Source organism: Neovison vison, chromosome 6 (genome assembly GCF_020171115.1).
Source record: "Neovison vison isolate M4711 chromosome 6, ASM_NN_V1, whole genome shotgun sequence".
Lineage (NCBI taxonomy): Eukaryota > Metazoa > Chordata > Mammalia > Carnivora > Mustelidae > Neogale > Neogale vison.
The window spans coordinates 223,221,625-223,286,670 of NC_058096.1; the positions used below are offsets into that span (position 1 = coordinate 223,221,625).

Sequence of the window (65,046 nt, forward strand, 5' to 3'; positions counted from 1 at the left end):
GTTTCCATTGGGCGGCCGGCGTCGCCTGGGAGACGTGGAGACCCGGAGGTGGCGGGGCTGGACTTTCCTGGGAGGCGGGGCTTCCGGGGGCGGGCCGCCTGGCGGGCGCCCGTCGTCAGCTGACCCGCCGCCATCTTGTCCGCCATTTGCCAGCGGCGCGGCGCCCAGCCGGAGGGGTACGGCAGTGCGAGCGCGGGCTGCGGAGCGGGTCGCAGCCGCCGCCGCCCCGCGGACAGCAGCCGACCTGGCCAGGGAGCCCGTCCCGCCGCGGCAGCCGGCAGCGCAGCGCTCCGCGGGCGGCAGGCGCGGTCCCGGGGCCCCCGCACGGTGCCCGGCCGCGGGCCTCCCGGGGCTCGAGCCCGGCGGCATCCGCCGCGATGGCCCTCAAGATGGTCAAGGGCAGCATCGACCGCATGTTCGACAAGAACCTGCAGGACCTCGTGCGCGGCATCCGCAACCACAAAGAGGACGAGGTGAGCCCGGCGCGCCGCGCGGGGCCGGTCTGGCTGGGCCCGAGCCCGGCCCCGGTGCCGACCCGGACCCCGACCCCGGCCCCGGTACCGATCCCGACCCCGGCCTCCAGCTCGTCCCCGAGCCCCCGCGCCCGACTCGAGCCCTGCCTGCTTGCGACCCGGGCCGCCCCACGCCCGCTTTCACTCTGAGCCTCAGTTTACCCCCGGGGGCCGCAGACGGCCCGTGGCGGGACCCGAGCCGCCGTTGCCAGCCCTCCCTCACCTCCCGCGTGTGTCGGATCACGAGGGGGCCCGCCGCCGGGTGGCCCCCGTGGCCTCAGTTTCCCCGCTGGGCTTCGGACGCCCGCCCTCTCCGCCCGCGGGAGTCCGCGGGGACTCGGCAGGCCCAGCTCCTCCCCGGGGCGCTGGACTCCTGGTGGGGAGCTTCCTCTCCGCGGGCCGCCCCGCTAGCGCGTCCGGGCCGTCTGCCGCCGGGTCCGGAGTCGGGCCTGGCCTCCTGGGCCCGTGTCCCCGGGAAGGTGGGGCCGCCGCTCCTAGGGAGGGGGGACAGCGGGAGCCCGGAGTCAGGACGCGGAAGCCGCTGAGGGGTCCCGGCCGGGGAAGCCGCCTGCGACTGGAAACCGTGAAGGAGGGCGAGAGGAAGGTGGTCCCGGAGTGGAATGCGGGCACCGTTTCCTTCCCTCCGCCCCTCCCCTGTGACCTAGATTTGGGAGGAGTGGGGACAGTTAGGGGCGCTCAGGCCGCTGGCTGCCTGGAGCCGGCACTCACGCCAGGGGTCAGGAGCGGGCGGCGGGCTCTCCTGGGGGGGGGCGGCGGCCCTGAGGCGCGGGTCCCAGCCGCACGTCCCAGCCGCAGGTCCCCGCCGCACGTCCCCCGCCGCAGGCCTCGCAATGGCGCCTCTTCCCGGCGGAGTCGGCGGGGAGTTTGCTGGAGCGTCGGTCCGGGCCTCAGTTCCCGCCCGGCCGCAGCACGTTTTCGGGATGGGCGTGACCCCTCCCCTCCCCACCCCCTGGCAGTCATGGGGTTACCTTAGGCCATTTCCACCTGCTTTCCTTCCCCGGCTGCCCCCGGGTTTTGCCTGGAGTGACCTGCGCTGGCCACGTTGGTGACGTCGTGTATCTCAGCCCGGACCCTGGGGTCTTTGCCGTGGGCTGGACCTTCCCCGGCAGCTGTGGGACAGCCCACACCCACAGGTCCCCTGTGCGCTGGCTGACCTGTTCTCAGTGCGTTAGTGGCTGTGCTGGAGCAGCCTGTCTGGGGTTGGGGGAAGCACGGGGGCCCACCAGGAAGGGCGGCTCGCGTCTGGGGGATTCCCACTGTCCCCGGGCCTTCCCCGGGCGGTCCTTGGTTCCTCGAGAGTCGCAGGCAGCTCTGCACCCTCGGGGCCCTTTCAGCGGGGGTGTGGGTGGTGGAGGAGGCTGCTGTCAAAGTCCCCAAGGCCAGGGCTCCGTGTGGGTCCTGCCTTTGGCCTGTGGGCGGTTCTCCGAGGACGCGGCGTCTTGGTGCCATGGTCCCCTGACCAGGGACGGTGGTGATCTGGGGGCTGGTGTCGGAGGCCCCGCTCTGACCCAGCCCGCAGCAGATGACCGGCAGCTCCTGGAGTCCCCAGTCTCCGCCCACATCGAGGCCCTTCCCTTCTGCGCACCGCCCTGCGAGGACCCGCGTTTCTGCAGCACGTAGTTTCCTCAGAGGGTAACCTCGGAACAGATTTTAGCTAAAACTTCCACGCAGCGTCCTGCAGTGGGGCCCAGCGGGGCCTGGGAGCCGCACGGAAACGCGGCACGATTCTTGGTAGTGCAGCCGCGTTGTGTGGTGTCGGAGACCGCATCCAGGCTGTGGGGCCCGTTTGACCTGGTGAGATTGGGGGAGCCTCGCCTCTCCAGCGGGGGGGACGGCCACTTCGCCCTCACTGCGGGCTCCTGCGGATGTAGGAGTGACGTGGGTGACGTGCCATGGCTTCTGTGAGCGGCAGACCACCCCACGGGGCTGCTTGGCTGTTCCAAACTCTACCCGCAACCCCTTAGTGGGTGGTGAGTGCGGTTCAGTGGGTTGTGTTAAAAAACAAAAACCAAACTAGAAAATTCCGGGCCCTCTGCACGGAGAGTAACTTGGTTATCGAAACTTCTTCCAGCCCAGGACAGCTGGTGCGTGCGTGCGTCCTGGGTCACTATGGAAACACGTTTCCTAGATGAGTCCAAGGAGTTCGAAACCCTGGTCCGGTTCGTACATCTCTGGGTGCTTGAGTTGAGGTATCCTGGAGACGGAGCGCAGTGTTGGCAGGGAGGGGGACCCACGTACCCGTGTCCTTGCTTTAAACTTCGGTTATGATTGGGGGTCATTGGGGGAAAAGAGCCAAAGACTTCTAAGTTTATTCCTTTTTTTTTAAATTATTTTTAAAAGATTTTATTTACTTATTTGACAGACAGAGATCACAAGCGGGCAGAGAGGCAGGCAGAGAGAGGGGGAAGCAGGCTCCCGGCCGAGCAGAGAGCCCGATGCGGGGCTCGATCCCAGGACCCTGAGATCATGACCCGAGCCAAAGGCAGAGGCTTAACAACTGAGCCCCCCAGGATCCCCTTAAGTTTATTCTTCTGGGAACTCTTCATATTTGAGAGAAAGCTGTTTTTTTAGTCTTTTTAAGTTGTAGAGTCATACCCATACTTTAAAAAATGGGCTCAGTGTTTTGTGTTTTTTAATTACGGTTTTACTTACTTGAGAGAGAGAAAGCGTGAGCGGGAGAAGGGAGAGGGGCGAGCGGACGCCCCGCTCAGTGGGGAGCCCAACGCGGGACTCTATCCCAGCACTCCGGGATCGCAGCCTGAGCCCGAGGCCGACTCTTAACTGACTGAGCCCCCCAGGCGCCCCTTCTCGGTGTTCATAACGATAAAGGGAAAAGCCCCCCGCCCCCCCGTAGATCAGTGAGGAGTATGTGCTCTGAGTGTTCTTCTCTGTGCATAGAAATCGTGGGCAGTTCTTACTGTCTGTGACAACTGTTCTGCGTCCTGGGGCTCCCGGCTGGCTCAGTCCGCGGGGCCTGTGACTTTTGATCTCGGGGTCATGAGTTTGGGCCCCACGGTGGGCATCGGGTTTACTAGAAGCGACTCCGTTCTGCTTCCTGCTGGTCAGTGTCGTGGCGCTGACTGCTCTCCGGGATGCAGCACGGGAAGGCCTCCCACGGGGCGGGTAGCGTGTGTCGCCGGTGTGTCCCGTCCCCCCCGTCCCCCCGGTCCCCGGTCTGGGCGTGCCGTCCTTCCCTTGCTTGGGCAGGGGCCCTGCGTGGCTGTGCTGGCGGAAGGAAGAGCGCCGGCGTGGTCTTGCTGGCGTGTAAACACTTGGGCCCACCGGACTGCTGTTTCAGAACTTCATGCAGTCGGTGTGCAGTGGTGTGGTTCGGTTCAGGCTGAACTGCCCGGACTGCGGAGACTCCGTAGTTTGCCATCTCAGAGATGCTGGGGCTGAGCCCGGGAGGCTGGTGCTGGGGCCTGTCGGGCATGCAGGACCGGGGTCTGCTCTGGGGACAGTCACTGCAGAGTAGGTTATGTCTGGCCTGCGTCAGGCACTCAGGGCTTTGTGGCTGTTGGTGAGAAGTTCTTTTATTTTAACAACTTTTGAGAGTCAGACACCAAATTTGAACTGAGCTTTTTTTTTTCCTTTACTGACGTGGGTCATGATCCGAAATCAGGGTCTCCCCCTCGGCATTGCTGGCCTTCAGGACTGGGTCATTTGGGGGTGGGGTACGTCCCATGCACTGTGGGAACAGAGCAGCAGTGGGGAGCCCGACGCGGGGCTCGGTGGCCCTGCCCAGTCGATGCCAGGAGCGCGCCATCGTGGCGGTCACAGACATCCCCAGACATTGCCCAGGAGAATCGCTGACCCACACTGATAAGAAAAATCTCCCCAAATTCCCTCTTGCTCTTCCCTTCATCCATGTCCCCTGTGTCCCCTGCCTTGTCACCATGTTGTTAGACCTGTGATATTGTGATGTAAGAAATACATCTTTTGGTCGTTGTCCCTCGCTCTGGGCACAGAGCTGTTAGTCTGTCATTTCCTAAGCAATAACAGTGTTGGGAAGCTTTTGTCATTTCCTAAGCAGGAGCAGCCTTGTTTATGTATTTGCTCTCTGCCCCCAGTTCCTAACCCTGAGCTTTTAGATCCGTTGGCATTTCCTGGGTCACAGAAGTGTCTTTTGTTCCAGGGAGATGTCCTGGTGGGCTGCTTGTGGGAGCAGATCACCAGAGAGACCACCAGTAGAAGCTTGGAGCTGTCAGCCCTGCCCCAGCTTCGGGGAGGGGAGCGGGCTAGGGACTGAATGAATGATCTGTCACGCACATCTCTGAGCGGCGGTTGGAGAGTCTTGGTTGGCGAAAGCATCGTGTCCTGGGCGGATGGCGTGGCACAGAGCGACTCTGCCAGGACAGGGGTGCCTGCGGGGGCCGTTCTGGACGCCTCCTGTGTGCGTCTTCATCTGGCTGTTGATCGTCTTGTCGGCCATGGCCTTTCTTCCGCGCTCAGCTGCTCGCGGCGGACAAGTGCTTTCCTGAGGTCCGCGAGCCGCCTCGGCAAACGAATCGAACCTGAGAGCAGGGGGTCACGTGAACTCCCATTCATAGCGGGTCGGTCAGAGCACAGGTGACAGCCAACCTGGGCTGGGGCCTGGGGCCAGAGGTGGGGACAGTCTCGCGGGGGGGGGGGGCGCAAGTGCAGAGCTTTTCAGCGTCCCTCCCAGGCGTGGGGGCCGAGGAAAACTGGTCCCAGGGGCACTTGCCGGGTGTTTGCTAGATGGGCTTCTTTCCTAATCTTACTCATTGTGAAGGTGTAGTGCATAGATGTTACGTAGTTTATTTTATTTTTTTAAAGATTTTATTTATCTGCCAGAGAGAGGGCGCACACACATGCGCACAAGCAGGGGGAGCGGCGGAGGGGAAAGCAGGCTCCCTGCTCATGAGCAGGGAGCACTGACTCGGGGCTTGATCCCAGGACCCCGTGATCGTGACTGAGCCCAAGGCTGAGGCTTTAACCCACTGAGCCACCCAGACGTCCCTGTTACGTGTGTTTAATTAAGATAATTAATTTCTTCGCTTTGCTTATACCTTTTGCCCTGAAATTTGTGTCCCTGAACGGTCTGACGGACTGTTGCCCAGCCTAGCTCTCCCGGTCCGGCTCCTGATGTTCGTCTCCGTCGGGGGCCCCGCAGCTTGTGGGCGCCGTGGCTGACAGCGCCCAGCGCTCTGCCTTCTGGACATCTGGGCGGTTTCGGGTCTGGGGCCTTTCATGAGCGACCCTCCAGGGTGGGATTGCCGCCCGGCTGCCCAAGCGCGGTTCCCTGCACAGGTCCCAGCGGCAGGGGCGAGCGGCCAGGAGCACGTCGGGAACCCGCAGAACAGACGGCCCTTTTCACTTCCCCGACCGGGGGCACGCTGGGTGTGCTCTCCGCAGCGTGTGGCCGTTTACATTCCTTGTGACGTTGCCTAAGGCCTTTGGTGGCTTCTTCTGTCTGGCGGCCAGTTTGTAGGGGCTCTTTGAAGGGCCCGCTGGAGATGGAGGGTGTGCTCGGTGGCGGGGCCGTGGGGGGGCGGCCAAGAGGACCCAGGCTGGCGGTGGGAGGAGGGTGGAAGGGGACCTGGGTATGCTTGAGGCCAGCGCTTGGTCTCAGTTCTGTGGGGGCCGTCCTGGGCACTCACCCGATGTCAGGAGCACCCCCAGTCATGATCACCCCTGATATCCCCTGGGGGTCCCAGTCACCCCCCCAACACACCCCTCTGCTCTAGGAGATCTGCTGGTTGGGGTGGGGGGAGGTTAGGAAGTCCGAGGCTTGACTGTGGGCTTCTGCCCCCACCCCCCTCCATGCACCCCTCCCCTGCTTTGCCCTGGGCGGGTGGAGGGCGTAGACATGGCAGCCACTCCCCACCTCATGTCCCTCCCCAGTCTCGGCTTCCCCAGGGCTATTTACATGGGCCACAAAGTGGGCCATGTATTGTGCCCGTGTCCTAGTTAGGCAGCATCGAGGCTCACGGGTGGGTCCTGGTACCCTTGTCCCCTATGGTGGTGCCCTCGTGTGTGGTGTCTTCTCCTACCTCTGCTTGGGGTCCACAGGACAGGTGTTCTCTCAGCAGAAGGACTTGAACCTTTTTCCTAACTGGACAGCTCCGTCAGCCCTGCGGGGTCTCCGGCAGCCGGGCCCTGGGGCGGGGGGTGGTTGGCGGCTGCTGCAGGGGGTGGGGCTGCTGCTCTAGGACCCAGACCCGCAGGAGCCCCTGAGTGTCTGTGCAGAGCTGGAAGCAGCAGGTCTGTCCAGGTCACGTGGACTAAGCTGGGGGTTCTGGATGATCGGGGGGGGGGTTTCTTTTACACAGTGTTATTGGGGTGTGGTTTACATACCTAGTGTTCATCCGCTTTAGCTTGAAGTTCAGCAAAAGTTTTTAAAAATTTTGTTTACGAGGGATGCCTCAGTAGCTCAGTCGTCGAGTGTCTGTCTTCAGCTCATGTCATGATCCAGGGGTCCTGGGATCGAGCCCCACGTGGGATCCCTGCTCAGCGGGGAGTCTGCTTCTCCCTCTCCCACTCCCCCTGCTTGTGCTCCCTCTCCTGCCATCTGTCTCTCTCTTTCTCGCTAATAGGTAAATTGTTTTTAAAAGATACTTATTTGACAGACAGAGATCACAAGTAGGCAGAGAGGCCGGCAGAGAGAGAGGAGGAAGCAGGTTCCCCGCTGAGCAGAGAGCCCGAAGCGGGGCTCGATCCCATGACCCTGAGATCATGACCTGAGCCGAAGGCAGAGGCTTAACCCACTGAGCCACCCGGGCGCCCCTGATTGTTAGATTTAAATGAAGTGCTTCAGGGAGCTCTACAAAGTGGCCAGGGTCAAAATGGGTGTTTTATGTTAGACCTGAGGAGTTCCTATGTAAGGGAAGTTCATGGCCTTTGTTCTAGGTCACATTCTCTAAGGACGATGTGGAGAGGGCACGCATGTCCGGCCGCCGCTCGCTCTGTGCGGAAGCGTGAATTTGCACAGAACAGACTGAGGTTTTTGAAAAATCGAGTCATGCTTTTACCTCTCCTTTCCTTCCTTCCTTCCTCTCTTTCTCTCCTTTTTAAGATTTTACTTACCAGAGAGCAAGAACAGGAGCAGGGGGAGTAGCAGGCAGAGGGAGAAGCAGTGGGAGCTGATGCCGGACTTGATCCCAGAACCCTGGGATCGTGACCTGAGGGGAAGGCAGATGCCTAACGACTGAGCCACCCAGGAGTCCCCCTTTCTCTTTTTCTTTTCTTTTTCCTCTCCTCCTCTTCCTTCTCCTCCTCCTTCTCCTTTTTCTTCTCTTTCAGTGTCGGGGCTCCCGGGCAGCTCATCTGTTACGTGTCCAACTCTTTTTTTTTTTTTTTTAAAGAGTTTATTTATTTATTTGACAGAAATCACAAGCAGGCAGAGAGAGAGAGAGGGAAACAGGCTCCCCGCCAAGCAGAGAGCCCGATGAGGGACTCAATCCCAGGACCCTGTGATCATGACCTGAACCGAAGGCAGCGGCCTAACCCACTGAGCCCCCCAGGCGCCCCACGTGTCCAACTCTTGAGCTCAGGTCTTGATCTCATCAGGGTTATGGGTTCAGGCCCCACACTGGACTCCACGTTGGGCGCGAAGTCGTTCAGACGGAGGGACCGACAAACAATCGTCAGTGCTGTGCGGTCATTTATACGTCAGGCTCCACAGTCTTCCTAGTTCACGTTTTTATTAGAACTGTCGGATGTAGGTCCAGTGCGCATGCCCCGACCGGTTTTGTTTTCTTGTTGCACACGGGGTTGAGTAGGGTCCCGTCTCTCGTCGGCGGTGTCGCAGGGAGTGAGAGATGAGCGTGACGTCGGCGTGTCGCGCCCCGTCCCGTACCTTTCTGTGCTCCGAGTCCGGTCGTGTGGAAGTCCTCCTCAGTGAGCGGAGACAGGTTCTCCTCTGTCCGGCGGACTGCGCTTCTGTCTGCAGGAGCCGGGAGCCGCGCTCGCTTTTGCACCGACGAGGTAACGTTCAGGCGGGGCCGCCCCGAAAGCTGCCGCTGTGCTGTGGGGCGCCGCTCCCCCGGTGAGGGCTTCGAGGTTCAGAGACGGACGGGCCGGGCTCCGCGGGCCGGGCTCTGTTCCCCGGCGGTGTCGTCTTGGGGTCAGCAGTTTCCCCACCGTCGAGAGGCCGCCGTGGTCTCCGACAACAGCTCGGAGCCCTTTCTCCCCACGGAGCACGTGCTTTTCCGCTGGCTCCTCGGAGGACTTTCTCCGGGGCCCCCAGCTGGCCCCGTCGGAAGAGCGCGGCACTCTCGTTCCTGGGGCTGTGGATTCGAGCCCCACACTGGGGGTAGACACTAGGCAAATAAATGAACTTGACAAAAAAGATTTTCTCCTCCTTTCCCATTTTTGCCAGTTTGACTTGTCTGGTGATGGTTTTCACTTTCTGTTCCTGGGTGCTGAGCTCCCTGAACCTGTGAATTAGGACTTGCACCAAATTTGGGGAAGTTCCAGCCATTTGTTTTTCAAATATATTCTCTGTCCCGCGGTTTCCTTTCTGGGACTCCAGTTACGCATGTTACACCTTGTGGGCTTGTCCCACAGACCCTGAGGTTCTGCTCCTCTTCGCCGGAACGTTACTGTCCTGACGGGGGCGTCCGGTCCGCGGCCGCCCGTGTGCCGCGCCTTCAGTGACTCCTGTTCCAGAAACTGTTTTCGATTCTAGACTTTCCATCTGCTTATCTTACATCCTTTTCCTTTCTCTGCTGAGGAGGCCCCTTTTCGTGTTCTTCCCGGGCATATTTTTCTTGGGTCCGTAAGAGCACCGTTAGGGTTCTGAAGTTGAGATCTCGGGGTGTTAGGTCCATCCTTGGGGATGGCTCAGGGCCAGTGCACCTTGGCTGGCTGGTTTTCCTGGCATCCGGGTAGTGTTTCCTGCTCGTTATTTGGAAGAGCTTCGGGCCACACTCTGAGTGTGGCGACCCGTCTTTCGTCGCGGGCGGGGGCGGGGGAAGTGCACCAGCAGCTTCGGCCGTGTGCCGTGCGCGCCTCGTCCTGGGGTCAGTGGGACTGTGGCTGAGTGTGTGTCCAGAGTGTGGGCACCCCCATCCCCTCCTCTGGGATGTCCTTCCTCACTCGGCGGCTGCTGTGAGCGCTCTAGTCTCTGCTTTCTGGCTCTTGAAGCTGCCCGATGCGGGGCTCGATCCCAGGACCCTGAGATCACGACTGAGCCGAAGGCAGAGGCTTAACCCACTGAGCCACCCAGGCGCCCTGGGTTTGGTGGACAAACCTGGATTCTGTTTACCCTTTCAGGAGCTGCCGGGCTCCTCCGCGGCACCCTCCCGTCTTCCAGCCCTGTGGTCTGGGGCGAGGGCCGGTTTCTCCAACGCCTGTGACCGTCTTTCTGTTCTCTCCCTCTTGAGTCGTTCACAGTGATGCAGGCCGGGGAGGGGCTGCAGCTCCCGAGCGGGATTTAGTAACCCGAAGCCTGTTGCAAGGATACAGTGACGCTTGTCCCATGGCTCTGAGTCCCGGTCATAAAAGATTCATGGAGCATCTGTGGCTGAGAGAGGCTCGCGTACCTCCTTTCCCCAGGAGCCGGCATTTTGGTCCGGGCCCAGGGCACTCGGCACAGGGCTGTGCCATCTGTGCGGGCCACGCGGGTCCCGCCGGGGTGGCGCACCGCGGAATCTTGCCCCCTGGTGGACGGCCGGGGACGTTCCGGCTGCTGTCGCTCTGGGCAGGTGACAGGAAGTGCCGGGCATGTGCAGGGCTGGGGCACGGGCTGGACAGGTTCCTTGCGAGCTCTGCGGCGGCCACCCGCCTCGAAGTCTCCCTCTGGGGCTGTGTGTCTCCGCGGCAGGGGAGGTGGGAGCCTTGGGGCCCGCTGCTCCCAGAAGGCGCGTCCATGGCGCTGGTCCTCGTGTCAGCCGGCCTCGGCTCAGACCCGTGTGAGTGGTAGATGCGCGGAATCCGCGAGGACATGCGGGGGAATCCGAAAACGCGTTCCCACAGACGCTGCAGCTCGACGCACAGCAGTGGGGACGTGGGGAGCATGCAGGTCCCGTCCAGCGGCGATCGGATAAGCGCCAGGTGGCCTGTGTGCGTGCGGCGGGGACGGGACCCCTCCCTGCGGCACGGGAGCCCTGACGCGGTGCTGCCGAGACCCTCACGCCGGCTTCCCGGAGGGGCTGCGGGGCTCGGTGTTGAGCAGCCGGCAGGACCTGGGGCTCGCTTCCCGGCATGTGCAAGTCGCTGAAAGGCGAAACCAGAGAATCAGGAAGATTTCCGTGTCCTGACTTTGTGTTGAAATTGTTCTTTTATTTTTTTATTTTTTTAAAGATTTTATTTATTTATTTGACAGAGAGAAATCACAAGTAGACAGAGAGGCAGGCAGAGAGAGAGAGGGAAGCAGGCTCCCCGCTGAGCAGAGAGCCTGATGCGGGGCTCGATCCCAGGACCCCGAGACCATGACCTGAGCCGAAGGCAGCGCCTTAACCCACTGAGCCACCCAGGTGCCCCTGAAATTGTTCTTTTAAACTCGTAAAACTTCTCTGTGGAGGAGGCATCGGCTAGGGCTACGCGGCCGGTGGAAGGAGTGCGGCGCTGGGTTTGGGCGCCTGGTCTCGGGTCACGGTCTCAGGGTTAGAAGTTCGAGCCCCCGTTCAGCATAGAGATTGCTTCAAAATAGAATCTTTAAAAAGGGGGGGAGCCCCGTGACCTGTACAAATAAGTGGGGAAAATGGAATAAACAGACTTTGAGACCCCTGCTCTCATCAGCTTCCTTTCTCCGGGAGAACTGTGAGGGGGTCCTGGGCATCTGACCGCACGGAGATGGCTTTTCTGTGAAGACATCTTCGTTTGAGAGAGAGACAGAGAGAGAGAGAGCGCGTGCGTGAGCCAGGGCCGCGGGGGCTCAGGTAGATCCCGCTGAGCGCCCGGCCCAGCATGGGGCTCGACCTCGGGACCTAAGCCGAAGTCAAGAATCCGACGCTCGACCAACTGCGCCACGCAGGCGCCCCTGAAACCACCTCGTTAAACGACAGCTAGGTTAGCTCTTCGCATGCCCTACAGCCCCCGTTCCAAGCTCCGTTCGGTGGTTTCTAGTAAGTGTGTCCGCAGCCGCGCACCACGATCTGTTCGAGAACATTCTGTGACCCCAGGCAGCAAGCCCAGCCCCCGGCACCCACTCGCCTGCTTCCTGCGGCTCGGGGCCTGCCCTGGGTGTTTCGCGTCAAGGAATGACACGGTGTGGCCTCTTGTGTTCGGCTTCTTGCTGCGGTGATTATTCTGTGTTTATCTGAGAGCGCGTGTGACGGGGAGCGGCAGGCAGAGGGAGAGGGAGAAGCAGGCTCCCCGCCAAGCAGGGAGCCGGATGTGGGACCGGATCCCGGGACCCTGACGCCATGACCCGAGCCCAAGGCAGACGCTTCACCCACGGAGTCGCCCGGCGCCCCTGCGGTCATTATTCCTGACTGGTTTAGTCAGGCCCTTGCAATTTTTCTTTTTTTTTCTCCTTTTAGGCAAAGTATATCTCTCAGTGCATCGATGAAATCAAGCAGGAGCTGAAGCAGGACAGCATCGCAGTGAAAGCAAACGCGGTCTGCAAGCTGACCTACGTAGGTACCGGGGCCTGTTGCCTCAGGCGATGTCGCCTCCCGGGGCTGCCCCCCCACAGCCCCGCTGAGGTCAGGCAGCGTAGCTGTCCCTCTGGCCCTCCTCTACCTGCCCATTTATCCGCTCCCTGCCCACCGACGCCCACCTGCCAAACAGGCGCGGGCCTTGGCACACAGGGCTGATTTCTCCCCGTCGAGGGAGGGCGTGCTGTGAGGACCCTGAGGCCTGGGGTGTGGTGGGCCCCACCTGGCCTGGGGGCATCCCGGCACCCTGTAGCTTCCAGGAGGAGCCCGTGCGCTCTCGTCGACCTGGAGACAACCAGGATGCGTGGAGGCTAGCGCTTGAGCCGCAGACACTTGCCCTCCGCCTTCGTGAACCTGACCGTGTAGTTCTAGATGGGAGGGCTGGCGCCAGGGCGTGGGTTCCGGGAGGCCTGCCCCTGGGCGTGGGCACGGCGTTGGGCATCCAGCCTCGGCGTGTGCCTGGAGACGACGGTGCCTGTCTTTCCGACAGTTGCAGATGTTGGGGTACGACATCAGCTGGGCTGCCTTCAACATCATCGAAGTGATGAGCGCCTCCAAGTTCACGTTCAAGGTGAGGCGGGGCGGAGGGTGTGCCCTGGCGGAGGCCCCGCTCTGCAAAAAGGGAGTATGCACACCAGCCTTGGCCCCGCACGCGCTGCCGCCTCAGCGATTGTCATGTTCTTTCCTGACTCTTACCTGCGTGGTGTTTGTCTTCCAGCTTTAAGGGACGTCTGCAAAACGGGCTCGTAGGGTTGGTTACATATTTGAGCATCTTACTGGGAAGCTGCCCCAGACCCCCAGCCCAGGGCCTCACGGTGGTTTCTGAGCATTTCCCCCAACCTCACGGAGGCCCTGCCTGCTAGGGACCCGGGTCGCAGCCCCCTCATGTGCTGTCGTGACGGCAGCATAGCTCCTGTCCTAGTAGAGCTTCCGTGAAGTGCGTGTCAGCAGCCGCGGCCTGCCGGTGGGCATCGCGTGGTTCTCCCGGGGCCGGGCAGGCTCTGGCAGGCACGCAGGCCAGCCGGGCGGATAGACTGTTTCCAGGCCCATGGGCCCCAGTGCCCACTGTGGGACCCCACCCAGGACCTCGGCGGGCTCCCTCCGCTGGGACACCGTCGTCCTGCCTGCGGGCCCCTCTCGGGGAAGCGGCAGAGGCGGTGCTCTGCCTGGGCAGCGAGGCATCGCGCCCACGCACCAGTGTGACGGCGGTGTCTGCGCCAGCCTGGTGGGGGGAGCTTTGCGGAGAAACGCTCGCGCTCGGCTAGCTTCCGTGTCCCATCGCAGAGGCCGCTCCGGGCTGCCGGGGAGGCGGTCAGAATGTTCGCCAGTGGAGGGCCGGACGGTGCGGCCGACCTCATGAGAACTGGCGTGGCAGAGGCTGCATCCTCCGGACTCCCCCTTCTCGGGTGACTTCTTGGCACCCCCTAGCCGTGGCCCTGCGGCCAGCCTCAGGCTGTCCCTGCCTGGCCCGGGAACTTCCTCCCCCAGGGGTATGTGGCCCTTGTCTCGTGTCTGACGCCCTCGTGTCTTTCTCACAGCGGATCGGCTACCTTGCTGCTTCCCAGTGCTTCCACGAGGGGACCGACGTCATCATGCTGACGACCAATCAGATCCGCAAGGTAGGCGGCCCTCCTGCACCCTGGCTGTTCCCAGCCCCCACCTGGCCCCCTCCTGGCCCCCACCCCACCCTGCTCTCCACGCTGGCCTCTCGGGGGCTCCAAGCGAGCGGCACTTAGAAAGCACCAAGGTCGCCCGGCTTTTGCTCTTGTGACCCCATCGTAAGCACGTGGCTTCCAGACATAGCCACTCTGTGGTCAGAAGACACCCCAGGTGGTGTGGCAGGTCTGTGTCTGTTCGTGGGCTGTAGGCAAGGCCGCAGTGCTGCCAGACCTCCCTCTCCCCTCGCTGGGGCCTCCAGCCCTTGGAAGGCTGCCTCCCGGCCGCGGGCTCCCCGCGCCTTCTCGCTGCAGCAGGGGCAGCTGCTGCGGCACACACACCCTTCCCAACCAGGGCCTTTCTGCCCCCTGGGTTGGTTTTTGGGGTGTTGGTTTTTGTTTTTTTGTTTGTTTGTTTGGTGCCCAGGGAGAGCTCATGGGTTTGGGAAGGGGAGTGTGGGGGGAGGAGCAGAGGGAGAGAGGGACAGGCAGACTCCACGATGAGTGCAGGGCCCGACTTGGGGCTCGGTTTCCTCACCCTGAGATCATGACCTGAGCCAAAACCAAGAGTCAGATGCTTAACTGACTGTGCCCCCAAGCGCCCTGCCCGCGGGGACTCCTGAGTGATGTCGCATGTGAGTCGTCATCAGGCGTAATTTGTGTGTCTGGAGATGGTCTTGAAGATCCCAGAGTAAAACATTTCTTCCTCGGCTGAGAGCTTTGAGCATCTTTTGTGGAGTAGTGGGGGGGCAGAATCAGAATCAGAGGCTCGGTGACGATTGGATGTACAGACCAGACCCCCTGAGCGTGGCTGCCCCCGGAGCCGGTCCTGGGGACCGGGGCTGGGCTCTTGGGCAGACCCGGCGGCACTCACCACAACCCTGGCCCAGTTCGTCCCGGCACAGGGCGGGCTGCAGGGCCAAGCACTGAGCCTGTGGTTCCGAGGAGGCCGCCGAGGGCCAGGTCGGGCGGCAGCGCTGCGCATCGTGGGTGCTGCAGGGCTGTGAGGGGCCAGCTCCGCTGGGGGCAGCCCATGGGGCTGTGTCACGGGGGCGGGGGGCAGCAAGGAGGAGGGTGGAGGGGCTCTGGCCAAGCTTAGGCTTTCTCGCCGGCCTTTTGGGCACAGACACGCTCCCTGCCTACCCCTTCGTAGCGACCTCCATGTAGACCTAGCGATCCCCGCTTTGCACGGAGACGTGCCATAGGCAGGTCACCTAGATGCTCTGCTGGAGAGACCACCTGAGCCCAAGATGTCCTTGTAAAGGAGCAGGGGACACGGCTGCTGTGTTAGAGGACATTCTCCTCCATTCTCGTCCCCAGTGTTTGTGGTCTGCGTGTGAGTCGTTTTCAATTAACCCATGACCTCTGGAACAACTTACGTAGACTGCCCTGTCCCCCACTCCCCATTCACTTCTAGTGGGGCTCTCCCTCTTCGATGGTGACCTGAGTGTCCTCTCCACAAATCTCTGTTTCTGAAAAACCCCGCGGTGGCTCTTTGCTGGGCCTTTGCAAGTCCTGCTGAACCAGGAGTGACTGTGTAGGGCCTGGGTTCTGTACGTGGGTCCAACGCAGCTCTGTCTTGTCGGCTCAGGCCAGGACGGGCTCTAGCAGTCCGTGTTGTCGGGTTATTAGCACAGTCTAGAAGGCGGCCTCTCAGAATGCATCTCGCCTGTTCACCACGTCTGTGTGAAGTTTGCGCGGCTCCTTAGGAAAGTCTCCCCGGGGCGCCTGGGGGGCTCAGTCGATTAAATGCCTTTGGCTCAGGTCATGATCCCAGGGTCCTGGGATCGAGCCCCACATCGAGCTGCCTGCTCATCAGGGAGCCGGCTTCTCCCTCTGCCACTCCCCCTGCTTGTGCGCTTGTGTGCTCTTGCTGTCAAATAAATAAGACCTTAAAAAAAAAAAAAGAGGAAAGGAAAGTCTCTGCAGAGGAAATATGTGATTCAAATGTCGTTTTGCTGGCGTCAAGGTGAGGCCGTTGGTGCGGTCCGTGCCGTGGGAGCCGCACGGAGTGACCAGGGCTCTGGGGTGGGCGTGTGCCGCTCTCGTGGCTGGTTCCCCTGCTCACCTGAGAGAAGAGAGTCGGCCCAGAGCCGGCCTGCCTTTGGGAGGGGCCCAGTGGAACCATCTTGGCTGTCCTGGAGAATCCCCGGGAGCGTCCGAGGTTCCTGGCTTCTGCACGGGCCCCTCGAGACCGCGGCCCCCTCGAGTGCTGGGACACTGGGCTGGGCCGGGACTGAGGGCCGTTCTCCCTGGAACTGGGTGGTGCTTGTCGCTCCTCATACAGGCGCAACCCAGACCCCACGCCGGGAGCTGGTGACGCACTGTGGGCTCCTGCCTCCTGACGCTCGTCCCTCCTGACGCTCGTCCCTCCCTTTGCAGGACCTGAGCAGCCCCAGCCAGTACGACACTGGCGTTGCGCTGACTGGCCTGTCCTGTTTTGTTACCCCAGATCTTGCCAGAGACTTGGCCAATGACATCATGACCCTGGTGAGTCTGTGAGTGGCCCAGGCCTCTCGGCCTTTGCTCTGTGACACGATTTGGTCCGTCCAGGGGCCTGAAAACCTGAGGTTAAACTTCACACCAGGAGCATTCGGGCGCGCAGAAACAGGCCGCGTTCCCCAGATGAGATGAGAAACCGAGTGGCTGTGCCCCCTCCCTCCAGCAATCCCACGTGGAACCCAGCCTCAGGCCATGGTCCCCTTCCATTCTTTCTTTACCTCCTTTCAAAGAGCCCCACTTGGGGCCAGAGGTGGGCGGCGCCGGGGCCCAGCGCCCCTGCCGCCCAGCACGTGCCCCGCCGGCCCCCAGCTCGCTGGTTCCTGGCAGGCAGTGCGCCGGCCGAGCGTGGTCCTTCCCGCTCCGGTCCTGACGCCGTGCGTCTCTCTGTGACCGTGGAGTGACTTCTTGTGCTTCCGTCCACTTGAAGGGGCAAAAGCCCAGCCGCCGCTGACCTCCAAGGTGTCGAGGGCCCTTTTCCAGAATGCGGGTGTCCTTACAAGTCCTGGTTCTCCGAGGCACCCGTCACTCACCCACATCTCTGACTGATTGGGAGGCTGGTTCCCATCAGTTTCTCCTGGGCCGAGCAGATGCGCGGCTGCTTTTCTCTGCGGAGAGTTCTGTCCGTATAGGTCGGCCTGTTTGTCCTGCCGACGGATAGGTCCGGGCTTGTGGTTTCAGACCGCACACGCTCGCAGCTTCTAGATCAGAGGCTGGTTCGCCACAGCCTTGCCTCGTGCGGCTGACCACCCGCTGTAAGTTGCTTTGCCCACACCTGGCCCCACTCTTCGGTTCACGTGGCATCCCTGGTGGCTTTCGAGCTGCCCCCGCAGCATCCCGGATATTGCCCTTCCGGCCCAGGATTGCCAGTGTGGTGCTGGTGCAGCGGCTGCGAGCGTGGGAGGACGCTCGTGAGTTGGGGGCCGGGGGCGCTCTTGGGGTGTGGCTCCCCGGAGCCCGCACGGGTGGTAAGTGTGTCCACTGAGGGCCAGCAGCCTCTCTGGCCAGAGCAGAGTTCCGAGAGGACAGAGCTGCAGGACCTGGCACGAGACACCGTGAGTTCCAAAAGGACGAGAGCCTGGGCACGGGCCTTGGCTGCTAGGGCAGTCGGAGGCCAGCGCTCCCTGGCGAGGGCTCGTCTTCCGGCTCCAGTTCCCTCCCTCTCGGTCATTCATGGGGTTCCAGGGAGTCTGAGAAGGGTCTCGGCCTCGGAGGGCAGGCCTAGCGTCATGGACATGGGGAAGCTGGTTTCAGTTCCACTCAAGAACCCCGTCCCGTGTTTGGGACGGTGGCGCAGGTTCGAAGGCCAGAAACCAGACGGGCTGGAGAGAGGGTCTCCCCCCGGATGGCGGAGGGGAGACTCGGGGAGGCAGAGGAGAGGGAGCAGGGCAGGTGCGGGGAGGTGAGCCAGGCAGAGGAGGGCAACGGGAGCAGTGCGGCGGGGAGGCCGACGGGCCCTCTGCCCCTGCAGATGTCGCACACCAAGCCGTACATCCGGAAGAAGGCTGTGCTGATCATGTACAAGGTGTTCCTGAAGTACCCCGAGTCGCTGCGCCCCGCTTTCCCTCGCCTGAAGGAGAAGCTGGAGGACCCTGACCCTGGTTTGTTGATTTACGATGGGACGGTGTGGGGGTGGAGGGTGTTGCAAGGAAGGAGTGGAGGGGTGCCGGGTCCTGCGAAGTCGAGGGGTGCGGGTCCTGGGAAGTCGAGGGGTGCGGGTCCTGGGAAGTCGAGGGGTGCGGGTCCTGCGAAGTCGAGGGGTGCGGGTCCTGGGAAGTCGAGGGGTGCGGGTCCTGCGAAGTCGAGGGGTGCGGGTCCTGGGAAGTCGAGGGGTGCGGATCCTGGGAAGTCGAGGGGTGCGGGTCCTGGGAACTCGTCCTCGCCCCACCACCGACCACATTCCTTACTTCGCGGCACCGTGAGATGCCAGGTTGGCCTTTGCCTTCCCCGCTCCGGCCCTGGGGTCCACCACGTCTCCAAGGGAGCTGGTCCCGTTGGCTGGTGTGCGACACGGACACCGAGCTCCAGGCGCCGGGCGTCCCCTCTTCCAGCCACTCAGTAGACAGCCGCCTTCTGCGCACGGGGGACGTGCCTGGCCGGCTGGCCGTCTGTCCATACGCTAGCGGTCACGACTATTCTGACGCCAAGTCTGGTCCCACGCCGCAGGACTCACGGCAGCCTTCCTCCTGTTCTCTGTCTCTTCTGTTCCCCTTCCCTCATCGGGGCTCCCGGGGCTGAGCACCCATCACACAGCTTCTGTGAACGTGACGCAAGGTTCAGCTTGTCCCGGAGGAAGCTGCCTCCCATCAGGGCAAGGGCCAGGGGGTAGAAAGTTTGGTAGGGGAAGCAGGAGCCGAGGTGGCTGGTGTGGCGGGTGTCCTGCCCTGGAGTCTGGTCCTTTGGGGGCCGGCCCCCCCTTCCGGTGACGCTTGGCTCCAGGAAGCTCGGTGCCCTCGGTGGTTGTTGCTTAAACCACTTCCCCAGGTGGTGTCAGTGGCCGGCCTGCTGAGGACAGTCCTGCCGGGGAAGGGATCACCCCCACATTGGTGGCACTTGTACTGACAACGGGCCCCACTTCACTCCAAAGGGGTGCAGTCAGCGGCCGTCAACGTCATCTGCGAGCTGGCCCGGCGCAACCCCAAGAACTACCTGTCCCTTGCCCCGCTCTTCTTCAAGCTGATGACCTCCTCTACCAACAACTGGGTCCTCATTAAAATTATCAAACTGGCAAGTATCCCTCCCGAACTCCCCTTTTCTCACAGAGTGAGAAGGCCCTGGCATGTCCTGGGAGCGCCGCGGGCATGTGGACATGTGGATGGGGTCGGAGTCTGTGCGGTCCACCCCTGCCCCGAGTGACCCGCCGGCCTCTCTCTTCCCTAGTTTGGTGCTCTGACCCCCTTGGAGCCAAGGTTGGGCAAGAAGCTGATCGAGCCTCTCACCAACCTGATCCATAGGTGAGCCCCAGGCCCCTGGATGACCCCACTCTCTGGCCCACACAGGCCTGCCCTCTCGCTGGGCGTAGGGCCCTGGAGAGAGTCTCGGGGTGGAAAAGCAAATACACGCCCTGTGATTTTGCCCACAAGAGTGAACTCTGCCACTGGGGCACTGGCTGGCCTTCCTGGGCCCCTGGGGGCTGGTGCGTCCTTTGCCTGTGAATTTGTTTGGGGAATTCAGTAAACACAGAGGAAAGGGAAGCGCCTGGTTATTCCGCAGCCCGCGAGGAGATCTCGGCTGTCTGCTGGAAGAGCTCTGGACGGCTGTGTCCCTGGCCGGTTCTGGAATGTTGCTGGAGACCCCACACCGCTCGGCCTGTGCGCGAGTTGTGGGGCTAAGGGGCAGGTGGCATAGGAGATCCTGCTCCCCGGGTCCCCTGGAGAGACAGCCACGGGCAGCATGGAGGAATTGGGGCCTCGAGGCCACATCAGACCTGGAGCTGTGTGCTCTGCAGGTGGCCCTGGCCAGCGGCCCTGGCCTCCGTCCCCAGGCTCAGGAGCACATCAGATGGGAAGATAATTGGGCAGAGCAGGTGCTTGGGCTGCGGACCTCTTCAGTTTTAGACGCCCGCCGTCCCTGAGTGTGTGCTGCGGCGCCCCGGTTGCCAGAGGGGATTTCCAGGGGGGTTAACAGGAGGCCGTCAGTCTGGTGCTCTGGACGCGTGGCAGCCGCACTCTCGGCTTTTGGGGACTGGGGGTCCCGAGGGTCAAGCATGAGAAGATCAGGATGGATTAGACCTACCCGGTCCCCGCCCGTGGTGGTGGCTCTGGGCCGTGCCTGCCACATCCCCAGACACCCCTGGTGGCGCCACAGCCGTGGCCTTCAGTGCTCTGCTCGCCTGTGTGCGGGCACACCTCACTGTCCCCTGCGTCCCCCACGGTGGAGCCGGGTGGTAAGGACCCGGCTGGGAGAGGCGTTGAGGGGGGATCGGCTCTCCTTCGCGGGCATCCCGCAGTGGACAGGTTCTAAGAATGCGCTCAGTGGCTGGAAGTGTCAGAGGCCCCATGGGCAGTTAGGGAGACCTGCATCCCTCCGGGAACGCCACCCACCTGGGTGACAGCGGTGTGTGGGGCAGCCAGCTCCTGCCCTGGGCCTGCTTCGGACTCCAGGACCAGGGAGCAGACAGGCGCTTTCCCTATGTCTCTCGGGTGGCCTGGTCCTCACGCCTCTGCTCTTCTCCTCCCGCAGCACGTCTGCTATGTCCCTTCTCTACGAGTGCGTGAACACGGTCATTGCAGGTGAGGCTCGGCCGCCGCAGCGCGTGGAAAGCCCTCCCCACTCCCACCCTGGGCACCAAGGTGGGCCCCATGGTGCAGGGAGTAGCCCAGGCTCCTTGGCCACGTATTGCTGCCAGCCCCTCTGGAGCCTCTTGGGAGGCGGGGACAGCTTGTGGCACACTTGCCAGCAATACTTTCTCCTCTTAGGGAAAGGTGGAGTTTTGTGTGTGTGTTTGTTTGTTTGTTTCAGGTTTTTATTTGTTTATTTAATATAAGTAGGCAGAGGGGCAGGCAGAGAGAGGAGGAAGCAGGCTCCCTGCTGAGCAGAGAGCTCGATGCGGGACTCGATCGCAGGACCCTGAGATCATGACCTGAGCCCGAGGCAGAGGCTCAACCCACTGAGCCGCCCAGACGCCCCTTCCCTAAGGAGTTCAGAGCAAGTCTCAGGCGTGGTGCTGTCCCCTGTGCAGTGCTAAACACAGGGACCTGCTACTGAAAGGGTTCGTGGTGCAGGACCGGAAAGTGCTCCTGGTTTCTCCTTTGGGCTCTGTCTGTTTAAGTCCGACTCCAGGCAGGGCCACACAGAGCGCTGGCTGATGTGTTTCCGCACGTTCAGCAAGCTGAGCCCCTTCCCGCATTGTTCGTTGGAGCTAGAGTCGCGGCCCATGGGTTACCTCCTCTCGGCCTGCCTGTGTGCCCGAAGCTTCTGGGAAGCCAGCTTCCGGTCCTTCCTCAAGGCCCTGTGGGCAGCCTGAAATCCAGCCGTTCCCAGGAAGCTGGTCCAGGGTTCACACTCTGATTAGAGCCGTGTGGGCCCTGAGCCCCCATGACACTGGCAGAGGGGGAGGGTGCTGTTCGGGACCAGCTAGTGCCCAGAGGCAGCAAATGCAGGACTGGAGAGCCGAGTCTGTGTCTGCAGTGGTCAGTGGGGGAAATGGGGTGTGGCAGGGTCAGAGCTGTCCTTGGTGTCGGGCATGGGGCTTGGGGGCATAGGTTGACGGAGCATGCCTAGCATGTGGCAGGGTCGGTGGGTCTCAGGTGGTTCTCAGAGCCAGGCAGGTGGGGTTGGCCCGGGCTCTGTGGACCTGCCCTAGGTGGGGGAGCCCGCCGTGAGGATGTGGTCTGTGCTCTTGGCCATAGAGACCAGCAGCCAGATGCTATCTCGTGAGCCAGCCTCTCCAGGAGAGCAGCGGACCCACGGCTCCCGGCGTGCTGGTGTCGGGGTGTGGGGTCCCAGTGCTTGGGGTGGACGCGTGTCAGTGGGCCTCTGCGTGTGGGCGGGGCCTGGCGGGTTCCTAAAGTGAGGGTTTCTGTTCCAGTGCTCATCTCGCTGTCCTCGGGCATGCCCAACCACAGCGCCAGCATCCAGGTACGTCCCCGGGTGCAGGCAGAGCGGTGTGCAGCCGGCGGGGGCAGCCTGGGGAGGGGGCGGGGGTGGGGATGTGCCGGCCGGCCTTGCAGACAGTCGTCACTCACCGGGTCCCGGCCTGCCTGTATCTGTGCAGTTGTTGACAGCTGGCGGAGGGGTGGGGGGTGGGGACACAATTGTTAGTGCCCCCGGAAGGCGCTGGCATGTTGGCGTGTGCGTCAGTGGGCGCTCCCCAGATGTGACCCTGTGGGTGCCTGCAGGCAGGGGCCTGCCCCGAGTGGGGCCCGGTGTCCTCCGTCCCTCCCTGTCCCAGGGCCTCTGGGCTGGATCGGGCTGTGTGGCACGCCTGGGGTTACTGACTTCACTGTGGTCTCGGGAGGTATGACCAGTGTTGCCTTCTCCTTTGCAGCTTTGCGTTCAGAAATTGAGGATCCTGATAGAAGACTCCGACCAGAACCGTGAGTCCCTCCTCACCCCGCACGCCCTGCGGTCTGCGCCCGAAACCGCTGCAGTGCCCGGGTTCTCAGCCTCGTGAGAAACCAGATGTTCGCGCTCCGCTGTGCGGCCGTGCGTGCAGCCTTGTCCAGAGCACTGAAGGGCCAGCAGGGGCTTTCCTCAGCTCTGCGGGGCCAGGGCTTCATGTCAGACGTGGCCCGTAGCCTGCAGGCCTCCATCACAGCTCAGGGGGATTGTGTGTATGGGTTGCATGTGTGAGGTCAAGGGGGCTTCTCTCCCAGCACCCAGCGTGCTGCTTTGGACCTCTGGGGGCCCGCGTGCCGCTGCTCCTGACCATATCTAGGTGGTCGGGCTCGGGCTGCAGACCCGGCCTCGCTCTTTCTGTGCAGGCCCTGGAGCCCGTGAGGGCGCATCCAGGTTAACTGCATCTCGCCATCTCCGCAGTGAAGTACCTGGGGCTGCTGGCCATGTCCAAGATCCTGAGAACACACCCCAAGTCCGTGCAGGCCCACAAGGACCTCGTCCTGCAGTGTCTAGACGACAAGGACGAGTCCATCCGTCTGCGGGCCCTCGACCTCCTCTATGGAATGGTGTGTGCCCCGCCCAGCCCCAACCCGTCCGGCCCACCCCTGCCCGCCCCGCTCTCACCAGCTCCCCCCGCGCCCAGGTGTCCAAGAAGAACCTGGTGGAGATCGTCAAGAAGCTGATGAGCCACGTGGACAAGGCTGAGGGCACGACGTACCGGGACGAGCTGCTGACGAAGATCATCGACATCTGCAGCCAGTGCAACTACCAGCACATCACCAACTTCCAGTGGTTCGTGCCCCACAGCCCGGAGGGGCGGGCGCCCGCGCGAGGGGCGCGCCTCAAGGGCTCCCTCCTGCAGGTACATCAGCGTCCTGGTGGAGCTGACCCGGCTAGAGGGCACCCGCCACGGCCACCTCATCGCGGCGCAGATGCTGGACGTGGCTATCCGCGTGAAGGCCATCCGCAAGTTCGCCGTGTCGCAGATGTCCGCGCTGCTCGACCGCGCCCACCTGGTGGCCAGCAGCACCCAGCGCAACGGCATCTGCGAGGTGCTCTACGCCGCCGCCTGGATCTGCGGGGAGTTCTCCGAGTGAGTGCGGCCGGAGGGGCGGCGGGCCGGCACGCCCGTGGCCCTGTGTCCCCGGGCCCCCGGCAGCTGCCCCAGTCTCCTTCCCGGGGTTTTCCTCTGCCAGAAGAGTTCCTTTCCACGCGCATATCCCACCCTGAGAGCAAGGGAGAAGCCGGGCCGCGTGCGGTCACAGACCCTCTGCCCCCAGATGGTGCTGTCGCTGTCCTTTTTTTTTTTAAGATTTTATTTAGGGGCGCCTGGGTGGTCAGTGGGTTAAAGCCTCTGTCTTCGGCTCAGGTCATGATCTGAGGGTCCTGGGATCGAGCTCCGCATCGGGCTCTCTGCTTGGCGGGGAGCCTGCTTCCTTCTCTCTGCCTGCCTCTCTGCCTGCTTGTGATCTTTGTCTGTCACATAAATAAATAAAATTTTTTCAAGAAAAAAGCACCCAGGCGCCCCCTCGCTGTGCTTTTTGCTCGTCTTCGACCCGTTTTTCTCTGGCCCATCTGTGACCGTCCGTTCATTCTTTTTTTTTTTTTTAAGATTTTATTTATTCCATCCATTCATTCTTACAGTCCTCTCTCTCCTCCCCCGGATGGGGGAGCACGCACGTGGGAGCCCTGTCGTGGGGCGGCCTGGGCCTGGGAGCCCCCACCGGACCAGCACGCTCACCGGGCCCTCCCTGTCCACAGGCACCTGCAGGAGCCCCAGCAGACCCTCGAGGCCATGCTGCGGCCCAAGGTCACCACCCTGCCCGGCCACATCCAGGCCGTGTACGTGCAGAATGTGGTGAAGCTGTACGCAGCCATCCTGCAGCAGAGGGAGCAGGCCGCAGAGCCAGAGGCAGCCCAGGACGTCACCCAGCTCATGGTGGAGCGGCTGCCACAGTTCGTGCAGAGCGCGGACCTGGAGGTCCAGGAGCGGGTCAGTGTCTCTCTGGGGCTCCCGGGTCCGGAAGGGCCTCTGTCCCGGGCAGTGGCCAGCTTTGCCTTTCTCCGAGGGCAACTTAGAGAACTCCGGTTTTCCAGGGCTCCACCCTAGCGGGGCACGTGGGCACGTCTGGGCCCTCGTGGTGGGGGAGGCTCTGGATGCTGGCCCGCAGGGGGGACGGGGTGGGGGGACGAGACAGCAAACAAGCGGGAGACTCACCAGCCTTCTGGGGAAGCATCCAGTGGACAGCGGGTTTCTAGGCAGGTGAGGACCGGAGTTCTTGCGTGGGGAGAGCTGGTTAGCACCTGCGGCGCGACAGCGGGCCAGGCGGGCGTTCGAGCCGGCGCTATGGACCCCGCGGCCAGGCCACTGCTGGTGCTCCGGGGGCGGCGCAGGCTCTCCGTCTGCTAGCTGCGCGGGGGTGTCGGTGGTCACTCGGTGGGCCCCGTTGCTCCACGGTTGAGGGCAGCTGCGCGCCATCAGCTCAGCTGGTGGTCATGGTCCCCACCGAGCGTCACACTGGGAGCCACGCCCGGACGGAGTCCCGAGTCCCAGCCCGCAGAGAACGGCAGCACGGAAGTGCCTGTGTGCCTCCCAGAGGCCGGCGCTGTGGCTCATCGGGGGCACCCCGACCTGTCCGAGTGGTTCTCGGGGACGACCGTGCTCCCTCTGCTTGTGACTCCATGTCTTAGCCGTGGGCTGGTTTCTTCCTCGCCGGATGTTCCTGCCGGGGAGCCCCTGGCTTCCGGGAGCCTCCGGATGTTCTCCGTGCAGTTTTGGCAGAGTGCGTCCCGCTCGCCCGCCTTCGGATAGGCATCCACGTGGTGTGAACAGTGAGCTGTGGAGCCTGGTGGCCTTCGGAGCCAGGCCTCTGTGACCCTTTGGTGACTTCCCTGTGGTCCCCTCAGGCTTCCTGCATCTTGCAGCTGGTCAAGCACATCCAGAAGCTTCAGGCCAAGGACGTGCCGGTGGCAGAAGAAGTGAGCGCCCTCTTTGCAGGGGAGCTGAATCCGGTGGCCCCCAAGGCACAGAAGAAAGTTCCAGTTCCTGAAGGGTGAGCTGCGCAGCCGGCCAGAGGATATGGGCCAGGATGGCGGAAAGGGCAGTGAGAGCAGAAGTGGGGGGGGGGCGTTCCCCGGGGTGTCTGTCCCGGGTGGCCTCAAGTAGCCGCTGAGCCTTCCTGTCCTCGTCTTCGAGAGGACGGGGGTGCTCCCGCTTTGTGCGTGACCCATGAGCGTCCAGCACTGGGCACACAGGCCGGAGCTGCCCTGTGACCTCATCGTATCTTCTAGCCTGGACCTGGATGCTTGGATCAACGAGCCTCCCTCGGACAGCGAGTCCGAGGACGAGAAGCCCAAGGCCATCTTCCACGAGGAGGAGCAGCGCCACGGCAAGCCGCGGCAGCCCGAGGCCGACGAGGAGGAGCTGGCCCGGGTGAGCCCCGGCTGTACGGAGGCAGGGCGTCTTCGCACCGGGGCCTCCGGGGCTGACGGCCTTGCCCAGAGCCCACGGGTGCTGTGCGCGGGCCTGGCAGTTCGGGCTTTGGGGCTGTGCTGCTCCGGGAGCACCGAGCTACCCTCTGGAGTCTGGGTTGGGTTTTGTCGAAACACGAAGTGGCTTCCCTGGAGCGCGGAGCGTGCCGAGGGGGCCTGACCGGGTGTCCGGGGCTGCTGCTCTGCGCCTCTGGGCTGCGGGACTTCAGCGCGCACCGTCAGCCTGCAGCAGAGCAGGCGCCGTGTCCTCCCCGCCCCCCAGCCCGCCGTGTCTGGCTCCCCTGTTTCCGGATGAGCGGTGCCCCCCAGAGCCCTTCCCCCCACCCGTGCACAGGCCGAGCCTTCAGACGATGTGACCTCCCAGCTCAGCTCTTTGGAGCTGAGAGGCCTCACGTGGCTCACCCAGCCTCTCTGAGCTCCTGTCCTTGAAACCGGAGACGGTCGCCCCCACGTCCCGGAGTCATTCCTGACCTCAGTCCTGCGCCCGCTGTGGTCTTCCTGTTGGCTGAGGGCTGACGGTGAAGTTCTGTGGTCTAGCAGGGAGGGTGTGTGTCCCGCGTGCGTTCATGGACGTGCACTTGAATCCTGTCCCTGCAGCGTCGAGAAGCCCGGAAGCAGGAACAGGCCAACAACCCGTTCTACATCAAGAGTTCCCCATCCCCCCAGAAGGTATGGCTGGTTCCAGGTCGTTCTCTGGAGACTGTTGACCCCACAGCCCCCAGGGCCCCACCCACCCTGAGGAGGACATCCAGTTCCATCTGTGGGGTGGCGCGTCACTGTCCCAGTTGCCCCACGTGGCCCGGCTGCCGGGCGGGTCCTGCCCACGACGTCGAGTGAAGGCCGCACGCTGTGCCAGAACTTGACCCGTGTCCTCCCCATGCTGGGCTCCCCCGGGCCGGCAGGCTGCACACGCGCGCTCGGTTCCCTCTTTGGGATTGCCGGGTCACCCCGTGGCTCTGCTCGGCCTTCTCAGGGCCTGCAGACGGCCCCCACCTGCCACGCACGCCCTCGCCAGCTCACGTGGCGTCCGGCTCTCGGACTCTGGCCGCCGTGGGGCCGCCAAGCGCACACCGGGCTCGGTTTGCTTCGCCCCTCTCAGCTGCAGCGGCGGCGCAGACCGGAAAGGCGGGTGGCGCTTCCCCCGAGGGGACTTGTTCTCGGTGACAGATCAGTCCCGCAGTCTGTAGGCAGCCACGCTGTCTCCCCAGACGCCCCGTGGCACGTGAGGGCCCCCAGTGGGATCCCGCACGTCCCAGGCCATCCGCGCGTTCTGTGCTGGGCCGTGGCTGCTGCACACCCGTCTCCTTCTGTCATCTGTCGTGCGTGGTGACACCTCGGTGCTTCTCTAGCGGTACCAGGACCTGCCAGGCGTGGAGCACATTCCGGTGGTGCAGATAGACCTGTCGGTGCCCCTGAAGGTGCCAGGCAAGTATCAGCACGGGCCCTGGCACCCAGGGAGCCCCTGTTGGCGAGGGGGTGGCAGCCGGGTCCAGTTCCCAGGTGGCATCAGGCCTGGCCATGCCTCCTACCACGCATGATTTCTGCTGGACCTGTGCTGCCGCCTCGGCTGCGGTAGGTCCCAGCTGGGGGGTTAAACGGGGGTCAGAGGCCCAGGGCCCATGGTGCCCCCTCATTCCTTCCCTAGGCCCCAGCCCCCCACCTACCCCCACTGCTCTGGCCTGCCATTGGCCCTGCTCGCCTCCCTCTAACACAGACCACGGTGGGCTCTCCCCACTGAGCCCCTGGGGGCCCCCTTGCCCACACGCGGCACTCAGGGCCGGAGGCAATCCAGCTGATGGCAGGACAGCGGCCGAGCGCCGGGTCCGGTGTGCACCCGCAGGGATGCCCGTGTCGGACCAATACGTGAAGCTGGAGGAGGAGCGGAGGCACCGCCAGAGGCTGGAGAAGGACAGGAAGAAGAAAAAGAAGAAGGACAAGGAGAGAAAGGGCAAGCCACGGCGCCGCGGCTCGCTGCACACGGAGAGCGACGAGGACATCGCCCCAGCTCAGCAGGTGGACATCGTCACCGAGGAGATGCCTGAGGTCAGCCCCGTGGGGCGCCCCCACCCTCGTGCCCGTGGCAGAAAGCAGGCTCCCTCGTCACTGGCTTTCTCTGCCCGCAGACCCCGGAGAGGGCTCTTGAGCTGTGAGTGGGAGCCACATCCCAGCCTCGTTTCCTGCCCCAGATGAACTCTCCTCTCCAGTGTGGGCCTGGTTGTCCCTTTTTTTTTTTTTTTTTAAGATTTTATTTTTTGAGAGAGAGAGAGGGAGAACCTAAGGAGGGAAGGAGCAGGGAGAGACGCAGACTCCCTGCCCAGCGGGGATCCTGACGTGGGCCTCGATCCTGGTACTCCAGGATCATGACCTGAGTCGAAGGTAGTCACTTAACCAGCTGAGCCACCCAGGCGCCCAGGTTGTCCCTTTCTGAGAAGGGGTTGAAGGGTTCCACGGACCTGTTGGGCTCGGACACAGCGTTCGTCTCTCCCTCAGAACGCTCTGCCTAGTGACGAGGACGACAAAGACCCCAACGACCCCTATAGGGCCCTGGACATCGACCTGGACAGGTAAGCGGGGCGGGGCCAGGACTGCCCCTGGGCCATCGGTGTTCTCTGTGTCCCTGTCCCCTCACTTCGTGACCCGCCTGCCCAGGCCCCTAGCTGACAGCGAGAAGTTGCCCGTCCAGAAACACAGAAACGCAGACACCTCTAAGTCTCCTGAGAAAGAGGATGTCCCTGTCAAGGAAAGGAAGATCAAGAAGCCCAAGAAAAAGGAGAAGAAGCACAAGGAGAAGGAACGGGAGAAGAAGAAAGGGAAGGAGGAGAAGGTGGTACGTGGGCCCCGCAGAGTCCCCATGCTGACCTTCCCGCCCGTCTGTCCGCCTGTGTGGTGGTCACGCCAGGGGAGGGCTGGGGCTCGTACGCATGGACCTGTGGGCCGGGCCGCTTTCTCTCGGGCTGCTGTTGGGACATCGGAGGCTGCTTGTTCCAATGGAGAGTGAGCTAGGAGTGCCCCCCGGCCTCCAGCCCTGACGTTGCGGTCGGCTCCCTGCACGCGTGGGTCCCAGAGCTGAAGCCGCCGTCTGGTTGGGGGTGGGAACTCCCCCCGCCCCCCGGTACCATCTGTAGCCTGTCCTGCTGTTTAAGCCCAAAGCCTCTCTTTTGTGGTTTTAGGGCGAGGACTTAGACTTCTGGCTGTCCACCACGCCGCTGTCTGCTGTGCCCCCGGCCCCGGTAAGAGCCCCGCACGGTCCTCCCCGGGTTGGTGGAGGGCACGAGTGTTCACCAGCCTCAGTCAGTTTGCCTCTCCGCGGCGTTCAGGGGTGTGGGATGTTGGGGCGCCCTTGCACAGACTGGCCAGGTCCCGTGCCTGTGGTCTGGCCCAGTCAGAGGCCGTAGGAACGGCCCTCAGCACGGCCTGGGCTCCCGTGCCGGACGTGGCCTCGAGCTGTTGCTTCCTCTTAAGGATGGGGCCGGGGGCCTGGGCTCAGGCCGCTCACGGGGCCTGCAGCCTGCTTCGGACCTCTGCCAGCCGCTCTCACTGCCCGGCGGCCACACGCCTTGCTGCTGACCAGGGAGGCTGGGTTGGGGTGTGGTGGGGGTGGAGGACGCCCGGGCCCGGCCGCCCGCCTGAGCCCCCCCGCCCGGCTCCCCGTAGGAAGAGCCCGGAGCAAACGCCGTCATCGCGGCCGCTCAGGAAGAGGGTGAGGAGGCCAGGAGAGAGGAGCCGGGAGACGAGGAGGAGGAGGACGAGGACGAGCGGGACCCCGAGAAGGTGGGAGCGGTGCCCGTCCCGGCTGTCAGGGAGCGGGCTGCACGGCCGCGCTGCAGACTCGGGCCGGTTGCCGAATCCCCTGGGGCGGTGGGGGCTGCTGGGCCCAGGGCGGGTTTCGGTCGGTTCGCTCTGGGCTCCCGTTGCCACGACAGTTGTGCTGTCACTCGCATGCGATAAAGGTCGATTCTTTAAGGTGTGTGGTTCAGTGGCATTCAGTGCGTCCACAAGGTTGTGCCATTCTCTCTAATTCCAGAATGTTTTGTTACCCCAAAAGCAACCCCGCCCCCATAAGCCATCACCCCCCATCCTCCCCGGCCCCACGAGCTCCATTCCCGTCCGTGGAGGGGCCTGGCCTGGACGTGTCACGTGTGGACTCACAGCCCGTGTGGACTGTGTCTGGTTCCCTCCCAGAGCGTTGTGGGCTCAGGGTCCCTCCCTGGGGCGGTGTGTCGGGGCGCCCGGCTCCTGTCCACGGCCGAGGGACACTTCTGCGTGTGGCGGACATGATTTGTGTCTTCACTCTCCCACTAAAGTTTCTACCTTTCGGTTGTTGCGGGTCGTCTCCTGTGAATGTGGGCGGGTTTCTTCGTGGACGTGTGTTCTCTTCGGCTCAGGTGCGGTGGGGAGCTGGCGTCTGGGTTTTTACTGGTCCCCCTCTGGGTTGTGCCTGTGGCCAGTGACTGTCCCGCTGAGCGGTGGGCTTTCCGGTCCTCACCTCCATCCCATGGGCCTGGGGCTGGCCACTCCATCCGCTGTGCCGCGGCTGGCCGCTCCGTCGGCTGTGCCGTAAGTGCTCCTGAGCTTGGCTCACGGGTCCCACGTCTCAAGCCACATGCCCCACAGGGGGTGTCGCCGGCTGGGTCTACAGCCTCCTGAGCCCCCACGGCCTGGGCCGTTCCTCGCTGTGGGCGCCAGTGGCCAGAGAAGTCTGGGAGTTGACCCTGATCGTGTTTTGTTCCAGAAACCTTCTAAGCATAAGAAGAAGAAGCACAAGAAGGAGAAGGAGGAGAGATCAAAAGACAAGAAGAAACCCAAGAAGAAAAAATCTGCCAGCGACGGGGCGGCAGAGCCCGTGGAGAACGGCGCTCTCGACGAGGACCCTCTCCCGGTGAGGGGTACTGCGCTCGCCTCCCGTGGGGCCGGGGCACCCCGCAGCTGGGCCGAGGCTAGGAGCCGCGGGCAGCGGGGCCTTGGTGGGCGCGGGTGGGTGAGCCCCGGGGGCTCTGGCGTCAGAGAGGCAGTGCTGTCGTGCGGCAGGAGTCCCTGAGGTGCGGGCACATGTTGTCCAGGCCCCGGGGCCGGGGGTCTCCTTGCCCCCGCCCCATTCTCACGGTCCCAGTGTTTCCCATCCGGAGCCCTTGGCACAGGTCAGGACAGGCTCCATTCTGTGGGCGTCTGCCACCTGCAAGTTCTGTCTGGCCAAAGCTGTGCTTTGTTTTGTTTCCAGCCCATGTCCAGCTACTGCCTCTTGGCTGAAAATTCCTACATCAAGATGGTGAGCAGTGTGGGGAACTCAGAGCACCGGGGGCAGACTGGGGTCCTTTCTCTGGGGTGTGGAGGAGGCAGTGGGGTCTTGGGGATATCGGGGGCTGCGAGTGCCTCTGTCCCAGGGCTCCTGCTCCTAGAGCCTCCTGCACGGGAGCCTTTCCGGTGGGGGGGGGTGCACGGGGTACTCGGTAGGTGGGCCCGAGGGCCAGCGTGATGGGCAGCGGCCGGCAGAGGAAGCGGGAGAGCGGCTTGAACCACAGCCGTGCCAGAGCCCTGTTTCTTGTTTGGGGATTTGGGGAGTTCTGCTTCTCGGAGGTGATCTGCGTTTGCCCAGCAAGTGTGGCTGGCCCTCCTCAGGCCCCTCGTGCAGGCCCAGTAGGGGGCCTTGGGGGCACAGGCTGACCCCGACCTTGCCCCGCAGACATACGACATCCAGGGCAGCCTGCAGAAGGACAGCCAGGTCACTGTGTCCGTCGTCCTGGAGAATCAGAGCAACAGCTTCCTGAAGAACATGGAGCTCAGCGTGCTGGACTCGCTCAACACCAAACTGGCCCGGCCCGAGGGCTCCTCCGTCCACGACGGGGTCCCCGTGCCTTTCCAGTTGCCCCCAGGTGTGCAGGCCGCCGGCAGGACACTGGGCCTGGCGGGAGGCCGGGGGCTCCTGCTAGCACGACTCCTCTGCTCCGTCCTGGGGACCCCCCCACCCTCGTCACCTGCGGTCTCTCCGGGGCTGAGCCCAGTTTTCTGACCAGGGTGGGCAGCGCTGAGAACAGGCCCTGGGTGGGGTCACGTGCCTGCCACCTGCCAGGGTGCGGGACGGCAGCCGGACGCCGCTCCTCTCAGGCCCGCACCTTCCCCCTCCCCAGGCGTCTCCAACGAGGCCCAGTTTGTGTTCACCATCCGGAGCATTGTCACGGCCCAGAAGCTCAAGGGGACCTTGTCCTTCATCGCCAAGGTAGCAGGGCTCGAGGCGGCGTCGGGAGCCCAGGGGACGGTGCCCCGCGCCCCGCTCATTCTGTGCGCCCGCTCCCGCAGGACGACGAGGGCTCGACCCACGAGAAGCTGGACTTCCAGCTGCATTTCAGCTGCACCTCATACTTGGTCACGACGCCCTGCTACAGGTGCGCCCCTCCCCCACCCCCGCGTGTGTCCCCTCACCCGCTACAGGTGCGCCGCTCCCCCCTCTGTGTGTGGTCACGACACCTGCTACAGGTGCGCCCCTCCCCCTCCTTGTGTGGTCACGACGCCTCCTACAGGTGCGCCCCTCCCCACTTCCACTCGTGGTCACGACACCTGCGCCGCTCCCCACAAAGGAAGGGACCACCGGAGGGGGCTGGGCAGCCTGCCTGTCATCGGCCTCTGTCTTACGTCCTTCCCACAGTGATGCCTTTGCCAAGTTGTTGGAGTCTGGAGACCTGAGCATGAGCTCAATCAAAGTTGATGGCATTAGTATGTCCTTCCAGAATCTTCTGGCAAAAATCTGTTTTCATCACCATTTTTCTGGTAAGAGACGGGACGTGGCTTCTGAGGCTGGGGTGGCGGTGCCTCTGCTCCCGGCGGGCCGCCTCACCCCGCACCCCTGTTGCAGTGGTGGAGAGAGTGGACTCCTGCGCCTCCATGTACAGCCGCTCTATCCAGGGCCACCACGTCTGCCTCCTGGTGAAGAAGGTGAGCCCCGGCCCGCGCAGAGGCTCCCTTGGGTCTCGGCGTGTTGCCGAGGGCCAGGAGCCTGCATTCAGGGCACCGTCCCATCTCCTCGTGGGAGCTGGGAGGGGTGCCCTCTCCTGCGTCTCTCTTGGGAGAGACCGTGCGGTGGTCCCGTACTTCTCGCGCCTTCCCCGGGGTTCAGCGGGAAAGCCGGCTGGGCGGGGGCTGCACCAGGCTTCTGTCTGCGGTTCTCAGGCTCCGACTGGTGCCGGGCCTCCACGTACCTGCTCCCTCTCAGGTGAGCCCTGGGGGTGTGTGTCCTTCCCCTGAGCTGCCGGCCGACGCGGAAGGAGAGTCTGGCAGTTCTCTCCTTTGTGTCCAAGGGGTCCAGGGCGGTGCCTTCCCTCGTTCCTGACCTTGGCAGTGTGTGCTTTCTCACTTTTTTTGGCCCTTCTGGGGGAGAGGCTTATCAGTTCTGTTGTTTTTTTGTTTCATTTTGTTTTGTTTTTAATGATCTTTCCAGGGGTGCCTGGGTGGCTGTCATTTCAGAATTCGTCTCTTGATCTCAGCTCGGGTCTCCATCTTGCTGTCGTACGTTTAAGCCCCACCGTGGGCTCCATGCTGGGTGTGGAACGTACTTCCAAGTAAAACAAAACTATGTTTTTTAGAAACTTTGCTGTATTTTAAGCATTAAGTAAATTTTGTGGAGTTCTGTTCTTTTTCTTCCTGCCCACTTTTGGTGTATTTTGCTCTCTTGTACATTGGTTTAGGCAGAAGCAAAGACTTTCCTTCTCTCATTAGGGTTTGATCCTGTATCTTTCCCTCGAAGCAGCTCTTCAGCTGATCCCTGCAAATCTTTATGTGTTCCATTTTCATATTTCGGTACAGTTCCCAACATTTTCTGATGTCTGTTCCCACGCCTGTGACCCAGCGGTTACGTAGAAGCGTGGTGTGTTTGGTGGTTTTCTACTGCTGATTTCTAGTTTGGGGCCGCTCCGGTTGGAGGGCGCACGGCTTCTGTTTGGGGCCTTGAGAAGTGTTGAGGTTTGTGTTCTGGCTGCGGGCGTGGTCGTTTGTGGCGGGTGGCATTCCGTGGGTGCGTGGAGGTGGTGAGTGCTGTGCCCGCCAAGTGCACCGCCCCGTCGGGTCCAGGCCCCCTGCAGGCAGTGTCGCCGGCTCCGTGGATGCCGGAGTGAGTGGCGCAGGCTTCTCTTGCCTTGTGCCGTCAGGACTTGATCTGTGTGTGCCGGCCGGTGCATCGATGGAGAGTCATGGTGTCCTGACCCACAGGTGCCTGTCTTCATCTCACGGGATTTACTCTGCCACCCAGGGCTCTGTTCGATGTCAGAGAGAAAGCCCCTTTTGCCGTCTTGTGATCAGTGCCGACGTGTGTCGGTCTCATCGGAAGGAGGGCGCGCGCCGTCCGCAGCAGCCCCGTAGCCCGTGCTCGAGTCTCCTGCCTTCCTCCCCGTCTGCGCCTCCCGGTTCTGCTCCGCCCACCCCATCCTGTGTCTTGGCTCAGCGCTGGCCGGCCCAGCGGTCTCCGCGGTCCCCCAGCACGCCCTGGCCGTCTGTGGGCTGCAGGTCCTTCCCCAGGACCAGCGTCGCTGACCTCTCGGTGCTTTAGTTCACGCAGCCACCAGGGCGCATGGCTGGCTGAGTCGGGGGAGCACCTGACGCTTGACCTCAGGGTCACGAGTTCCAGCCCTGCAGTAGTAGAGATGACTTCAAAATAAAACCTTTCCCCAGAAAAGTGTAGAGTCACGGCACTTGCTTTTGCAGCCAGGATTGCGTGCGAGCTCCCCGGCCCTCGCCCCGTCCTAGTGGGAGGACGTGGGGTCCCGCTGCCCTGCGGGCTTCTCTGTCAGCGGCGACCACTGCTCGGCTCTCTAGCTGCTGGGAGTCTGCTCGCTTTTTTGTGTTTGCATTTTCACACGTTTTGCAAAGTCTGGGAAGTTTTCAGCTATTACCTAAGTCTTTTCTCGAGGGGGCTCGGTCATTTGAGCTTCTGACTCATGGTTTGGGCCCAGGTCATGGTCTCGGGGTCATGAGATCGAGCCCCACCTCGGGCTCTGCTCTGGCGGGGAAGTGATCGATCCACCGGGAAGATTCTCACACTCGTGCGCACGTGCCTGAAATCAATTTTTTTTTTTAAATTCTTTCAATTCTTTCTTGGCACTGGGGCCTTCGTACTGTCCCTGCGGTGTCCCAGTGACAGGCGTCTGGGACGTGTGTTCCCGTCCCTGCGCGCGCACACCCTCTGTCTGTCCGGCACGGCTGTCTGCCGCCCGTCCCGCGCGATTCTCTTCTCTGTCGCAGCCGTCCTGCCATGGGACCTGCCAGGCGTGCGCTGTGCTGCGGCTTGCGTGTTCGGATCTGGAATTTCCATGCGGGGCGGGAGGTTCTTGAGATCTTGTCTTTTTGCTGCTGCGATGTTCCGTTTCCTGTTTGTCTCAGTGACACTGGGGGCTGCCCACGGGCCTGCAGCGGACGGTCCCACGGCTGCCTCGTCCTGGCCCGGCCACTTGCGCTCTTTTCCACTGCGCTGAGCTGGGGTTCCAGGTCTTCGGATGCGGCGTGATTCGGGCCCGCGCTCATGCCGGGCAGGTGGGAGCACAGGCTGCAGCTGGCGGGGCTCTGGCTCCGGCGCATGTCTGTCTGCCCGCCCCCGGCCTACTGGCCAGCGTGGCCCGGCCGCAGTCCCGTGGGATGTGCGCACCGGAGGGCGACGTCCGTGCGTCGTCTGCGCTGGGGAGCCAGGCCGGCGCCTCGTGGACAGCTTTGCTGGTTGCTTTCCCCACCGGCCTTTCGGGATCTTTGAGGTTCTGATGCTCCTCCAAGGCCCCCGGCAAGGGTGTGGGGTTTGCGCATGGCCCCGCGCTGCCCAGCCCCGCGTGGCACCAGATCGGGGTTCTCGGGGCCGGTCTTGGTCCTCAGTCCGCCCCGGGCTGCCCCACGTCCCAGCCGGGCTCCTCCCTTGTCCAGGGTAGACTCTGCACCCCCCCGGGGCCCGGCCGCGCTTGGGTTCCCAGAACACGGAGCAAGGCGCTGTGAAAAAGCAGAAGGACGAATGTACCGTCGTGTTTTTCGTGTTGTATTTCAAGATTCTGTGGTGGTTTTCCCGTTTGCAGGGGGACAAGTCTGTGTCCGTCGACGGGAAGTGCAGCGACGCGGCGCTGCTGGGCAGCTTGCTGGAGGAGCTGAAGGCCACGCTAGCCCAGTGCTGAGCGGCCGCCGCCTCGCCCTCGCCGGGCCGGGGCGACCCTGTTGGCCGGGCGAGGTGACATGTCGCGTTCATGTATCCTGTCGGCGTTTTTACTTTGACTCTTTGCACTCTTTGCGGAGAAGCGCTGAGGCCGCCCCCCTCAGGCGGGGCCTGCAGTAGCGACGCCTCCTGGGTAGCGGACAGAACCGCCGTCCGGGCTGCCGTGGACGGCGCCGCGTGGTATATCCTGCTCCTGAGAGGCCCTCCGAGGCCCACGAGTCCTCCAGGTGCGCTGCCCGCGGGCACCTGCTCACTGCAGACACACTCCTCGCCCTCCCGGCCATGGGACAAGACGCCTGCTGGCCAGAGGGTCGTGCGGGCTGCCGTCCGTCGTGTTCTTTGCGCCCCACCACGTGTTCGTGTGTCTGACTGGGGGGCCGCCACCCGCGGTGGGGGTCCGGTCGGAAGCCCCAATGGCGCAGGACCCAGACCCTGCTGGTTCACGGTGTCCCCTGTAGTGAGCTGTGTGTCCGTCGGCAGTGTTTGGTGAATGGTGGGGTCATGGGGGATTCCAGGTCTTTCCCGTCACCGAACGCTCCACAGGGTGCCCGCCGCTGCCAGGAAGACTTACTCCTGGGGTGGCCCGGCCCCGGAACGTAGCCCACGGAGCGAGGCACGGAGACCCCATTCCACGCCTGTGAGGCGCGCTGCCTCGGGGCAGCGGGGGTGGGGGACGGTCCTCGCTGACGTAGCTTCCTCCTGATGCCCACGGTCACTTTAGCATGTAGAGTAACCTCTTCCGGAATCCTGTGCCGTGGCGCTAGAACGTCAGCACTGTGTGGCGTGTCATGTAAGGATCGATTCGCTGTCGACATTCCCAGGTAGAGGAGAGACGTGTCCCGCTGCTGTAATGATTGTGTGTCCAGATGATCCAATAAACTTGTGAAACAGACGCTTACCTGGTGGATGTCCTGCCCGTGTCCGCGTGCTCCTGGTGGTCTCCAGGGGACCCCCTCCCACCCGGGGGCTCTGGACAGTCCTCGAGCTGCCGGTGGCCCGTCCTGCCCATGCACCCGTCCCCTCATGATGGAGGTCGGGTCATCGCCGTACACCCCAAGCTTGGGCGGTGTGGCAAGGAGCCGCCTGACCCGTGGGCTCCAGGAGCCGCGCCGGCGATGCCTGGTGGATGTGCCCACGCTTCGGGGCACCTTGCTAGCGAGCGGCACATGGGTGAGCGGCGGCTGCTGCGAGGCAGGTCCCACCCGTGTTGGCCTGACCTTCCGCACGCCCGTGGGCCTTCACACCGCGCAGACAGGGTCCGTTCAAGACCAGTAAGGCGGGGTCAGTGGACAGGCAGCCAGATCAGCTCGAGCTTGAAATCGCTGGCGGGAGATCACGGAGCCTGAGCACAGATGGGCAGACCCACCGGCCACCAGCGTCCCCGCTTGATAATACATCCAGCAGCACCAGCCACAAGGCTGACTCAGTGGACAGAGTCACGTGTCCTGTGCTGTGACAGACCCCTTGCTGGCCCCTCACCTCCCTTGCTGCAGCCCAGGAAGCACCGAGGCGACAGACCCCCCCGTTGACGCAGCAAGGGCGGTTCTGGCCGGCCACCAGCCCGCACTCCCCACACCCATCCCCTGGGTGGGCGCTCACTTGTGAGACTGCCGTTCTCCACAGCCCACCAGCATGTCGCGCCCCACATGCCTCATGCACTGGTCCTGACGCGCACGAGCCGCGGCCAGCAGCACTTCCAGGCACAAGGCCACCTCCAGGCGGGACTCTGGTCCCCGGGTCCCCTGCTTGCCTGCTGCGCAGATCAAGTACTTGGGGCCCCTCGTAAGCCCCGTGGAGGGTTTGCAGAAGGAAGAGACGCAGCAGGACCCTTCTGTGCTCCTGTGGCTCAGGTTTGGCTCGATGTGGGTGAGCCCTGAGAGGCGCCCAAGTTGGCCCCAGTTTTCACCAAACTGCGGTCTCTGAGTCCTCAGTGTACCTGCCGCATCCCAGCCAGCCCAGCGGTGTTCAGACGGATTGCACCAGAACAGGCATGGACATCCCTCTGCCCACAGTCCTGTCCCCGTGTGTGTGACCAGGATGGGTTGACCCCGTTGCCCTGAGAAGGACTGCTCCGTGATGAGAAATGTCAGGGACGTTTAATCATTGCATCTAATAGCTCAGGGACCCCGCCCGACAAAGCCACACTCCCCTCCCGGGGGCCCCAGGCTCAGACAGGAGAGGAAGAAGGGGGCAGCAGCTGCTCCAGGGGGTCAGGCTGGGACAGTCCAGCCAAGTCCTGGCTCCACCTCCTGGCTGGGGCCGGTCTGGCGAAGGCAATGCCCATCAGTGCTGTGTCAGGCACTCGGAAGCGTTTTCTAGAGTCAGGTTGGCCAGGTGTGGGGGCTCAAGACACGTGAAACTTGGCGATATCAGACTGTTGGAGAGACATGAGTGCCCTCAGCCCTCCGTCCCTGTTCCACCTCCTGGCCCCTGCCAGGGTCGTTGCTGGGGCGCTGGGGCCTGTGACAGGGCGCAGACAAGACCTTCAAAGTTCAGTGTCTCGCCCAGCACTCCCACAACAGGCCGCAAAAAACGCGCGGGGGTGGGGCTCGGGCAAATTAGCCATTGGGTTTCGATCTCTGGCTTACGGAGTCCACCCACCCAGAGACCCCGGCCCGGCCCGGGTCCTCACAGCCTGCCTCTGAGCCACTCACAAGGCCGGAGTGGTTCTGTGCGCCCGCAGGAGGAGGACAGCTGATGTTTATTCATGAAGCGATCGCTTGGGTGTGGTCGCAGAGGTGACATCTGGCTTGTCCCAGGTGCCAGGGACCCCGGCCGGCTGTGTCTGCCCTATCTAGCCCCTCCTGGTCTGTCCCCACCTCCCTCTCAGAAGGCCTGGCCAGGGCTTTGGAGAGGACAGGGAGGGGATTGGGGGTGAGGAGTGGCTTACCTTGTGTTCGTGTCCTCTCTGAAAGACACGACAGAGTCTCTCTTAGCTTCAAGCTTTAGGGCTGGTGGTCCCCAGGTCCCTGCACTGGGGCAAATCCATCCTGGGGGGCCCTCCCCAGCTCTGACCACTGTCTGGCCCCGCTGGCGCCAGCCAAGCCCAGAGACGCTCACGGAAGGAAGGGCTGGGGTCCGGAGCCTGGGGGCCAGGTGCCGCCTCCTGTGGCCGCCGCAGCTCATACTCACCCACGAGGGCTTAAAGCACACTCCCTGCCTCTGATAAAACTCACGTACTTGTGCCACTTGTTTCTACAATGACAGCGAGGTTGGACTCTGGTCGGCAGGGCTGAGGTCGGGCTGCCCTCCCGGAGCCCAGCCGCCTCAACTCACATGTATTGGAGGAGGCCCTGCACGGCTGTTTCCCACTGTACCGACGACCTGCGGGTGCAGGAGGCGTGGAGATGGGGAGGCCCCGCGTCCGGAGCCCTGCCCTCCCCAGGCCAGGACCTCCCCTCGCCCCGCGGTGGGGCCCTACTCGCAGTTGTAGCCAAAGCAGATGACGTGCGAGTCGGTACAGTTGGTGCAGGAGATGGTCTGGTACTGGAAGATGCCTGCAACACACAGGAGGCAGCCGCGGGCTCCCCGCCTCCGCCTCCCGGGGAGCCTTCCCCGCCGGGCCCCGCGGGCTGCACCGGGCCTCACTCACCACAGTGACGCTGACAGTCAATGCGGCCTGTGTGGGCACAAGAGCACCAACCTGCCTGTCCCCTGCCCTGCCCACCCTTCCTGCCCCGCCCAAGGCTCCCCCAGGGTGGCGTTCAGCCTGGGGACCCAAACAGCTGGTGGAGGGCAGCCTGCCTCCAGGGACCGCCTGGGGCAGGTGGCAGGGAGGGGCGGGCGGGGGTTACCCAGGGCTTCGGCCCAGTCGCTGGAAGGGGCCCTGCCTTGGGGAGCTGCCCTTCTATCCCCTTGGTGTTCTGTGTGGAATGCACCCTGCCAGCCCCTCGCCGGACCTCCGGGGACTTCGAGCCGCTCCTGGGGCTCTCCCCCACCCGCCTGGGCTCTCCATTTGCTCACTTTCGATGATGGCATTCTGGATGAGGTGCACCTGCTCCCGGAAGATGGCTCGCAGCTCATTGGGAAAATACCCTGATGGGGGTGGGCAAGAGAGGTGAGGCTCGGGCAGGGGGCGGAGGGGCCCGTGTCCGTTTCCCACGCGTGGCGGCTGCCCGCTCACCGGGGAAATACATCTTCCCCTGGTACAGCTGATCCATCTTCAGGTACACGGCGTTCGCCACCTGGTTCAGCTTCTCCCGGGCTGCGGGCGGGAGGGGGCGGCAGGTGAGCGACCCGGGCCGGGTGTCCGGCAGCGGTGGGGGTCAGGCGGGGCCGGGGTCTGGCGGGGCCGGGGGCGCCCCCAGGCGGGCCCCGCCTCCCCTGCGCTCACTCACTGATCTCCGCGGGGATGGCCAGGTGCAGCTCCTTCATCGTGTCCTGGCCCCAGTCGGTGAGCAGCGAGCCCGACACGGGGATGTCGCCCACCCACCAGGACTTGAGGTTCACGTGATGGCGGTAGAAGGAGAACTTCTCCGAGAAGTTGCTGTGGCAGTGCAGGCAGCCGCGGGCCAGCGCCGCAGTCAGGCCCAGGCACAGTAGCAGGGCCATGGCCCGCCCCCGCCCGCCGCCCGCCAACCAACGGCGCCTCCCGCGCCACGCCCCCGGCGCCGGCCCCGCCCCGCAACGGACAACTGCCGGCCCCGCCCATATCGCCCCTCCGAGGGGAGGGGTCGGCCGCGCCCTACGCATGCGCCCAGGACACGCGCAAGCTCCTCCTCCCGGGCTGGTCCGGGCTGGAGGACCCGCTCCGCGCTCCCGGCGTTGCGCAAGCTCCGCCCACGCACCAGCACCAGCCAATGCCGTCCCGGCCCGTTTCCGGTTGCCAGGCAACAGAGCGCGGCGGCGGGGAGCGCCCCCCTTGTTCTAGACCGCGCCCCCACTTCGGCTCCGCTTCCGGGGAGGCCCAGGCCGGTAGCGGAAGTACATCTGTCTGGGCGGGGTGGCGGGGCGGGCGCTGCGCTCTGTGGCTCCGGGGCGGCGGAGGCTACGGGGCGGCGGACGCTGGACCCCGGACAGCCGCGAGCGCCGCCCGGCCGGTTGGACGTGAGCCTGCAGGTGGGTCCCCTGAGGGACGGACGCGGGCGGCGGGGAGGCCGGGTCCCTCCGGAGGGGCGAACGCGGGCGGCGGGGAGGCCGGGTGGAGGCGGCGAACGCGGGCGGCGGGGAGGCCGGGTGGAAGCGGCGAACGCGGGCGGCGGGGAGGCCGGGTGGAGGCGGCGAACGCGGGCGGCGGCATGGGGGGATCCCTCCGGAGGGGAGGATGCGGGAGCGGGCGAGGCCTGACGCTTCGCTCTCCGGCTTTGCACTCGGCTCTGGGACAGGTGCCCCGCGGCTTCCCTCCTGCTCTACCGCGGGGCAGTCTGGGCTCCTACTAGCCCCTGTTACAGGCTCTGCGGGAGTGATAGGAAGGGCCACACCCCCGGCCCACGCTAGGGCAGCGCACTGCGGCCTCCCCCGAAGTCCTCCGTCCAGTGTGTCCCCGGGTGTCTGTGGCCACCTGTCGGGTCCGTTCTCAGAAGCCACTAAACCGTCTCGGACTGGATGAGAACAGAGCGAGTGCCCCCCCTCCCCCTGCAGGCACGCACCTCCCGCAACACCCTGGTCGGGGCCATCTGCCCACGTGGCTTCCGGTCTCCCTCACCCCGGCAGAGTCTCAGCTGAGGGGTGGGTGCCCCATACTCGCTGAGTCCCAGACACAGCGTGTTTGACCAAAAAAAAGAAGAAAAGATAAGATGACCGTAAGATTTGCCGCACCTGCTGCTGTGCCAACGGTGCTCTGGCATTCCTGGGTAAAACGTGGGGCGGCCTTAGTAGTGACTTCACTTTTCCACTTTTTAGCAAGGCTCCCGGACAGTGCGAGATTCTGCCCTGGCTCCTGTCACGGTCCTAGCGTTCTCTGTGACGTTCCTTCCGCAAACGCCCATCCGGCTCCTGCTTCCGCGGCGGGCTTGAGTTCTTGAACGGGGCTGGCGGCACAAGCTGGTAACCAGGTGCTGGGTGTGCGTAAGTGAGTTAGTGTTGGCTATAATTTTGTTTAAATCGGGCTTAATTTTTAAAGATTATTTATTTATTTATTTGACACAGAGAGAGAGAGATCACAAGCAGGCAGAGAAGCAGGCGGGGGTGGGGAGCAGGCTCTCCGCAGAGCAGAGAGCCCGATGTGGGGCTCGATCCCAGGATCCCGGGATCATGACTGAGCTGAAGGCAGAGGCTTAACCCACTGAGCCACCCAGGCGCCCTAAATCGGGCTTATTTTTAAGAGCAGTTTCAGGTTCTGAGCCAGAGTAGAAGGTGGGGCTCCCCCAGGCTCCCTCTCCCCATAACTGCTCGGCCTCCCCCATGACCAGCCTCCCCGCCAGAGCCCGATGTTTGCGACCGGTGGTGGAACACCACCGAGACATGATGAACACAGGCGGGAGGTGACACCGGGCCTCCCGGTCGGCGCCGCACGCAGCCCGGCTGCTCTGGCTCAGGGACGCACCACTGAGCTTCCTCTGTTCTCTGTGGGGCTGCGGAGTTCTTGTCTGAGCCTCCCTGAAGGCAGGGCACGTCCCCATCTCCATCCCGGAGGCTGACGGTCGGAGTCTGTGCGCCAGGCATCCCCGGTAACCCAGGAGGGAGTTCCGGGTGCGTCTCGCTCCTCTCTGAGCAGGAGCAGTGGCGGTTCTTTACCCTCCGGGGGGGGGGGGGTCCTCAGAAATGCTCGTTCGGTTCCTGAGCTGGCCCAGCCAGGGGCGCTCGGCGCCAAGTCCGCGGCGAGCCTGGTCCCAGGAGTGGGTCTGCCTTGTCCAGCGCGTGGCGAAATGGAGCTTGAACCCAGACTCCCCGAGCAGCTGGCTCAGACCTTGGGCTTCTCCTCAGGGAAGTTTCAGACGTGCCCCAGCGGGAGAGCCCCGTTCCTGATTTCTTAGAATCTCGAGATTCAGATAGTTTCGGCGGAAAGGGCAGATCCAGCAAGCCGCGAGGCAGCACCCAGGCCAACCAGCAGGCCTCGGGCTGGCTTTCACGCTCTGCTTTCTCTGCCCCAGGGGACAGGGGCCAAACAGTATTTCAGCATTTGTCTCCAGGTGGGGAAGGCGCAGGGGGAGGGGGAGGGGCAGGGGCCTCGCAGGCCCATGGGTGCCCGGCGCCCACTCCTGCCTGGGGCAGCACAGGTGGGAGGCTCAGGACACCTGGCCTCGCATCCAGGCCCCCCTTCTATTTGTGACTGTTCTGACTCTGACACCCTTCCTGCGTCTCCCGGCCTGTGGGGGTTCCAGGCAATCCTAGGCATCCTTCGGCTTGTAGACCTGTGCCCCCTCTCTGCCGCCCTGGTCCCATGGCCCACTTCTCCGTGTGTCTGCGTCCAGATTTCCGTGTTCTTCTAAAGACCCTTGTCATTGGGCTTGGGGCTCCCCTGCCCAGCGTGACCTCATCTTTATATCTGCAAAGACCTTATTTCCAGAGAAGATCCCATTCACAGGTGCCGGGTATGTTTTGGGGGAAAGGATTCGACCCATAACGGACCGATGGGGAGTGACTGTGGCTGGGCACAGGGTTTCTTTTTAGGTGCTGAGAATGTTCTAGAATTGTGAATGTTGCACTCCCCTCTGATTGTACTACAAACCACTGAATTGTCTACTTTAAAAGTTATTTGCAGTGCACGAATTACATCACAGTGGACTATAAAAGGCTTATCGGGCGGACTGAGTATGCAGAGCCCCGTGGTAGCACCTGGCCTGCTGTGGTCTCCGCAAACCACTTCCTGCCTTCCTACAAAACAAATTGGGGAACTTCACCCCAGAAGCAAAGACAGAAGGGCCAAATGCGGGTAGAATGCCACGCCCTGTGGGGGTGGGGGGAGGGGCTGGAGCCACCATCCTGGGGGTCCTACAGGGAGGTGGGCGGCTTCCCGCCTGGTGGCTCCCCACCCGGGAAGCTGTGTTGGTTTTTAAAAAATCTACATTTCGACAGTGGAAGAAAGCTCTGGGGTGCGGTCTTCTTGGACAGGACCGATCCTGGGCTTCGAGCATCTTCCAGCCAAACTCTTGGGTGCCCGGCCGGGAGCCAGGGTCGGCTGATCGAGGACACACGGTGCTGACCTTGGCGGTTGTGGCCTGTCGGTCTAGGCCCTGCCCTGCTCCAGCAGTGTCCCTGCAGTGGGGACGTGGCTGCCGCCCAAGCAGGACACAGAGGCACCGGAAGGAAGTGGCAGGGGCCCCTGCTTCTCCCCGCAGGGTCGTGCAAGGCAGCTGCTTGGAGGAACTGTGTTTTGTTTGGTTTTCAGAAGAAAAGTGGGGGAGGAGGGGGTGGGGTGGGGGAGGGGAGTTTTGTCAGCTCACCTTCATCAGCCTGGAGGCTGCTGAGTACTGCCCTGTCTCCTTTGAGGGGAGATCCTGGGCCACCCGTGGAGCCCTTAGCCGGTAACCTGGGCTGCAGGTGGCAATGGGGGGTCGCCCCCTGCAGCACTTCTCAAGGCAAAGGCACATCGAGGTGGCCGGCTACCCCTCGGCCACAGGGCGCCTGTGTTTCCCATGGAAAGTCCTTTGTTTCGGAGGGGAATTCTTCCCATCAGGGAAGCTTTTTAGAAAATCATTGCTTCCGCTTAAAAAATTCCTCGCCCATTCTGAGAGGACACGGAGAGCAGGCAGGAGCCCCGAGAGCTGCCCACCGCCCCATCTTCCCGAACCGGCCTGGTGCGTGTCTGGTCCCGGGCCTGGAGGCCCGTGGACAGACCCTGCCGTGGCCCTGAGGCCCTGCCATCTCGCACGGTCCGCTTCCATCTGTGCAGGTCACGGGTCCCCAGTGACATGGTCGCAAGCTAAGCTCCCAGAGCCACCCCCAGGGGCCCCAAAGAGGCAACAACGGGGTGCTGGCGGGGTGCACGAGAGGTCCGGAAGCCAGGCTAGGCCCAGCAGGAGCCACAGTGGCCCCACTTCAGCCGGGCGGGGACGCAGCCCCAGCCCGGCGTTCTCAAGCGGGAGGGAGTTTGCGGGTTGAAGCGCGGCCGTGGGTGAGGAAGCAGGGGGCCTGCTCTCGGGCGGCGGGAGCGGGTGATTCGCTCCTCCAGCTGGCCTGCAGGGCATCGCTGCCCCGTGACCTGTGCCCGGGGTGGCCCGAGAGCGGCCAGGTGTGCGATCAGCCAGCGGGACAGGGAGGCAGGCCGCTTGGGCATCAGCGGTCTCGGGTGAGGCCCCGGGGGTCCCCGCCGGCCTGTCCGGTGCACCCGTCCACGCTGTAGAGAGGCCTGGGCTACAGGTGGGCAGTGGGGCTGCGCGCTCTGGGGCGCCACCTCCCTCCATCCAGGTCCTGGGCGCCCGGGGCTGTGCACGCCTCCCGAGACCAGGAGGGTCTGCTGCCCGGGCCTGGGGCCTGGAAAGCACACACGTGGGCTGTGAGCAGAGCTGTGGTAGGGGAACAGCCCCGGTCCCGGGGGTGCCCTGGCCTTGGGCTGAGACCGATGGACGCCTGAATAATGGACAGGTGGTTTGCCGTGGAGGCACGTGGCCTGGCGGGACAGATGGTGGCTTCACCCCCACAGCCCGGGGTTTGAGCTCTGGTTCCTCCTGTCCAGGCGTCCTGACTGCTGGTTAACCAGGTACCAGGGAGTCACTGTCCTCTAAGGCAGGCTCTCGGCCAGATGACTCCCCCCAAGGGACACTGGGCAGTGTCTGCAGACACCTGGGGTCCTCATAACTGGGGGTGCTGCTCAGTGCCCGGGATACCCCAATGTTAGCAGGGCCCAGGGTGCTGATCTAATCTGGGCCCATTTTCCCTTTTGTTCGGGTGGCCACCCCGTCCTCAGACAGTGACCAGGATGTGCCCAGCCGGGAGTCAGCACAGCCGCAAGAAGGGGTGGGGCGGCCAGAGCCGGCGCGGGGAGCGAGGGGAAGCCCTTGGGCTGGGTCGATGGCCCGCTCCCTCCCGCTTCAGAGCTGCCGCCAGAGGTGGTTCCCTCGGATGGACCATCGCCTGCGCCTCTGCTCCGGGAGCAACTCCGGAGTGGCTACGGTGTGGCCGTGGGGCTGCTGACCAGTTCTGTCGGGGGCCAGGTTGGGCTCCCCTTGGGCCTCTTTCCCCCGCAGGGAGTCAGGGCCGTTAGAGACGGTCTGTGGGCCGAGCCCCCCGCACGCCGGCATGGGGCTGCGTGTTCTCAGTTCGTCGTGGCCATGCACAGCCGCCCCCGCTGGCCACTTCCATGGCCTGCCGACACCCGACACAAGCCCCTTCCCGTTCGTGGAGGGGCCTGGTCTGGGTGTGTCACCTGCATGGACTCACACCCTGTGGGGCCTCCTGTGTCTGGGTCCCTCCCTGTGCATCATGGGCTCGGGGTCCGTCCCAGGGGCCATACGTGGGGGCCTCGCTCCTGTCCACGCCCGGGGGCGCTCCCATGCAAGGGACACAGCTTGATCACGCGTTCACCTGTTGATGGACCTTTGGGTTGTTTCCCAAAGGTTCTTTTGGTGATTATCCCAGATCATGCTGCCCCGAACACACGTTTGCACGTGACGTTTCCGTGTGGATGTTTGTTGTCCCTTGTCCTGGGCGTGGAGCTGGCGGAGGCTCCGTCTAACTGCCGGGCTCTTGCCGCAGCAGCGGCCACGCATGAGGAGTCCCGTTTCTGCGTGTCCTCCCTGACACCGTGATTGTCCTTCGTGGTGACGGCCGTTCTCGTGGGGAGCGGTGGCTCCCTCCTCCCACTGGGGTTTCTCTCGTCCCCCTGGCCCAGTCGTCGTGGCCAGTTCTTCCGTCCCGGATGCTCCCCTCCGGTGTTCCGCACGGTTTATCCTGCCTCAAGCAGACCTTCCGGCGCCCACGCTGCAGAGCTGGGCCCACAAGATGATCGGGCTTTGCAGGTCAGTGCAGGGAAGGGGAGCCCTGAGCCCTTGAGCGACCAGGGCCTGGCCGGCGTTGTCAACAGTTACCCCAGCCAGTGCTTGGGGACACCATGCGTGGCCTAGGGCTGCTGTAGTGAGTGACCACAGATTTCGTGGCCTAAAGAAACATGGATCTATCATCGCATAGTTCTGAAGGTCAGGAGTTCAGAACGGCGCAGTCAGGGCTGGTCCCCCCAGGGCTCAGGGAGACCTGGCTCCTGCCCTTCCCTGCCCCGCGGCTCCCCCATCCTCCCTGCCAGCAGTGCAGAGTCTGCCTGTCTCCGGGACCCCGCCCTCTGCCTTCCTCTCGTGACAACCTCATGACGCCGGGCCCCCCGGGAACGCAGCATCACCCCAGCTCGGGGCCCTGACGGTCCCCTCTGCCACAGGAGGGGACACGTCCACAGGTCTCGGACCAGGACGGGGATGTCTCTGCGGCCTCTATTCCTCCTACCACGTCCTCTCCCCTGACCAGGGCACATCAGGCGCCGCCCGAGCCCTGAGCGTGGGGTCCCGGGTTCACACCAAGGATGAGGCCACGCTGGCTGGGTTGGGCAGCTGTGGAGGTGGGTCGCTCCACCTCTGCTGCCGCCTCCCACTCGGCCCCCACACCCCTCGCTCACCGCGGGAGGACCAGCTCTCCAGGCTCCGCATGAGCGCCACAGCCCCTCCGCTCCAGGTGCCTGCAGGTCGGCTCGGTCCCGGCCACCCGACAGCCGCGGGGACACAGGCGCCCCGGCCCCAGCGCTGGTTTAGGCTGTCGGCGCGTGACACGTAGCGTCTGACATCCATCGCCGGCTCGGGGAGCCTGGCCTTAGGCCGCAGGGTCTGGGCGAGCAGGTGGAGGAGCGTGGGCCCCGCAGGAGGGACGCCGGCTCTCGGGGGTCTCCTCGGGGGGCTGCGCCTGCGGGAGTCACGGGGAAGCCCTAACTGCATGTTTGCTAGTAGCCGGGCGTCCCTGTCAGCCCAACATCGTCGTCCTGGGGACACTGTGTCCGCCCACTCGGCCCCGCAGAGTCTGGGCCCGGGATGCCGGCGCTCCTCCCTTTGGCTCCGCTGTCTGCGGCGCTGGTGACTACGAAGCAGGCACTCTGCGGGGGCTGCCCTGGGTCCTGGGGGGCTCAGGGGCATCTCCATAGAAGCAGACCTGAGAGAAACAGAGGCCAGAGAGTATGGGGTTCCTCCAGAAGCTGGGAAAGGCAGGAGCTCCCAGGAATCCCATTCCAGATGTGGGGCCTCCAGAACTTTCTGGAGTTGGGCTGTTAGGAGCCCTAGGTGTGTGCTAATTTGCCACAGCAACGTGCCAGGTCTGGAGGGACAGGCTGCTTGACGACCAGCCAGTTCCGAGCCAGGGGAATGAACCCCACAATTTAAGCAGAGAGAAGGCGGGGGGGAGTGGACTGTAACCGGGCGGCGGCGACTTGGGCGCGGTGTGTGTGTGGTGGGGTGGGGCTGCCCGCCGGTCCTTCCGCTTCCCGGTTCTCCCCAGACTTCCCCTTCTGCGCCTTCTGCCTGGTGAACTCCCGAGACCTCCACCCCGCTGGCTCCACTGGGCGCCCGGCCTTCCCCACCCCAGCCCCCACTGTCTTAGCCTGGCCCGTGCCCTGGGACCATGCGGGGTGGTGCGGGGTGGGGACGGCCCTGGGCACAGCCTGGTGACTGCGCTCCCAGTACGAGCCTGCTTGCCGCCTTTATGTACTCGATCGCATCCCCTCGTGCTCTCTGAAGGGGAGGACGCCAGGCACAGAGAAGGCTGGAGGGGGGACCAGGGGAGGCGGGCTCTCTCGGCAGCGCCTCATCCCTGGGGAACCAGCGGGCACGCGTCACGGGCCCGTGTTGGGCAGGCCGGACCCAGCCAGGCTCGTCCAGGCCTCTGAGATGGGCACTGCAGTGGGGAGTGTCCCCCCAGAATTCACGTCCGCCATCGGGAATGGGGTCTTTGCACACGTCCGCAGGTGCGAAAGGAGAGCATCCAGTGCAGCGAGGGGTCGGAGGCAGTGCAGAAACAGAAATCATGCTTTCCAGCTCTGGAGGCCCGCGCCAGAGCAGCGTTTCCAGAACCAGCTGACTGTCCCCCACCCGTGTTGCAGGTCTCAGGGAAGGCCCGGGGTGCAGCGGATCTCCTGTCCCCTCGGCGGCCGCCCGACACCAGCATCCCGCCTGGGCCCGTCTGTGGAAGTGTCGCCGGGGAGCGTGCCAACCGGCAGGGGGCCGACATGTCCAACCCCTTCCTGAAGCAAGTGTTCAACAAGGACAAGACCTTCCGCCCCAAGCGCAAGTTCGAGCCGGGCACCCAGCGCTTCGAGCTGCACAAGAAGGCACAAGCGTCGCTGAACGCGGGGCTGGACCTGAAGCTGGCCGTGCAGCTGCCCCCCGGCGAGGAGCTCAGCGACTGGGTGGCCGTGCACGTGGTGGATTTCTTCAACCGCATCAACCTCATCTACGGCACCATCAGCGACGGGTGCACGGAGCAGTCATGCCCGGTCATGTCGGGCGGCCCCAAGTACGAGTACCGCTGGCAGGATGAGCACCAGTTCCGCAAGCCCACGGCGCTGTCGGCCCCCCGCTACATGGACCTGCTCATGGACTGGGTCGAGGTGCAGATCAACGACGAGGGGCTCTTCCCCACCCACGTCGGTGAGCCGCGGAGCGCGGGGGTGGGCCAGGCCCAGTGCCCTCCTCCGTCCGGGGGCATCTGCGTTCACACGCCTGCCCGTTTAAAGTGTGCCGTTCAGGGCTGTTTAGTGCTAGGACATTTCACCACTGCGAGAGCAGCCTGGTACCCATCAGCCGCCATCCCCACCCCTGCCCCAGCCCCGGCTCCCACCCCCTCCTCACTGTCTGCATGGACGGGACTCCTCTGGGGCCCTCCTAGGAGTGGGTCCTGCGGGACGGGTCCTTCTGGGTCTGGCCGCTCTCACTGAGCCCCAGGTCCTCAGGTCCATTCACTTAGTTGTCAGTATGTTTGCCGAGTGTGCAGCCGTCACTACGACCTAATTCCAGAACCCTCCCATCACCTGCAAGGAATCCCTTTCCCTAGAGCGGTCACTCCCCAGCCGTCCCAGCGTGGGGTCAGGCTGGACCTGTCACACACAGCTCCCAGAGAGCTTTTTCTTTCCTGCTCGCCCTCGGCTCCGAGCCCATCTCCCCACTGGAGAGCAGCTGTGTGAGCTCCGCTGTGGGGGGGCCTGGCCCAGGCACCCCATGAGCTCGCTGCCATGTCTTGTGCGCCCCCCACCCACCGTTAGCCAGCAGGGTCCCCATGACAAGGGTGGGGGCCCGTGTGTTCTCTCCGGTCTGGGCCCCCGCCCGCTGATGCCACTGCAGCCCTCTGTGCTGTGGGACAAAGACCCGGGAATGGGTGGGGGCAGAAGGAGCACGCGGGAGCGCCCAGCGCACAGACTGGGACCCCCCAGCAGGGGCACGTCCTTACCATGGAGAAAAGGGAAGATGAGAAGCACTGAACTCTGTCGTCCGAGTTAGGGCCTGGGGCACGGCGGCAGGCAGGTTGTGTCCGTGTGTAGACAGAGCGGAGGTGGAGAGTGAACCCCCTCGGGGGCCGTCAGCGTCCCGCAGCGTGTGGACCGGCTGTCCCATTTGATTCAGTAAAACCGACCGAGCCGAAACACACGCCCAGACCCGGGCGAGGAGGGCTCGCAGACGGAGGGCTCCGGCCGTCGCAAGGGGAGGCCGGGGGAGGGTGGCCCCAGGCGGCGCGGCGGGGGCGCGGCGGGGGCGCGGACTCCCCGGCAGCCCGGCTGACCCCCGGCCCCGCGCGCAGGCACGCCGTTTCCCAAGAACTTCCTGCAGGTGGTGAAGAAGATCCTGTCGCGGCTGTTCCGCGTGTTCGTGCACGTCTACATCCACCACTTCGACCGCATCGCGCAGCTGGGCTCCGAGGCGCACGTCAACACGTGCTACAAGCACTTCTACTACTTCGTGCGCGAGTTCGGCCTCATCGACACCAAGGAGCTGGAGCCGCTGGTGAGCGCGGGGCGGGGCCGCGGCGGGAGGGGCGGGGCCGCGGCGGGAGGGGCGGGGCGTTCCGGCCGGGCTCGGGTCGGGGTGGGGGGTGGAAGCCCGGGGCAGCCAGCACAGCCCGCCCAGCTTGGTTCACGCGGTTTGGGCCCAAGCTGGTGGGTGCGGCCACAGATGAGGGCCGCTTGGATCCCCAGCGCCGGACACCCAGCTGCTGGGGTGGTTTGGGGTTTTCTTTGGTCCCTGCCCCACTGGCGGGCAAGCTGGGATGCGGCTGCCCAGGTGCATTCGCCCCCCCCCAGAGGCCCTGAATCCTGTGGGTCCCCCACCCCCCAGGGAGGTCACTCCTGTCGCGCAGCCCAGAGCCATCGTGGGGGCGGGATGCCTGGAGGAGGCCGGTCCCTCCCGCGGCTGCCCCCCTTTCCCTGTGGGAGATGCTGGGGGTCTCCAGAGCGCGGGCAGCAGCGGCCTGGGGGCTGCTTCGGGGGCCCTCGGTGTCCCCTGGCCGGAGGGCAGGTAGTGACTGATCCCTCACTGAGGTAGACATCGCACACGTGCAAGCCGTCCGCCGTGTGTGACACATTCCCAAGGTGCTCCGAGGTCACCGGCCAGTATCCAGAGCACTGCGTTCTCCCAAGAAGCCCCAGCCCCACTGGCGGGCACTCCCCAGCCCGCAGCTCCCCCGAACCGCCCTCCGACTGAGGCTTTGCCGACCCAAAACCTGTGGGGCCCAGCCTGGGGATGGGCCCTCGCCCACTGCTCGCTCTCCCACGTTGCAGGGGCTTTTAGCAAGAACCGGGAGGCCAGAGCGTGGCAGGACCGCTCTCCAGAGCCCCACCAGCCACCACCCCTGCTCACAAGAGGTCCCGGTGAGGCCGGTGGTCAGAGCCCCCAAGGCCATTCCGGGGGGTGGGGGTATCCCCCCAAGTGCAGAAAAGCTAGAATGTTCCAGGGCCGCGGCTGCGGGACTGAGATGATACTCTTCCATCCCACGGCTTCCCTTGCATGGACCCAGGACCCCCATGTGGGCATTTTGTTTTTTTCTTTCCTTTTTTACTGAATTCTGCATGGATTCAGGTCTTTGAACTAGGTTTGTTTGTTTGTTTTTAAGATTTTATTTATTTATTTGACAGACAGAGATCACAAGTAGGCAGAGAGAGAGGGGGAAGCAGGCTCCCTGCTGAGCAGAGAGCCCGATGCGGGACTCGATCCCAGGATCCTGGGATCATGACCTGAGCCGAAGGCAGAGGCTTAACCCACTGCGCCACCCAGGCACCCCTCTTTGAACTGAACTGTTTTTGTCCAGCTTTCAACGACTGTTAAATTCCTCCTCACATGACCGTTCCCAGTGCCTCTGTGTCCTTGTGGGCTCTGCCTACTCTGAGCTGATGGAAAGTTCTGGAACTGGATAGAGGAAGAGTCCACGCCATTGTGGATGTGAATGCTGCTGACTGTTCACCTCACGATGGGTGCCCTTACGTGACAGTCCCCTCCCTCCATGTCGTGTTTTCAGAGTGCTGGCAGCTGGAACCTGCCGTGCCGTCATCTGTCTGGTGGTAGTTTTTCTCAACTCTGCGTCTTGATCCCCTCGTCATTTCTCCCACATCAATGCCGAGAGTTTCCTGTTTTTTTGAGAGATTTATTTGAGAGAGAGTCGCATGCACACGAGCACCAGCGGGTGGGGGAGTGTCAGGGAAGAGGGAGAAGCAGACCCCCAGCTGAGCCCGGTGCGGGACCTGATTCCAGGACCCCGAGATTGTGACCTGAGCCGAAGCCAGACGCTTCACCGACCACTCGGGTGCCCAGTGCTTAGAGTTCTTTGTGGCGCCGGGCAGAGGGTAACGCGTGTAAGCTCCGACTTCCCCAGGCTGCGTGGGAAGGAAGCAGGCAGTGATCTGCCCGGCCGCCCTGTGCACCGAGGCTCCCGGGCCTGTCGTAGAATGTGGCGGAGGGCCTTCATGCCTCGTCTTTTCGCATTTGGCCTTCATCTGTTGGGACCGCCCTCGAGGCCACCCTCACCGGGTCTAAAGGCTGAATCATAATACTTGTCTTTATTTCCCGGCTGTTTTCCGGAAGTTTCTTTGCAGCGTCCAGTCCCCTATAGAAGGCACAGATCAGTACCCCATGGCCCAGGATGACTGCCTGGTCTTGGAAATAAGGTTTTATTGGCGCGCAGGGAGCTAGTCGTTTCCGTGTTGAGGGGGCTGCGTCCCCCACAGGGGCCAGGACGTGGCCTCTCGGCCCTTCACGAAGAGCGCACCACCCCGGCTGACAGCATGCTGTCGTCTGTCGCGTTGATCGTAAGGTTTGCCCTTAAGTGAGGCCCGTGGCCCCCTGGAGACCGGCTCCCCTGCTTCTCCGTTTGCGCGTGCCCTCCGCCCCCTCGCGTCAGCCCCTGACGTCCCGCTTCTTCTTCACAGAAAGAAATGACCGCGCGGATGTGCCACTGAGCCCCTGGGCCCTGCAGTCACCGAGGCGGTGCCAGGGACGCTCGCTCTTACGGCCACGTCTCCAGACCACGGACTTGTGCTTTGTAGAAAGCGCACCCAGTGAGCGAGCTTGGTCCCGGGGCGGCTGCACGGACCGTGGGGGTGGGGTCCTCCGCCATCCTGGTGGGCAGCCGCCGTGGGTCTCCACGTGGCCACCTGAGCCCGTCTCCTTGGCAGGCATCAAACTCGAACTCCGTGGCTCTGCGTGTTGAGCACCGGGAAAACCCACGGGTGAACCCCTAGCACTTGCCCTGGTGGCCCGTGTCTGCTTCACGACTCGCACGACGGGGACCCCACCCCTGCTCCCCAGCCGGGCCGCCTCGTGGATCGTCAATGACGGGATTCCTCTCCCTGTTAGAGAGACGGCCCCGCTCTCTTACGAATAACACGGGACGGATCTTCCGTGTCCCGAGCTGGAACCTGTTGAATTTTGCCAAACGTGTGGCTGGGGTGAGCCCTTCTGCAGCGCGTACCGGCTCTGTGCGGAAACCCTGCATCTGCGTGGCCCCGTGCGGCCCCGGGACCCGAATCCCAGCTCCGGCTGCCGTGGACATCAGGGGCCCCATCTGGGCCATGCCGAAGCGACCGCAGGAGCGCCATCCTGTCTGTGCCTCCAACCCCCGACCCCGCGCGGCGGCCTCAGTGGCCTTTTCCGTGGCAGCCCTCCCAGCGTGGACCGCACCGACTCCGAGTACCTCTGGGCGTCTGGGGCGCTCGCAGGAGCAAGGCCATCCCCCAGCGCCAGCAAGTGCAATTAACGCGGCCTCGGCCCGGGGTCCGGCTCAAGGAGGCCCTTTCCCTGGAACGGAGCTCCCTCTGGACGCCAGACCTCGGCCAGCACCGAAACCACTGTGTCCCCAGGGCTGCGGGCGTCCCCGCGCCTGCCACAATACACTGTGCCGTCTTCATACCTTGGCTGCTGCCTGTCATTTCTGCTTCCCTGGCCCGAGGGCCTGGTTTTGGGCCCTGCCACCACCTTTGTCCCCAGGGTGCCCTTGTCCCCACAGGCTGAGGGCTCGCACCCGCCAAAGTGTCCCCTGGGGTGCCCCCGGGGCGGGCACCTGCTCCCTTGCCCATTTCGTTGCCCTTAAACATGGTTTTAGCTCTGCCTTTTCGCTGGGCGCAAGAGGGAGCCAGGCCTCGGTGAGCCTTGTGCCAAAGAGATCAGGAGAGCAAAGCCGGGGAGCCCTTTCTTCGATGTGGGAAACGGGGTCCGATCGTGCCCTCGTGGGAGTCCGGCCTGGGCCTCTGGCAAAATGGGCACCAATGGGGCTGGAGCCCTGGGGCTGGGCTGGCTGTTCACCCCCAGAGGGCGCCCCGTCTCCGCAATCACACGCTATTTGGAAAGACCTCAAGGCACTGCTGAGTGTGCAAAACACCACAGCAATTTCCAGAACCCGCTAAGAACTTGGGAGCTGTTATTTGTAATGTCCCCCAAACACGTCCCCTCCTGGGCCCCCCGGGAGCTGGGTCGTGTCCCTCCCGCAGCAGAGGGGAACTTGTCAGGGCCCTGAGGTAGGTTCCCGGGGACCCTGCGTCTTCACCAGGCCCTCAGGAGAGGGAGGCAGAGGGCGGGCGTCCCAGAGACGTGCAGACCCCGCGCTGCTGGCGGGGAGGTTGGATGGGCTCGTGGGCAGGAGAGGGCAGGAGCCGGGTCTCCTTGGGCCCCGGGGAGACCAACCCTGCCCGCACCGGGGTTTTAGGACTTCCGAGCCCAGAACTCTGAGAATTAGTCCATGTGTTTTAAGCCCTAAGTTGGTGGTGACCTGTCACCCGTGGCCTCGGCAGGCTCAGACCCCCGTTAGAAGGAAATGTTTTACCCACAGAATGGCCGGTAGCTCTTGCCCTGGGCTACTGGGAATGCCAGAATCAGAGGCCGGCTCCCAAGGGCCTCCTCCCTCCGTGCCCAGAGAGCCACCCCAGAACTTGCCCCACCCAGAGGGGTGATGGGGGACAAGTGTTGGCGTCTGGAAACCTGGCCGGACTGGGAGGGGGGGAGAAGGGAGGTGGCAGTGTGGCCGGGACCAAATGGCTGGCTGAGCAGCCTCCTGGCCGACACGGGGCACTGTCCTCTCAGCGGCGTGAATTTCTGTCCTGCCGGTGGACGGGACCCAGCAGGCTGCCTCTGGTGCCTGGGCCAGCCCTGTCCCCTTGTAACTCAGCAGCTGCTTGCTGAGGCCGGCTGAGATCAGGCGCCCCCGTCCTGAAAACTTCCACCCTGGGGCTGCATTATCCCCAGACCCACGCCGGCCCGCATGGCAGCCACGCGCCGCCGAGGCCAGCGAGAGCCGCTCCGCTTCGCAGTCACGTGGGCCCTGGTCAGCGGCGTCCCTCGACCTTGTCGCAGCTCCTGGCCGGAAGCAAGGTCAAGGCGGGGATGGTTCGGATACTCCCCGGTTCATAAAAACGAACGCACCCGTCTTGAGCGCCGAGTGGAGGGAGCCTGGGGACACACGGCGGGGTGGGGAGGGGCCCCGCGGACAAGCCCCGCCGCACGCGTCCCCCCGCAGGCCTGTCCCATCGGGGAGCCCCGCGGGGGACACAGTACTGGCTGTTGGCAGTAATGATTGGGACAGTCACTTCTCCTCTAGTCAGATCTTTACCAATACCCCCGACTCTGGATGTAGGTAAACGCCGGCGGCGGTGTCCGGGTCAGAGGGCGTCGGGTCGTGAGCCGTCTGGTGAGCTGCGGCGGCCCCCGCAGAGAGGCGCTCCGACCCCGCTTCCGTCCACGCGGTGTGTGGCCCGGCTCCTCGCGCCCTCCCCGCGCTGATGGTAGCCACGTGGCCGGCCTTACCGCCGGGCCGGAAGACCTCTTCGCCGCGCGTCCCATTCATGCTGCCCGTTGACCTCCTTTGTCCGCTGTTCCACCGGGAAGTGGTCCTTGTCTTACTGATTCCTAAAAAACTCGTCACATACTTTTAATATAGTCATTTATAAAAAAAAAAAAAACTTTGTATATAATTTGTCATATGTTACACAATTTCTCCTGGGCTCTAGTATATCTTCTTCTTTTTTTGTAAAGATTTTATTTATTTATTGGACAGACAGAGATCACAGGCAGGCAGAGAGGCCGGCGGAGAGAGGGGGAAGCAGGCTCCCTGCCGAGCAGAGAGCGTGATGTGGGGCTCGATCATGACCTGAGCTGAAGGCAGAGGCTTAACCCACGGAGCCACCCGGGCGCCCTCCCATTTATCTGACACAGAGAAACAGAGCATGAGCAGGGGAGAGGCCGAAGGAAAGGAAGAGCGAATCGCGAGCACGCCGAGCGCTCGGCCCGGCGTGAGACTTGACCCACGACCCTGAGATCATGACCCCAGCCAAAACCAAGAGTCGGACACTCCACCAACTGGACCGCCCCAGGCGTCCCAGAAATGTTTTTTTTTTAATATTTTAAAATATATATTTATATATTTTATGTATTAAATATTTATATATTTTTAAAATAACAAGGAAGCCCTTGACCCAGCACAGTGTGACCCTTCCCCGCAGCTCACAAGTGCTGCTGTTTCTGCATTTCCTAGCGGTTCGCTCCTCCCGCTCCGGCTCCCCTGCCTCTGGGTTCGACGTATAAACTAGAGGAATTACAGCATCTCGCAGTACCGGTTCCTCACCACCCTGGCTTTTTATTATTTTCTAGATCATTCTACGCACATAGTCCAGATGAACTCCAGAATTACATAAAGTTTCCCAAAAACTGCTTCTGTGATTTTGGTAAAAATAGTGAATTTGCAAAACAGTGTGGGTGTCCAGCTTCCTTCTGGAAGGTCAGTCAGTCCGTGTGGCCCGCACACCTCTCTCTCCCTTTACCCCGGCCACAACGTCCCTTCGTCATTCCCAGCACCTGGCAGCTCTGCCCACTGCGTTTCCCTTTCTTTTGTCTTCCTGTGATTTTCTTAAATGGATATAGGTGGGGCGGCCGGTCAGTCGGTCAGTTGCTGGGTGTTTGCCTCCGGCTCGGGTCATGGCCCTGGGGTCCTAGGATCGAGTCCCACGTCGGGCGCGCTCTGCTCGGCGGGAAGCCTGCTTCTCCCTCTCCCACTCCCCCTGCTTGTGTTCCCTCTCTCGCTGTGTTTCTCTATCAAATAAATGAAATCTTTAAAAAATAAATTATATGGATATATGTGACATGCCGTAAAAATTGGCCATCACCATCAAATTCGAGAACATTCCATCACCCTTAAAACAAGAGACCCGTCCCCGTTAGCTGTGTTGCCCCATCCCACCCCCAGCCCCTGCAGCCACAAATCCACTTTTCGTCTTAATCTGGATATTTCATATCTGCACATTTCTTTTAAGTTAATTCTTAGTTATTTGGGGTTATTACTACACGTGAGGTGTTCTTCCGAGATGTCTTTTTTTTCCCACTGTACTTTATAACTGATTGTGTCTGAGAAAATCGGGAGCTCTTGATTTTCTAGTTGGTTTAGTAACTGGCTTCTTTTCTGAATTTTAAGTTGATTCTCTTGTGTTTTCTAGACAGCGATTCACACTTGCCGAAGATGTTAATGGAATGTATTCATTGTTTTTAAGAAATTTTTTAAGGGGCTCCTGGGTGGCTCTGTTGGTTAAACATTGGCCTGGGGCTCAGGTCATGATCCCGGGGTCCTGGGATCGAGTCCCACGTCAGGCTCCCTGCTCAGCCGGGGTCCGCTTCCCCCTGACCTTCCCCCTCTCATGCTTGCGCTCACTCACACTCTGCCTCTTTCTCTCTCTGAAATAAATACATAAAATCTTTTCAAAAAAGGAATTTTTTAAAGATTTATTTTTATGTCATTTCCATACTCAGCATGGAACTTGAACTTGCAACCCCAAAATTAAGAGTTAGGCACTCCACCAACTGAAGCAATCAGATGCCCTGAATATAGTCTTTTTTAAAAAAGATTTTACTCATTTACTTCAGAGAGAGAGAGACAGAGCACAAACAGGGGCAGGGAGAGAGGGAGAGGGAGACGCAGGCTCCCTACAGAGCAGAGAGCCCAACGCGGGGCTCGATCCCAGGACCCTGGGATCATGACCTGAGCTGAAGGCAGATGCTCAACCCACTGAGCCACCCAGACGCCCCCATATTCATTTTTTAAGGGCAGAATCTATAGATACCATGTCATAGCTGATCATACTGGCAAAATTAAGTTCGATATCGTTCTATATATATACGCGAGCGCGTACATTTACATATGTGTACGCGCACACAGTGAATCACTAGTGAAACGTAACCCTTTCAACTAGAGAGACAAACAGAGAAAACAGCACCGGCGAAAGATCGAAAATTCAGAAAACAGCAAGGATGAATGTTTTATTTTATGAAACATTTATTTAGAGAGTGTGCGTGCACATGTGCAAGCGGGGGGAGGGGCAGAAGGAGCGGGAAAAGCTCAGGCAGACTCCCCTCCCGGCGCGGGAGCCAGACACAGGCCTTGAACCCACCACCCAGATCACGACCTGAGCCGAAATCCAGAGTCGGACGCTCAGCTGACGGAGCCAACCAGGCACCCTGAGGGTGAGGGTTTTTTTTTATGATTTTATTTATTTAGGGGCGCCTGGGTGGCTCCGTGGGTTAAGCCGCTGCCTTCGGCTCAGGTCATGATCTCAGGGTCCTGGGATCGAGTCCCGCATCGGGCTCTCTGCTCAGCAGGGAGCCTGCTTCCCTCTCTCTCTCTCTGCCTGCCTCTCTGCCTACTTGTGATCTCTGTCTGTCAAATAAATAAATAAAATCTTTAAAAAAAAAAAAAAAAACTCCGCTTATAAACGGACCCACCCAGCTCGAGCCTGTGCTGCTCCAAGGCCTATGGTGTGCTTCTCTGGGTCGGGTTTTCTTTTTTTTCTCTTTCTTTTGAAGATTTTATTTATTTATTTGATAGAGCACACAAACAGGAGGAACAGGGAAAGCAGACTCTCTGCTGAGCAGGGAGCCCGATGTGGGGCTCGATCCCAGGACTCTGAGGCCCTGACCAGAGCCGAAGGCAAAGGCCCAACCCACGGAGCCACCCAGGCGCCCCCGGGTTTTCTGATTCAAATATCCATAGGGGAAATTACTGAAGTACAGTAAATGAATTAGAAAGCTAAGGAAACAGAACAAAATGGTTTGAAAAGCACGTGAAGTTAATTTTCTTGCAGGCGACAGAAAGGACTAATACACTGGCATATTGATATAGAGAGATAGAAACTATAAAAGCACAATTAACTTATTAACTGACGTCATGTAATTCCTTTATAAGTTAACGTACTAATTCAATATAATTAAAATAATATTTTACATACGTGTTATTTACGAAAGTTTACTCACTGGCAAATTTTTCAACTTCGTAGCTGACGGCCGACAGTCTCTTTTGCTAGATGACCATAAAAGCGTTTGTGAACGTCGGTTTGCGCTTTTCAGTTTTATTATATCAAACTCCAAAACAAGCCGTGAAACAACACCAAAAGCCTACGTGCTGCTGCCTCTGCCACAAGGCTCGGTGACATGCGGGTCCCAACCCATCCGTGACCTGCGCCGCCGCTAGACGGTCCTTACGGTTCCTGTTAGGATTTCAAGAGGGTCTTCACAATAACCGCCGGGAAATCCTCTCGGGACCTGGGAATTCCACGGCACAGCTGCGGCCACACACGGAGGTGACACAGCACAGGGCCTGGGGTTCTGCTTTTAATGGGGTCGCGAGTGGGGACCGAGGATTTCTCTGACTCACTCCGCGTCGGTGAACTTAAAACACAAGAGCAGGAGCGCTGGGGGGCTCCGTCCTTGAGGGTCTGCCTCTAACTCGGTCATGGTCCCCGGGGTCGCAGGGTCGAGCCCCGCATCGGGCTCCCTGCTCGGCGGGGGGGCCTGCTTCGCCCTCTGCCCCTCCCCCTGCTCATGCTCGCTCTTTCTCAAGTAAATAAATGAAATAACCAGAGAACCACGGTCAGGGCGAGGCTGCAGCAGTGACACCCGAAGCGACTGGCCAGACGTGGCGCGGGAACCCACCGCCGGGCTCGGGGAAGAGCCGCGGGGCCGGCCGGGCCGCACGTCGGCTGCCAACGCGCGTGTCTTCAGGCCGCCGCGGGGCTGCTCGGTCCAGGGCGGGGCGGGTGTGCGGAGCCGCGTCCCTCGTCCCTCGGCGCCCCGGGCCCCCCGCGGCCGCGCGGTCGGGGTCCGGCCCTGCCTGGCCGTCCCCGCTCAGCCGCCCTAACCCTAACCCCAGCCCGGGGTCTGCAGGGGCTGGGCCCGGAGGCACCTGCTTCCACGCCTCGGAGGCCGGCGGCTCCGCAGCACCGGGGGTCCCGCGTGGCGGCCGAACCCGAACGCGCAGGCTTCCGTGGTTGCTCAACATCATTGCTAAGACACGGCCGCTTGGCCCACGGCCCCCCTCCAAAGGGAACTGTCCACTGGCAAAATTGTGCAATCATCTGTCCAGTTCCCGAACATTCTCACCATCCTAAAAGCAACCCTGTCCCCATTAGCTGTCACCTCCTGGCCCCCGGCCCCCGCGAACCCCCTTCCCGTCTGTGGAGGAGCCTGGTCGGGATGTGTGGCACGCGTGGACTCACACCCCGTGGGGCCTCCTGTGTCTGGTTCCCTCCCTGGGCATCGTGGGCTCGGGGTCTGTTCCCCAAGCGGCGTGTGGGGGCCTCGGCCGGTCCGCGGCCGGGGTCGTTCCCGTGCGTGGGGGACACACTACGTGCCTGTGACCATCAGAGTTCGGGGCTGCCGCCACCTGTGCCGTCCGGAGCCACGGGCAGAGTTCTGTGCAGTCTGCTGTTTTGAAGCCACTGTTTACAGTCTGCTGACCTCTGCTGCCCCTGCAGGTCACCACCCGGCTGGGGGTGGGGGTGCGTTCCTAGATATTTCTGGAGCCATGGGCACTTCTTTCCAAACCAAAGACAGCGGGTGAAAAACAAACCCAGCTGCTCGGCTATGCTGCCCCTGCTGAGGGCCCCCCGTCCCTGTATGGGAATCCCGCTCCCAGGAAGGCCCCCGGGGCAACGCTCTTTCTATCCTGAGCAGACCCTGGGGGAGGTGCCCCCCCCCCCCGTTTGCTGCGGAGCCCCGGGTCTGTCCGAGCTCCCAGCAGTCGCTGGGTTGGCCTGAATCTCACACTGGTGACATGTGGCCTGTTCTAGCACTTTACAGGGACACGGAGAAGGTCAGGTCCCTGTCCCCCCGCCCATGGACCCCCAGGGCCAACTTACCACACTGCTGGTTCTCCCCCTCACCAGGCCCCAGGCCCCAATCCCGGCCTCCATGAGGGATGGGATGGCTGGGTGCCCCCAGCAAGCCCCCGGTCTCTTGCGGCACCAGAGGCAGCCCCTGGCCCTGGGTCCCTGCACTCTGTGGGCCCCGCTGGCCTTTTCCTCCCCTCTTGGGAGCAGATGCAGCTCAGCTCTGGGATCAGCCAGGACCACCAGCCGGCAGCCAGGCCAAGGCAAGAACAAGCATTCTGGCGGGGGTCCTGGAGGACCCCACGGCCCACTGTGTGCGCCCGGCTGCCTGGGGGGTTGTGCTGGTGTGTCCCAGAGGCTATGGACTGCCGGGGCAGCCTCATCCCTCGGGGTCAGCCTGGGCTGAGGGCCTCGTGGTTTGCTGGGGCTGCACATGTACTGGGGTTCGAAATCCCACTCAGGTCTCCAGCTGCAGGCAGGGCCGCTGGCTTCTGGACGCTCCAGCAAAGAATCATTTTCCGGGCTTTGCCAGCTCCCAGAGGTCCTGCCCCTACCTCCACTTTCACGACCCTCAGCACGCAGGCTGGACCCCAGGGGACAGCGAGCCCGCCGTAGGGACACCTCCACGGGCCCTTCAGAGTCCTGGGCAGGTGGAGGAGCTCCCCCCGGGCTGGGGACCCTGGGGGAGCGTGGAGACCATGACCAGCAGAGCAGGAGGGCCTTGGTGGGCCAGGTACCCCACAGCACTCCCCAGCCACAGCCGGCCCAGAAGCAGGGACAGCTTCTAGAACAGGTGGACGGAACCTCAGGGACACGTCCAGCTGCGCTGACCGGTAAAATATGACCGGGTCATCTTTCATCGGTCAGCAAGGGGGATGGACAACAATGTTTAGAAATTCTTAACAACTGGGGTGTCTGGGTGGCGTGGCCGGATGGGCGGCTGACTCTGTTTGGGCTCAGGTTGTGATCTTGGGGTGGTGAGACAGAGCCCCACATTGGGCTCCAAGGACCGTGCAGTGTCTGCTTGAGATTCTCGCTCTCCCTCGGCCATCGCCCCTCCCCTGCATGCTCTCTCCAGTACAAAAATAGGTCTTCAATACCTTAATAGTGGTGTGCCTTTCCTTTTAGTAATTTTTGTTTTTTTTAACAACTTTTTTTTTTTAAGATTTTCTTTATTTGAGAGAGAGACAGTGAGAGAGAGCATGAGAGGGGAGAAGGTCAGAGGGAGAAGCAGACGCCCCATGGAGCTGGGAGCCTGATGCGGGACTCGATCCCGGGACATCCCGGACCGTGACCTGAGCCAAAGGCAGTTGCTTAGCAAACTGAGCCACCCAGGTGCCCCTTTTTAGTAATTTTTAAAGAGATTTCATGTATCTCACAGAGGGAGAGCACGACCAGGGGGAGCAGCAGAGGCAGAGGGAGAAGCAGACTCTGATCAACAGGGAGCCCAATGCAGGGCTCAACCCCAAGGCCCCAGGGCCACAGCCTGAGCTGAAACCCACCGAGGCACCCAGGTGCCCCGGTGGGCTTCTTTCCATTTTACTTCATTTTGAACGAGTTGCAGAACTTGAACTGAGGGTTTTCAAGGTGCCCCCACCCATCTTCCCCTCAAGCCAGCGTCCTGGAGGCCAGGGAACAGGACCACCGCAGGACAGTCTAGGGAGCGCAGTCCAAGGAGGCTGGGGTGGGGGATGGAGGGACAGGAAGGAAGGACACTGGGGGAAGCTGCGTCCACAGGCAAAGCCTAACATGGCCCAGGGTCCCTGCCCTTCTCAGTGTCCCCTCCTCCCCAGATCTCTGGGTCCTGCCGCCCCTCTGACGCCAGTCCTATTCTTTAGGGCAGCCGGGCAGGGGCGCTGGCCTCAGATCCCTCCCCTCCCTGCGGACCACCTCGGGCTGCACTGCAGGCTCAGATCGCGGGAGGCGGTGAGGAGCTCGGGGTCGCTTCTGCTGCTGCCTGCGCCCCTGGTCGGCCAGCGCCCCTTCTTGCCCCTGGTTTGTGCTTCCGTTGGCGGGGGGCAGTGCGGGTGGAGGAACACGGTGGCCGCGGGCTCCGGCCGTCAGAGCCCGCAGGGACCCTCTGCTTCCCGCTGGGGCCCGAGCACTGGGGCCCGAGGCCCAGGGACGACCTCCCTGACCTGCAGGTGGCGGAGTCCTGGCAAAGGCCGTCTCCCGTCCTGCCCCCACCCCGCGGTCTGACGGCTCGGTGCACACCGTGGCGCCGCATAAATGCAGGGGTCCCCTGCAGGGAAGCGGCGGGCTGCGGATCGCCCCTCGCGCGCCCCTGCCGGGCGCACCCGAGGACACCGCGTCACGAAGGAGCCCGGGGGTGGGCAGTCGCGCCCGGGGTCCTGACCTCGGGCGCCGAGGGAGGAGCGCGGTCCGTTTACAAGGGGCGCGGCCCTCCTTGCTTGGCCCTGAGGCCAACAATCCCATTGGCTGGACTCTGCGCCTCGCCACGCCCCTCGCGCTCAGTCCCTGCAATGCTATTGGCCCAGCTCCGGGGCCTCCTGGTCCACAGCTCGGGAGCCGGGCGCCGCGCCAGGCTCGGTGACGCAAATGCGTTGCCCGGCAACCGCTCTCGCCTGGGGGCCTCGGAGCCCGGCGCCGGGTCCAGGGCGCAGGCGCGCGGCCGCGAGTCCCCAGGGCGCGGGGCCGGGACCCCGGCGTCCCCTCTGCCCTCCGCCGGCGCGCTCGTCGCCCGCCAGCCCCGGGCGAGGCCCGGCCGTGCGGCGAGGAGGGGGGGCCGCGGGGGCGGCGTGGGAACGGGATGGGCCGCGGGCGTGCGGCTGCCGAGGGCGGGGAGGGCTCGGAGGCGGCGGGTCCGCCGGAGCGTTCGGCCGCGCGAGCTGATCCTGCCCTGGGGGAGGGGCCCCCGCTCGGGCGTCCGGGGGCCCCTGCCGCGGCCGCTGCCGCACTTGGTGCCAGCGGCCATGCGCCCTGCGCCCGGCTGCCCCTGCCTCCCCCGGCTCGGCCCAGAGTGACCGGCGAGGCGTCCGTGCCTGGGAGAGCCCCGCGGCCGCTGTGGGCATCAGCAGATTCGGGGCCTTCAGATGACGGAAGTCGAGTCTGTGACCCTTGTCGAGGTCGGAAGTCGAGTCTGTGACCCTTGTCGCAGGCTAAAGCCCTGGCGTGCAGGGCGCCTGGGGGCTTGAGTCATGGTCTCAGGGTCCTGGGATGGAGCCCCGCATTGGGCTCTTTGCTCGCAGGGACCCTCGTCCCCTCCCCCCTGCCTACTTGTGATCTCTGTCAAATAAATAATTAAATCCTAAAAAAAAAAAAAAAGAAAGAAAGGAAAAATAAAACCCTGGCGTGGTCAGGGCTGGGCTCCATCCTCCCCACCAGCAGTGCGGGTCTGCCCATCTCTGGGACGCTCACCCACGGCCTGCCTCTCCTGAGAACCTCAGGAGGACCCAGGGCCCCCAGGAATCCCAACTTCGGGGTCCTTAATCTCATTTGCAAGTCCCTTCTGTCACTAGATTTCATAATGACAGGCATGAGGACAGGGTGTCAGCTGACCCCAGGGCAGGACTGAACTTTCTGCAGCATGGAGCCCACTCTGGGTGAGGCCCTGGGCTAGGCGACCTGAGCGGTGTGGCCTGCCAGC

General features: G+C 63.0%; 4 protein-coding genes across 11 annotated transcripts; 2 read left to right on the plus strand and 2 right to left on the minus strand.

Moving 5' to 3' along the window:
• Positions 1–200: 200 nt before the first annotated feature.
• Positions 201–36,866, plus strand: AP3D1 (adaptor related protein complex 3 subunit delta 1). Of its 2 annotated transcripts, none has more exons than XM_044254621.1 (32): positions 201–473; positions 11,981–12,076; positions 12,588–12,668; positions 13,636–13,716; positions 16,135–16,242; positions 17,723–17,852; positions 18,839–18,978; positions 19,132–19,205; positions 20,434–20,483; positions 21,782–21,831; positions 22,241–22,289; positions 22,732–22,877; positions 22,955–23,103; positions 23,174–23,404; positions 24,073–24,304; positions 25,219–25,364; positions 25,603–25,744; positions 26,401–26,472; positions 27,153–27,228; positions 27,644–27,846; positions 28,294–28,367; positions 28,453–28,630; positions 28,974–29,033; positions 29,458–29,574; positions 30,536–30,682; positions 31,022–31,069; positions 31,484–31,673; positions 31,929–32,017; positions 32,098–32,183; positions 32,444–32,565; positions 32,651–32,730; positions 35,841–36,866. In XM_044254621.1, exons 1-32 carry the CDS (start codon positions 378–380, stop codon positions 35,934–35,936), a joined length of 3,639 nt encoding a protein of 1,212 aa, XP_044110556.1. In that variant the 5' UTR covers positions 201–377; the 3' UTR covers positions 35,937–36,866. The 2 variants fall into 2 exon arrangements, with proteins under 2 accessions (XP_044110556.1, XP_044110555.1); XM_044254620.1 differs by having other exon boundaries at positions 313–473; positions 28,453–28,627.
• Positions 36,867–38,058: 1,192 nt separating this feature from the next.
• IZUMO4 (IZUMO family member 4) lies at positions 38,059–40,546 on the minus strand. 3 transcript variants are annotated; one of them, XM_044254639.1, is made up of 10 exons: positions 40,312–40,546; positions 40,098–40,178; positions 39,938–40,009; positions 39,567–39,593; positions 39,396–39,471; positions 39,251–39,298; positions 39,155–39,169; positions 38,865–38,882; positions 38,629–38,643; positions 38,059–38,348 (listed from the first exon to the last, which is right to left on the minus strand). In XM_044254639.1, the coding sequence occupies exons 1-10, from the start codon at positions 40,523–40,525 to the stop codon at positions 38,258–38,260; spliced, it is 657 nt and encodes a 218-aa protein (XP_044110574.1). In that variant the 5' UTR covers positions 40,526–40,546; the 3' UTR covers positions 38,059–38,257. The 3 variants fall into 3 exon arrangements, with proteins under 3 accessions (XP_044110574.1, XP_044110575.1, XP_044110573.1); XM_044254640.1 differs by having other exon boundaries at positions 38,607–38,693; positions 40,312–40,525; XM_044254638.1 differs by lacking the exon at positions 38,629–38,643 and having other exon boundaries at positions 40,312–40,525.
• Positions 40,547–40,840: 294 nt separating this feature from the next.
• On the minus strand, positions 40,841–44,768 carry LOC122910273 (proline-rich protein 2-like). Its single transcript, XM_044254925.1, has 3 exons — positions 44,628–44,768; positions 44,299–44,389; positions 40,841–41,367 (listed from the first exon to the last, which is right to left on the minus strand). The coding sequence occupies exons 1-3, from the start codon at positions 44,766–44,768 to the stop codon at positions 40,841–40,843; spliced, it is 759 nt and encodes a 252-aa protein (XP_044110860.1).
• On the plus strand, positions 40,936–54,186 carry MOB3A (MOB kinase activator 3A). 5 transcript variants are annotated; one of them, XM_044254633.1, is made up of 5 exons: positions 40,936–41,032; positions 41,816–41,984; positions 48,924–49,470; positions 50,615–50,817; positions 53,232–54,186. In XM_044254633.1, exons 3-5 carry the CDS (start codon positions 49,050–49,052, stop codon positions 53,259–53,261), a joined length of 654 nt encoding a protein of 217 aa, XP_044110568.1. In that variant the 5' UTR covers positions 40,936–41,032; positions 41,816–41,984; positions 48,924–49,049; the 3' UTR covers positions 53,262–54,186. The 5 variants fall into 5 exon arrangements, with proteins under 5 accessions (XP_044110568.1, XP_044110570.1, XP_044110572.1 ...); XM_044254635.1 differs by having other exon boundaries at positions 41,816–41,980; XM_044254637.1 differs by having other exon boundaries at positions 41,816–41,967.
• Positions 54,187–65,046: the final 10,860 nt, after the last annotated feature.

Bases quoted from the DNA above. Each gene is read 5' to 3' on its own strand.
- AP3D1 (XM_044254621.1), top strand. From the start codon at position 378: ATGGCCCTCAAGATGGTCAAGGGCAGCATCGACCGCATGTTCGACAAG. The intron at 26,473-27,152 runs GTATGGCTGGTT...GTGCTTCTCTAG, and splicing joins GTTCCCCATCCCCCCAGAAG to CGGTACCAGGACCTGCCAGG. The intron at 28,631-28,973 runs GTACGTGGGCCC...TTGTGGTTTTAG, and splicing joins AAGGGAAGGAGGAGAAGGTG to GGCGAGGACTTAGACTTCTG.
- IZUMO4 (XM_044254640.1), bottom strand. From the start codon at position 40,525: ATGGCCCTGCTACTGTGCCTGGGCCTGACTGCGGCGCTGGCCCGCGGC. The intron at 39,594-39,937 runs GTGAGCAAATGG...GTGCCCACACAG, and splicing joins CCAGAATGCCATCATCGAAA to GCCGCATTGACTGTCAGCGT. The intron at 39,299-39,395 runs GTAGGGCCCCAC...CTGCACCCGCAG, and splicing joins TGCTTTGGCTACAACTGCGA to GTCGTCGGTACAGTGGGAAA.
- LOC122910273 (XM_044254925.1), bottom strand. From the start codon at position 44,768: ATGTCACTGGGGACCCGTGACCTGCACAGATGGAAGCGGACCGTGCGA. The intron at 44,390-44,627 runs GTGGGCAGCTCT...TGCCACCTGCAG, and splicing joins CGGTTCGGGAAGATGGGGCG to CCCAGGTTACCGGCTAAGGG. The intron at 41,368-44,298 runs GTGAGCTGACAA...TCACTCCCGCAG, and splicing joins CAGCCTCCAGGCTGATGAAG to AGCCTGTAACAGGGGCTAGT.
- MOB3A (XM_044254633.1), top strand. From the start codon at position 49,050: ATGTCCAACCCCTTCCTGAAGCAAGTGTTCAACAAGGACAAGACCTTC. The intron at 49,471-50,614 runs GTGAGCCGCGGA...CCCCGCGCGCAG, and splicing joins GCTCTTCCCCACCCACGTCG to GCACGCCGTTTCCCAAGAAC. The intron at 50,818-53,231 runs GTGAGCGCGGGG...TCTTCTTCACAG, and splicing joins CCAAGGAGCTGGAGCCGCTG to AAAGAAATGACCGCGCGGAT.